At 47.5% G+C, this 72089-nt stretch overlaps 1 protein-coding gene, 1 non-coding gene and 1 pseudogene across 2 annotated transcripts; 2 read left to right on the top strand and 1 right to left on the bottom strand.

The window, feature by feature from the left end:
- Positions 1-34538: 34538 nt before the first annotated feature.
- LOC123445825 lies at positions 34539-34677 on the top strand. Its single transcript, XR_006631193.1, has one exon. It is a non-coding gene; the product is annotated as a small nucleolar RNA Z247 (small nucleolar RNA).
- A 1916-nt stretch (positions 34678-36593) lies between these two features.
- On the top strand, positions 36594-36702 carry LOC123445832 (annotated as a pseudogene).
- Positions 36703-47065: 10363 nt separating this feature from the next.
- Positions 47066-48278, bottom strand: LOC123440518 (WUSCHEL-related homeobox 9-like). The gene is made up of 2 exons (XM_045117084.1): positions 47718-48278; positions 47066-47589 (listed from the first exon to the last, which is right to left on the bottom strand). Exons 1-2 carry the CDS (start codon positions 48097-48099, stop codon positions 47342-47344), a joined length of 630 nt encoding a protein of 209 aa, XP_044973019.1. The 5' UTR covers positions 48100-48278; the 3' UTR covers positions 47066-47341.
- Positions 48279-72089: the final 23811 nt, after the last annotated feature.

Genomic DNA, 72089 nt, shown 5'->3' with positions numbered 1-72089 from the left:
CCCCCGGGTCTATTCACATCCATCGTTTACATCTCCCCTTTTACTTTGCTTTGTTACTTTGTTGCTTTCAGTTCTCACTTGGAAAACAATCTATAAGGGATTGACAACCCGTTCATAGCGTTGGGTGCAAGCTTTTGTGTTTGTGCGGGATCTTGAGATACTCTTCCGCCGGATTGATACCTTGGTTCTCAAACTGAGGGAAATACTTACCGTCGCTGTGCTACATCACCCTTTCCGCTTCGAGGGAACACCAACGCAAGGCTCGAAGGCCACGGGGGAAATCCTTTGCATACTTGCCTAGGAAGTCCCTTAAGGCCTAGCCGTAGCTGAAGGATTCCTGGTGCCGTCGACACAACTACTTCTGGCGCCGTTGCAAGGGATACACAGCAAACATCACTCCTCCATCAACAAGTTGATATTCTTCCGGGGCGTTAGTCCTCAGTTTTAGTCCCTTTTTGTCACTTGATGACAAAGGGGGGATCCGAGTTAGTCTTCAAGCGGGTCTACTTTATGGTCTATTATAAACTGTGTTAAGTTACAACTCTAACTTACGCCCGGTGGTGGTCTGACACTCTTGAATGTTTTTCCTCGCATGCTTATTTCTCAAGTTGATTAAATGTATGCATGCAAAAATTCGTCAGACACCATTTTTCATCATGCATTTCAAATTCCTCATGTTATATGTTAAATGCGTGTATGAATTACAAGATATAGGGGGAGATCTCCATGGTATACATCCTCAATGTGATTTTGGAGTCCAAAGCAAATTCCTCAAATATGCACATCTTGAGGGGAAGTTTCTCTATATCTTGTTTTCAAATTCCATAAACTCTGTACTTACACTTAATGTTAGTATCCCCGTTGAAAACTTAACCTATTTGTCATCAACCACCAAAAAGGGGGAGATTGTAAGTGTATCTAGTGCCCCTTAGTGATTTTGGTGGATTGAAGACTTATAGGTTGAGGGACTAATATGTTTGTGAGTGGACACAGGCCCTATAAGTCGTTGAGAAGTTTGAGTTATTTGAAGAATATTGACCCCTAAAAATGTATGTCTTCGGGTGAAGACTTCGGTCATTCCTTGAAGACTTTGATAGCGAAGAAATTGCTATTCCTCATGAAGACTTTGAAAATGAGGAATTTGGTGTATCCCAAAGAAAATGCTCTGAAGACTTATTTTGAAGCTTGAAGATTTACTCTTTATGTTTCATTTTCTTCTTTCTTGAGTCATAGGAACACCGTACTTTTAAAGGGGGTCGAGGTAATACTAAGGAAAAGTTTCCTCATGATGCTCCTCTCAAAGCCTACAAATACCAAATCATTCGACTAAAGCCTTTGAAAATCTCTCACAGCTTAGTCAAAATCTTCGGTGACACAGACGAAGTTCTTCTGGCCGCTGAAGAAATTGCACTATCTAAGGAGTTAGGATTTCGCCAGTGTGAACTGCATATCAGTGAGGAACATGAGAGACATGAGGACTTTCACAGTTGCAAGATCCGACCATTGTCGTGTCGCGTGCCACCTGTCCTCAATCTTATCCATCCAACGGTCATATCTTTGGGGGCATTAATGTCAAATCATGTGGGATGCTTCCAGGCTATAAATAGCTTCCCCACATCCACTAGTTGGTTGACTGCTCCGAGAGAAACTGACACTTTTCTTTTAGAGCAACCCAATCCTCGAGGACTTTGAGCAAATCATCAAGTGAGGAAAAAACCCAAACACCCAAATCAAAAACAAACCCAAAGTGATTGAGCATCACTCAAGAGATTGTTCGTGTGTGGAATCGATGCTTGTTACCTTTGAGGACTGTGCATCCTCGAGACGGTTATGCGTCAATGATCTAGAGCATCCAACAGTCAATTGCGGATCGTCGGGTGACCGAGTTTGTGAGGGTTTGGAAGTATGCCCTGAAGACTTACCACGAGTGTTGGGCGAGGACTGTGTGTCCTTAGCTCAAGGAGAATACGGTAGGGACTGTGTGTCCCAGGACTCTGTGTCCTTTGGTTTAAATACCAAGCCGCTCCAAACCAGACGTACGAATGTCACAGAAGTTGGAACTCGGTCATCAAATCATTGTCTTCATCGAGCAACTGTTTCTACTTCCTCAACTCTTTCATTTCCTCAATTGCATGTTGATGAATTTGATCTTTACAATATGAAGAATTTGACTGAAGACTTTCTCCAAGTCCTCACCTCAAATTCTTCACTTAAGTTATTCATCGCCTGCTTATCCTGATCGCACGACCTGTGCAACCTGAATATTTCACTTCACTCTGACGACTAAGCTATAGCTGTTTTTGCACATCTATTTGAGTTCTTATTTCGCTGTGCGCAGTTCCTAATTGAGGACTTTCCTCACTAGGAATTTCCTCGGAGACGAATTTGTAAAAATTGCCTATTCACCCTCCCTCTAGTCGATATAACGCACTTTCAGTTACCATGAAACCGATGGGGCAGATAGGTGTTGCTCAGCTTGAACATGTTTTAGATTTGATTGACAATTACACACGCAACTGGAATATGCAACTTGTCCGACGGAAATTTCTTTACCGAGTCGCAGAAGCAATATTGAACTTTCATTTGAGTCCGGCGGGGGGGGGGGGAGACAATTCGATAGCATGGGCTCCAGAAAAGTCTGGCATCTATAATGTAAAGTCAGCGTATCACGCTCTAGTGACTTGGGGGAGACAATTCGATAGCATAGGATCCAGAAAAGTATGGCATCTATACTGTAAAGTCGGCGTATCGCGCTCTAGTGACTCGTAACGAGCTTGGTACTCTAGAGGAAGGGCGATCACGAAAACATCATCGGCGAATAAACAGTTGTGGAAGGCTCTATGGAAGCTTCATGTGGTACCAAAGGAAGGCTCTTCGAAAGCTTCATGTGGTACGAATAAACAGTTGTGGAAGGCTCTATGAGAGTTGCGTGACATACTTCCTAATTCGGCCACCCTACGATATCGACATATAAAACCTCTTGGGCTCTGTGACATTTGCAAAGCCAGGGATGAGGACCTGATGCATCCCTCGTAGGTTGCACACATGCCAAGATGTTCTAGATCGCAGCAAAGGATCAGTTCAAATTTACTTTACTGAGGTTACATCCACACACTTGGGCGAGAAATATTCTGGTGGCAAACGTCATCTCTGATGAAGGTAGATGCAAGATCATGACTATCATGAACTCCATCTGGTCATCGTGGAATCGTTGGACACACGACAAGGACGGTTATGATCTAATTTAGGCGATAAAATGGGTGCATGAGATTATTTTTTTGAATAAAAGGGGTTTCCCCCTGCTCCATTTTATTGAAGCAACGAACCATCAGATTTTACATCCAGAACAACATACCAACACATCAATAGCAACCTCCCAGAAAATATTCATCGAAACTAGCGAAAAGGTTCAAACACAGGCACGAAACTGGACATATTACAGACAAGATTTATTAGAGTTTTAGCTCTTAGATTAGCGCCAAGCGATGCGCAATAGTTCTCCCCTGAACTTGTCCAGCATAGTGATGAACTGACGAAGAACTTCCTCCTGCGTGATGTCGCAAAGTGCAGCCCACTGCCGAAGAAAGCTTCAAAGCTTCAAAAGAACGCAACCTAGACCTCTCCAAGATCGACCCTGGAAACAGAAATCATTCCTCAATCTCCAAATGCTCCATAAGGAAGCAACAACAATCATATTTTGCACAGACATTTTTTTGTGAAGCTGCCACAAGGCACATAGATCATTAAAACAAGAGATATTGCGTGTTTGAAAAGATTCATCAAAAAGCCACCAAACACATCTAGCAACCACACAATCGAAAAACAGATGTTGTACAGATTCCATCTCCTTGCAGAATAAACAAGTAGGATCATTAACACTCCTACGCTTAGCTAGGTTGTCTCTGGTAAAACTTTGTTATACACACACAACCAAAGAAACACATGAATTTTTTGTGGACAAATAATTTTTCAAATCTTATCACCAATGGTAGATACCACTCCCCCAAAATTAATAGTATTATAGAAAGATTTAACCGAGTAAACCCCACTTTTTTCCAACAGCCAAATTGGGGTATCAGGGGCCTTAGTTAAAGTAACAGCCTGAACTATCTCCAGCAATTGTTTCCATTTAATCAGCCCTCTATAGTCTACAAATCTCCTAAATGATAGTTTAAGATTAACTTCATCCCACACCTGAGATATAGTGCAATCAGGTTGATTACATATAGAAAACAGCTCCCAAAATTAAACTTTTATGGAACAATCCCCAATCCATAAATCATGCCAAAAAATTTACCACTACCAACATTCGACTTATAAAAATTCCTAGAAGAATTTAAAGCCCAGGTTACACTCTTCCAATAGGAAGAACCATTGTCAGCTTTAGACCAGAAAATGCATAAGGGATTTGTCACTGGTGAACCTTTCGGTTGGACGCATAAGGGATGATGGGGTCATAGTCCTAGGGTAGGGTCATAGGCCTGCCGTACAGGTCCTACCCAAGGACTACCCCACACAAAGGACAAGACCCTAAGTCTACCCCGAATGAATTAAGGAATCCCCATCATCCAGTCGGGGACAGGTCCTATATCATCCAGTCGGATACTAGCATTCGGAGAATACCAAGCTAACCGACTGGATACACTCGGTACATCGTAACCTCCCTGGAGGGAAACGGTCGTACGTTTCCGGGTGCATTTATTAGCATTTAGAGCATACGTTACCTGTAACGTATGCATTCAATCCCCACTACTCCGCCCTTATACCGGAACCGTTGTGGAGGGCAGCGCACTCTACATAAGCCGCCCTCCCCCACTGGTAGGAGGGTTAGCAAATCATTGTATTCCATATTACACTCGACAACAAGCTCCGAGAGCACTGAGACGTAGGGCTGTTACCTCCACCGCAGAGGGGCCCAAACTCATACAACCTCGCCGTAGCTAGGACTCTGCCCATCTCATTCGTACCCTACACATCTACTGTCAGGCTTATACCCACGACAGTTGGCGCCCACCGTGGGGCAGGCGTCTAAGCGACTTCCGGCGAGTTTGTGACTACTTCCTTTCGTCATGCCTTCCGTTGGAGATTCGAGCATGAGTCACCAGATCTTCTTCGGCGCTCTCTCCTTCACCGTCGACGATTCGGCGTGGCTTCGGGAGGCACCTCTCGACGTCGAGGCGCTTCCCCGTCGCGGGGCCACGCACTTCCGTGCCGGCGCCCGCGGCGTTCTTCTTCTCCAACAATCGGCTCCGTTGTCAACCTGCACCTCCATCATGTGCCGCAACAAGCGGTCCCGTCGTCCGCGTCTCCAACGTTGGGTGCAGCATGCCCGAGCGCATCAGATCTCGTCTTCTCAAGTGGCAGTTCTGGAGTCTGTTGTGGTTGCCCCGCGTTCCCAGCACTCGGCTCAGTTCCGACTGAGTTTCCTTCCGAGTACGCGGGCCGCGGGCCTGCAGCAGAAGTTCACATGGCCAACACCCATGAAGATCCCCGTCAAGCTGGTCGAAGCGAGCGCGAGGTCGGCGAAGCATCTGGTGCACGCCGTCCTCCTCGCGCGTTCTGCCAGTCGACACACTCGGTGGAGCAACGTAGAGTTGTTCCGCACGCCCCTCCTCAACTTGGCTGCTGCTGCCAAGATAGCCGATTCCCTCCAGCCGACTGATTCAGAGGCTGGTAGAGGGATCGAGCAGATCCGAGCCCTGTTGCACACGGCGCAGCAGCAGAATTCGGCAGTCTCCCAGTCACACAACCGGATCTATAATAGTTCCGTCCACGCCAACACGCATCGGTCGGTTCACAGCCCTGGATCCCATCAGCGCCACAGGGGAGGCAGCCGTTCCTTGATTCATGAAGATCACCGCCGCTCACGCACCCCTCCGCGGGGTGGGCCCTATGGGTCCCGACATCATGATGATCGGCGTTCAGTCGGCGACACTCACGATCCAAGACCCGACGCAAGAGGACGTATCGCCCAGCGAAGAGTTGACAGGGGTCGAGCCCACCGTGATGGTTTCGATATGGACCGTCCGAGTGGAAGCAGGGCCATCGTGTCCGGTCCCGAGTGTTTTAGTCGAGCCATCCGCTCGGCTGACATCCCGCCCAACTTCCGATTGGCAGCGGGAATCAGTAAGTTTACAGGAGAGTCCAAGCCGGAAACATGGCTGGATGACTACCGAGTGGCAGTCCAGATCGGAGGAGGGGACGACCATGTCGCTATGAAGCACCTCCCTCTGATGCTCGACGGCTCGGCGCGAGCGTGGCTAAACCAATTGGCCCCCTCGAGCATTTACAGTTGGGCAGATCTGGCCCGAGTATTCATCAGGACCTTCGAAGGGACGTGCAAACGCCATGCAGGCCTTGTGGAGCTCCAGCACTGTGTCCAGAAGCCGAATGAGCCCCTGCGCGACTTCATCCAGCGTTGGACAACTCTCTACCACACGGTTTAGAACGTCACCGAGCATCAAGCACCGGACAACTCTCTGCGCCTTCAAGGCAGGCGTACGGTACAGAGAGTTGTACCTAAAGTTCGGTCGAACGGGCGACATCTCCATGAGCAAGATGATGGAGATAGCGGCTCGCTATGCAAACGGCGAAGAAGAGGACTGCATCCGGAGCGGCAAGCACAAGACAGTCGGCGATCCTGACAGAGGTAACACTCGGAAGCAGAAACAGAAAGCTCCGCCCACACCGCAAGCAGAGGCTGCAGCCGTGACCAATGCTAAGTTCAAGGGCAAAGGGAAGGCGCAGTTTACCCCCAAGAAAAGCCGTTCAACAATCCCATCCTGGACCAGCCTTGTCCGGTGCACACGAAGATAGACGAAGAAGGCAACCCCATATATGCGAAGCATACCACTCGACAGTGTCGCCTCCTGATCCAGGGAATCAGCAAAGGGCAACCGAGTGAGAAGGACCATGAACAGGATGAGGAGGATAAGGAGGATCCGTTCCCCCAAGTCCATGCCACCCTAATGATCTTTGCTGACGTCGAGAGCAAGAGCCGACTGAAGCTGGTGAACCGAGAGGTGAACATGGTCACCCCTTCCAACCCCAAGTTCCTCAAATGGTCCCAGACTGCGATCACCTTCGACCAGTCGGATCATCCGGCACATGTACCCACCCCGGGAAGACAGGCCCTGGTCGTCGACCCGGTGGTAGAAGGAGTCCGACTGCGCAAAGTCCTCATGGATGGCGACAGCGGCTTGAACATCATGTACGCCGACACCCTCAAGGGGATGGGCATCCCGATGTCCAGACTCAGCGAGAGCAGCATGCAGTTCCACGGAGTCGTCCCTAGACGGAAGGCCAAATCACTCGGCCAGATCGCGTTGGACGTCGTTTTAGGCTCCGACAAGAACTTCCGCAAGGAAAGGCTGACGTTCGAAGTGGTTGACTTCCAGAGCACTTATCACGCAATTCTGGGTCGCCCAGCGTATGCGCATTTCATGGCCCGTCCATGTTACGTGTACCTGAAGTTGAAGATGCCGGGTCCGAAAGGCGTGATCACCATCACAGGCAATCGACAGCGGGCTGAAGAGTGTCTGCAGCAGGGATCAACGATCGCCGACCAGCAGATGGCCGTCCTCGAGCTGGACGAGTACAAAAAAACAGTCGACCCCGCCGACCTGATGCGCTCGAAGAAGCCAGCTTCAGAGTCTGCATTTCAGTCGGTGGGCGAGACGAAGAAGGTCAGCATCCACCCGACGGACGCCACTGCTGCCCCGACGAACATCTCCACCACCCTCGATCCTAAATAGGAAGCCGAGCTCACCCAATTCCTCCGTGAGAACTGGGACATCTTCGCATGGAAACCCTCCGACATGCCAGGTGTACCCAGGGAGTTGGCTGAGCATCGACTGCACGTAGATTCCACCGCTCGGCCTGTCCGAGAACGTCTGCGCCGGTCCACCGCGCACAAGAGGAAGGCAATCGGGGAAGAGGTGGCCAAGCTGTTGGCAGCCAACTTCATTCGCGAGGTTCACCACTCCGAGTGGCTCGCCAATGTTGTCATGGTGCCCAAGAAGGACAAGTCGCTCCGAATGTGCATCGAGTTCAAGCACTTCAATAAGGTCTGCCCGAAAGACCATTTTCCGCTCCCCCGCATAGATCAAATTGTCGATTCGACTGCGGGTTGCGAGCGTCTGTCGTTTCTCGATGCCTACTCGGGTTATCACCAGATCCGTCTGTATGGTCCCGATGAGTTAAAGACAGCCTTCATCACCCCATTCGGGTGCTTCTGCTACATCACTATGCCTTTCGGTCTGAAGAATGCAGGAGCTAACTTTATGCGCATGATCCAAAAATGTCTCCTCGACCAGATCGGTCGCAATGTGGAGGCATATATGGATGATATCGTAGTCAAGTCATGCAAAGGTTCCGATCTGCTGACTGACTTGGCAGAAACATTCACCAACCTTCGTAGGTACGACATCAAGCTCAACCCAGCCAAATGTTCATTCGGTGTTCCCAGCGGAAAGTTACTCGGTTTCTTCGTTTCTGAACGAGGGATCGACGTCAACCCCGAAAAGATCGGGACCATCGTCCGAATGGAAAGGCCGGTCAGAATACACGATGTTCAACGGCTCACAGGTTGCCTAGCGGCTTTGAGCAGGTTCATAAGTCGACTCGGCGAAAAAGCACTTCCTCTGTACCGACTCATGAAGAAATCAGATACTTTCGAGTGGACAGATGAAGCCCAAGTCGCATTCGACGACCTCAAAGTCCTACTTTCCACCCAGCCGGTTCTTACTGCTCCGCTCAGTAAAGAGCCCCTTCTTCTATATATTGCGGCTACAAATCAAGTCGTCAGTACTGTTCTTACAGTCGAGCGAGAAGAAGAAGGCAAAGCATACAAAGTTCAGCGGCCAGTGTACTACGTCTCCGAAGTCCCGACTCCTTCCAAGCAGAGGCCGAGTGGCGAAGTGGGCAATGGAGATGGTGTACTGTGACATCAAGTTCGAGGCCAAGAAAGCTATTAAGTCTCAAGCCCTGGCTGACTTTATAGCAGAATGGGTAGAACAACAGCAACCGACCCACATCTACTCGGCTCATTGGACAATGTTCTTCGATGGGTCTAAGATGTTGAATGGCTCCGGCGCTGGTGTTGTGATCATATCACCAAAGGGCGACAAGCTCAAATACGTGTTGCAGATACACTTTGATTCCTCCAACAACGAGGCAGAGTATGAGGTTCTCCTCTACGGATTGCGCATGGCCATCTCACTCGGCGTCCGTTGCTTGATGGTCTACGGCGATTCGGATTTGGTGGTCAATCAAGTGATGAAAGAGTGGGATGTCAGGAACCCCACCATGACCGCATACTGCAATGCAGTGAGGAAGCTGGAGAAGAAGTTTGAAGGTCTGGAGCTCCACCATGTTCCAAGACTGAAGAACCAAGCAGCTGACGAGTTAGCTAAACTCGGATCCAGTCGGAGACCAGTCCCGAGTGACGTGTGCCTCGAGCACCTTCACCTCCCCTCGGTCAAAGAAGATCCTTTCACAGAGGAATCAGTACAACCCAAGAGCGCAACAGATCCGACTGAAGTCGATGTACCTGTGGTGGTTGATCTGGTCATCGAGATTCTGGCTGTCATTCCCGATTGGACTGTGCCGATCGTGGCATATATCTTGAGGCAAGAACTTCCAGAAGACGAAGTCCAAGCCAGGCAGATAGTCCGCAGATCGAAGTCATTCACTGTCATTGAAGGCCAATTGTACAAGGAGAGTATCTCGGGTGTTCTTCAACGATGCATCTCCCCAGAGGAGGGGCAGCTGATTCTGGAGGATATTCACTCGGGAACCTGCGGTCATCACGCTTCTTCGAGAGCAATCGTAGCCAAGGCGTTCAGGGCTGGCTTCTTTTGGCTACAGGCTAATGAGATGGCTAAGGATATGGTTGATCGATGTGAGGGTTGCCAGTTCTACTCCAACAAGTCCCACAAGCCAACGTCTGCATTGAAGACGATCCCTCTTGTGTGGCCGTTTGCAGTTTGGGGATTAGATACAGTCGGCCCGTTCAAGACAGGCCAAGGTGGATACACACATCTGTTGGTGGCAGTCGACAAGTTCACGAAATGGATCGAAGCGAAGCCCATCAAGAAGCTCGACGCTTCGACAGTCGTCAAGTTTGTCAGGGACATCATCTTCAGATTCGGTGTACCTCACAGCATAATTACGGACAACGGGACAAACTTTGACTCGGACAGATTCAAAGGGTTCTGTACAAGCCAGGGCATCCGAGTGGATTTTGCTTCCGTAGCACATCCTCAGTCCAATGGACAAGCAGAGCGGGCAAACGGGCTTATTTTGCAAGGATTGAAGCCCCGACTCTTGCGAGAGATAGGACATGCCGCTGGCGCTTGGGTTACCGAGCTACCTTCAGTGCTTTGGGGACTTCGAACAACCCCGAACAGATCTACAAGGCGATCACTGTTCTTCCTCGTTTATGGAGCAGAAGAGGTCCTTCCGAGTGACTTGCTTCACAATGCGCCACGAGTCGAACTCTTCTCCGAAGCCGAAGCAGAACAAGCAAGGCAAGACGGAGTGGATCTTCTGGAAGAGGAGCGCGAGATGGCGTTAACTCGCTCGACCATTTATCAACAAAATCTGCGGCGTTTTCATGCACGCCACGTCAGAAGTCGGACGTTCCAAGCAGGCGACCTGGTGCTTCGAGTGGATCAACAAAGACCCCGCAAGTTGGCTCCGGCCTGGGAAGGACCCTTCATAATCTCCAAGGTGCTGAACAACGGAGCATACATACTCTACAACATTCAGAGGGAGACAGACGAGCCACGCGCATGGAACGGAGACCTCCTGAAGCGCTTCTACACGTGACCGTCGACTGAAGCGATGTAACGAACAAGTATTGGCGAAATAATATAAAGCAGATTGAGTTTTTTGCAGGTTCAAAGTTCTTCCGCGGTCACAGACTCCGGTCTCAAAAACAAACTTAGTCGCGATCCAGAATCGCCTAAGTATTGACCTTCTCCGAGTGTGCACTACACGTCACACTCGGGGGCTTAGCTGTGATTCAGCATCGCCTAAGTATTAACCTTCTCCGAGTGTGCACTACACGTCACACTCGTGGGCTTAGCTGCGATTCAGCATCGCCTAAGTACTAAACTTCTCCGAGTGTGCACTACATGTCATACTCAGGGGGCTTAGCTGCGATTCAGTATCGCCTAAGTACTGAACTTCTCCAAGTGTGCACTACACGTCACACTCAGGAGGCTTAGCTGCGATTCAGCATCGCCTAAGTACTAAACTTCTCCGAGTGTGCACTACACGTCACACTCGGGGGCTTAGCTGCGATTCAGCATCGCCTAAGTACTAAACTTCTCCGAGTGTGCACTACACGTCACACTCAGGGGGCTTAGCTGCGATTCAGCATCGCCTAAGTACTAAACTTCCCCGAGTGTGCACTACACGTCACACTCAGGGGGCTTAGTTGCGATTCAGCATCGCCTAAGTACTAAACTTCTCCGAGTGTGCACTACACGTCACACTCGGGGGGCTTAGCTGCGATTCAGCATCGCCTAAGTATTAACCTTCTCCGAGTGTGCACTACACGTCACACTCGGGGGCTTAGCTACGATTCAGCATCGCCTAAGTATTAACCTTCTCTGAGTGTGAACCACACGCCACACTCGGGGGGCTTAGCTGCGATACAGCATCGCCTAAGTATTAACTTTCTCCGAGGGTGCACTACACGTCACACTCGGAGGCTTAGCTGCGACTCAGCATCGCCTAAGTATTAACCCTCTCCGAGTGTGCACTTCACGTCACACTCGGGGGCTTAGCTGCGATACAGCATCGCCTAAGTATTAACTTTCTCCGAGGGTGCACTACACGTCACACTCGGGGGCTTAGTTGCGATTCAGCATCGCCTAAGTATTAACCTTTTCCGAGTGTGCACTTCACGTCACACTCGGAGGCTTAGCTGCGACCCAGCATCGCCTAAGTATTAACCCTCTCCGAGTGTGCACTTCACGTCACACTCGGGGGCTTAGCTGCGATCCAGCATCGCCTAAGTATTAACCTTTTCTGAGTGTGCACTTCACGATACACTTGGAGGCTTAGCTGCGACCCAGCATCGCCTAAGTATTAACCCTCTCCGAGTGTGCACTTCACGTCACACTCGGGGGCTTAGCTGCGATCCAGCATCGCCTAAGTATTAACCTTCTCCGAGTGTGCACTTCACGTCACACTCGGGGGGGGGGGGCTTAGCAGCGATCCAGCATCGACTGTTTGCCTTTGGCTTCACCAAGAATAGACAAACAAAAACTCGAATCAACATTGCAACAGAAGAGCAAAAGTCGGATTCCAAAATCCTCGCACAGATAGCTAACTCGATGCGGATCAAGTTTACCCGCACCGATTTAAAAGTGTGACGGCCAACAGAAGTGGCCAAAGTACTTTACAGATAAACACTCGGCATACCGAGGATAAAGTTTCTTACGCGTCACCTGGGCCGGCACCAGGACTGGACGGCTCCACGAAAGTGTCCAAGTCAATTCCGTCGGCGATGCGGGTAGCACTCTCAAGGAACGTCTCCATGAAGTCTTCGAACCGAAGCTTCTTCGTGTTGGCGACCTTCAGCGTCTTCAGTTTTTCCTCATGCACCTCCTTGCAATGGACTCAGACCAGGGACAGAGCAACATCTGCACCACAATGAGCTGCAGATTTCTTCCACGACTGCACTCTGTTGGGAATCTCCGCCAGTCGGGTCATCAGGTTCTCCATCTCCTGCCGCGACTCATCTTCTGGCCAAAGCTCCTTGTCGATTCAGCCAACGACTTCTCTCAGTCGACCGATGAAAGGACTAACTTTGCCCACGCGGATGTGCGCACGGAGCAGATCCCGATTGGCGTCGTCGCCGAGTGGAACGTTCTCAAGAATCGAACGCTCCACGTCAGCCGCTTCAGCTTCGGCGTCAAAGCAAAAATCTGCGACAATAGGACAAACAGACAATAAGCGCCGAGTGCTACGCGCGTAGCACAACCACTCGGAAATATAAGGACTTACCAGCCAGACGCGTCATCGTCTGCCGAGCCCAGTCGCTCACATATTTCTCTTGTGCTCTGCATCGTTTGTTCAGCACATCCATCTGACTCATCAGCGCAGTCCTCTGCTTCCCCATCCTTTCCACTTCCTCAGTCAACACCTTGTTCACTTCACGCGCCTGCTCCAATGACTTCTCCCGTTCCGCCAGAGCTTCCTTCATGCCGACCATTGCAAGCATGGCCGCATCAAGTTCACCAGCGAACTGATTCCTCTCCGCCTTGAGAGTCTCATAGGCTGATCCCATTGCACAAGTTTTCTGCCAACAACAAACAAGGGACAATCAGAAAGTTCAACAGTTAACACTCTAAGTTCTTCAGACCCCTGCCGACGTAAGCAGTCGACAGCGGTCTCGGGGACTACACCCAGTGGGTTCACTAAGCGTGACCCCATTGGCATGCACCTCAAGCAGGCCTGCCCTATTGAGATGCATGTTATCAACTACGCCTCCGAGGCCAATACTACCCGACCTGAGTACAACTTACTCTCGGGGACTCTTACCGTAAGTGCGATCCGACTGCAACAACTACTCGCACTCGGTACTCCTATCTACAGACACAACCAAACTCAAAGCAACATGTATAAAGACAACTGTCGGTGCAAGCACTCGACAGAAGTCTCGGGGACTACACCCACTGGGTTCACTCAGAGTGAACCCATTGCAAATAACAGCTACTATTCAAGAACACCCAGTGGGTTACAGGGGAAAAGTAAATACTTACTAGACCACTTACTCGGATATCATCGCGCAGCTCCAAGCTCCGCTGGTACAAGGCCGCAATGGAGTCATAGGCCCTCTTGGCTTCTCCAGCCATCAGCTCCGCGTGCACCATAGCCCCCTTGGCCGCTCCCACCCGCTCCTCCGGAAGACGCTGGATGCTGAATTCAGCATTCGACGAACCTAGAATAGTCGGAAGTTCCCGAGGCATCCCAAGGTCCGCCCCAGTCGGCTCCTCCTCCACCGGCACTGGCTCAGTCGGTGGCGGCACCTCTGTCGGCAGCACGTCGGCGGCGAGAGCGGCAGCAGGAGGAGCAGCCTCAAGAACAGGCTCCACGGCTGGGTCGGCTCTCCCCTGGTCGCCCTCATCCAGGCAGATCGCCCCTGACAGGCCGAACGACACGAGGTCTCAGAAAAAGAAAGAAGCGATGGTATAAAACACTCGACGTTCCTACAACGCACCTGGCTGAGACGAGGCGACGTTGTCCGTGTCCATGGGGTCGTCTTCCTGACGCGCCGGGAGGTGGCAGAAGTAGCGACCCTGTCGAGTGAGATCCAGTCGGCCAGTAAACAGAAGTTCACTCGGATATCAGAAAAAACTGAAAGCTGAGTACACTTACGTGGAGGTGACGGGGACAGCGACCCTCATTCGCGGCAGAGCTTTCCGAGGTTTAGGCCCGCTCGGGTTGGGCGCCTTAGAAGATTGGCCCGCAGGCTCAGCGGCGGCATCCCTGGTCCTCTTAGCGCTTCGAACACTTGGGACCACTGGAGCAGTAGGCAGAGCACTCGAAGACGCGGGAGGAGCTGAGGGGACAGCGGGCTCGTGTCGACGCTTGGTCCGATGCACCAGTTGTGGAGGTGGTGAGTCCTGCTCCTCCTCTTCTTCCTCCTCCTCGCTGGACTCTTCCTCCGACTCCCCACTGTCGGAGACATATTCAGCGCTCTCCACGCTGCCCTCCTCCTCCTCGGCCGAATTCCCGTTCGAGACGGGAAAAAACCAGTTGGTCCACTCCTGCATAAAATTCAGTCGGCGACATCAAACATCACACAGAAATTCAAGCAAACAACAAGATTAAGACAGGTAGGAGCACTCGACAAGAGTCTCTCACCTGATTCGGCGGGGGATTATCCGCGCAGAAGGGCTTCACTCGCCGTGATCCTTTGGGATTCTCACAGGGGCCCGTGATCTGGAGCACCCACGAGGTCACCCTCTCCTCAGTCACGCCCACAACATTGGTCCGAGTGGAATCCTCGGGCCCCGTATAATGCCACATGGCATGGTCGCGAGCCTGCAGAGGTTGGATCCGCCGACCAAGGAAGACTTCCAGCAGGTCTATTCCGATGACCCCCTTCCTGACGACGTCCACGAGTGCCTTAACCAAGGGCTGGACGTCGTTCTTCTCTGCCTTCAAGAGCGCGAGTTGCTTAGGCGGGGCGGGCCGATCTAGACTAAAAGGAGGCAGACCAGTCGACGCATTCGGACATGCGATATCCTGGCAGTAGAACCACGTCGACTGCCAGTTCCTAACCGATTCACTTAACTGGAGAGCAGGATAGCTACTCCGACTCTTCTTCTGGAATCCTAAACCCCCACAGAGCTGGAGGAGGTGTGTCTTATCATCCGACTGGCTAAGTCGTTTGATGGTTTGGGATCGGGCGGAGAAGATGTGTTTGAACAAACCCCAATGGGGAGGGCAGCCGATAAAACACTCACATAAGACTATGAAGGCAGAAAGGTGCGCGATGGCATTCGGATGGAAATGGTGAAGTTGGGCACCGAAGTGATTCATGATGCCCTTGAAGAAAGGGTGCGGGGGCAAAGAAAAACCTCGGTGGACATGACTGAGGAGCAGGACGCGCTCCCCCTCCCGGGGCGCTGGCTCGACCTCGTCCTCCGCCGGCAGTCTCCAGGACTTGTGCACGAGCACTCCGTGCTCCACCAGCTGCAGCAGATCTCCCTCCGTCACCGTGGAGGGGAGGAAGTCTCCTTGGATCCACCCCGCCGGCAGCGGCCGCTGCCGCCGCGGAGCAGGCGCCGCCGCCTTGCCCTTCTTCTTCCTCGCCTCCATCTTGCTGGTCTGACCCTTGGTCATGGAGGCGACGGCGAACTCTCGAGGGGAAGGAGAAGGAGGGAGTGTTGGGGCGCTGGAGGTGGCGAGGAAGACGGAGCAGGCGAGAGCGAAAGATTCGGCGAGCGTAATGAAGAAGCCTCGCCGCCCAGATTTAAATAGGGTTCCGACTGGGTCACTCACGGGTGGCCCCGAAACCTTATCCGCCCGACCAGCCGCGGCGATATCAGTGGAGGACTTGAAGGCGCGAGAATCAAGGCGTCAGGCGCTACTCGAGTGCGCTGACGTCGTCCCCGCTGAGCGCGCGGAACCCGAAATTTGAGATCCCGGAAAATCCGCCGCTGTCAGTTGACCGGTCGTGTCAAAAGATGCCGCGGAAACACTCGGCTCCCGACAGTCGGTTTCGCAAGCACTTCCACTCGGATCGTTGGTCAGAAAAGGTAAAATGGATAGAGGCAAGCAACACCCAAGCCGAATCTAATCCAGTCGGATCCTAACTTCAAGCATCGCTTCGTCGTTTCAACCCCAATCCATTCGGGGACTAATGATGGGGTCATAGTCCTAGGGTAGGGTCATAGGCCTGCCGTATAGGTCCTACCCAAGGACTACCCCACACAATGGACAAGACCCTAAGTCTACCCCGACTGAATTAAGGAATCCCCATCATCCAGTCGGGGACAGGTCCTATATCATCCAGTCGGATACTAGCATTCGGAGAATACCAAGCTAACCGACTGGATACACTCGATACATCGTAACCTCCCTGGAGGGAAACGGTCGTACGTTTCCGTGTGCATTTATTAGCATTTAGAGCATACGTTACCTGTAACGTATGCATTCAATCCCCACTACTCCGCCCTTATACCGGAACCATTGTGGAGGGCAGCGCACTCTACATAAGCCGCCCTCCCCCACTGGTAGGAGGGTTAGCAAATCATTGTATTCCATATTACACTCGGCAACAAGCTCCGAGAGCACTGAGACGTAGGGCTGTTACCTCCACCGCAGAGGGGCCCGAACTCATACAACCTCGCCGTAGCTAGGACTCTTCCCATCTCATTCGTACCCTACACATCTACTGTCAGGCTTATACCCACGACAAGGGATTTAATTGATCAATGCTAGAGATTATCTGATCCGGGATGGATGACAATCAGCACGGATGGCGCGCTAGATACTGACACCATGACGGGTGGGGCTGGAGGCGTAGTTCGCTATCACTTGATGTTCCTTGCTGCCTGGAGCAAAACACTACAAGGGGTCTCGGACCCGTTCATCTCTGAGCTACTGGGAGGGGGTAATGTTTGCTCATCCTTGCGGATATTCAACCTTTGGCGGGTAGACTGCCTTGAGCTTGTCAACCTTTGGTCTTCGCGCAACAAGAGTCGCTCTGTTACTGTGTCTATCATACAATAATTAGAGGAAATAGTCCCTAACTTTGCTTCCTTTTTGGTTACCCACATCGGGCGAAATCTGAATTTCCCGGCTCATCGGTGTGCCGAGCGTGCATGTGCACTTGAGGGAACTGAGATTTGGTTTGACAGTAGCCCCGACTTTCTCATTAAAGCAAATACAATAAGGTATAGTCAACAGGCTATAAGAATTAAAATACTATATTTTTGTTGAGTTGGATGAGAGAGAAGAGGAGAGAGGAGGGAAGCGGACTCTTCGTGAAGAGTCAGCTCTAGCACGTGCTCCTAGGTGCTTTGTGAGAATGAAAGGTGGGTCATGTATGATAAAAATAGTATTCTTTTATAGCTAACTATTGTTACAAGCTATCTATAAGATGGCTTATAAGCAGTCTTATAGCCATACTATTAACCATGCTCTTAGTAGCCTACGGACAGACTGTAATCGTCTTTTGATACATTAATGTAGCTCTTAGTTCGATGCAAAAAAAGGTTAGTCGTATAGGATGAATGTACTGGTGGCTTGCTATTCGAGTCACCAAACAAAATATTATACTCCCTTCGTCCGGAAATACTTGTCCTAAAGATGAATGTACCTAGATTTATTTTAATTATAGATACATTCATTATATTCATTTTTAGGATAAGTATTTCCGAACGGATGGAGTATGTTCTAACCACGTTGCTGCAGTATTTTTGATTATCTGAGGAATTTTATACGTCAATAAATAAAATAGAAGGGAGCTATCTGTAATAAATCTGCTCCTAGACAATTATAGGTGGGTCTGTGCCGCACTGACGCCCCATCAAACTGAATAGTAAGCGTAAGTTTTATGACTTCCCGTGATATTACCTCTCTCATAAACAATAGCCTCCGCTAGGTTATATCGCTCTCGTTCGTGCTACCATTGGTTACGTGTTATAACCATATAATGTGCATAATGGTGATGATCTTGTATCTCTCTTCTTCAGTGAACATATGATCTATCAAGATGTCACGGGCCCATTTGTTTGGATGCAACCGAGGGAGATGAAGCTGAAATCGATACTTAGTTGCAATCGTATTTTTCTTTCCATGAGTACTAATGGATGTAGCATGTCCTTGCCCATTGGCTGGCAAATGTCACACAAACCAAGTTACTTGATGTCTCTATATTGCAAGTTGAGCGAGTCAGGGAGAATACCTCGAAGTACCCACCAAAAGACTCATACCATTGGAATCACGTTAAGTTTCCATAAAACAGTCCACAACTATTTATTTCATGATAAAGTTTCTGTAATCACCCTTTCCTCTAGAGAATGAAGCTCATTACGTGTCATCGGAGAGCCATACATGGATTTTATAGAGTAGACGCCCCACTTCTCCAAAGACTAAGCCAAAGAATCTTTAGTACGGATTTAGAGGTACGTTCAACATTGTCTCCCCATCCGGTCGCAAGTAGTTAGCACGTACAACATCCACATTCCAGTTTCATGTGAAGATGTCAATAAGGTCCAAAACTTTGTCCAATGGAGTAGTGCCACTTCGTCCCATCGGCTTCATGAAAAAAGTATTCGGAATCCAACTATCAGTCCACGTACATACATTGGCAGGGATGAGGCTAGAAAAATATATTTGTTGGGATCATGTTGATGGTAGTGGGGTCATCTTTAATAAATACATAGTGTTTAATATTAAATTAATGAAGGATTTTCTGGTTTCATTGGGGTCAAGTGAAATATAAAACTTTTCCTACACGCAATATAACCAGAAACATGCTATGGAGATGGATCACGGATCATTACCACTAGACACGCAGTGGTGTTAGAATATACGGGATTGCTAAAACTCAGCTAGCTGAGAATTAATTTGGTCTCATTCACATCCTCAGCCATTAGATCAAATACATCATGATTAGTGCAGAGCGACTAACCTAAACAAGCCTTGGCACTTTTCTTGTTGCTTCTTTTTCGCCCCTTTTTTGCAGTTGTTTGTTTTGTTTGACTATGTATAATTTATATGATTAATTTTTAGAAAACTAATTGTTTTTTTCGAATTTTTTGTATGAGAACTTTTTTTGCGTGTTATTGTCATTTCCTTAACTTTTTGAATCATGTCATTGTCATCTGTTGAGTGTAGCTGCCAGGGTCATCTTTTTTGTAACGACTTTCCTTTCCATTTTTTTCTCTCCTGATTAATTATTGTTTATTTTTAATTTTCCTTTTTATATTAAAGACATTAATATTTAAAGTCGGGCCGCAACTGCAAGATTTGAAATGTGGCCGCAACTGCAAATATTTAAAGTCGGGTTGCAACTGTAAATATTTAAAGTCGGGTCGCAACTGCAAGTATTTAAAGTCGGGTGACAACTGCATGTATTTGAAGTCGGGCAGCAACTGCAAGTATTCAAAGTATAATCGCAAAAGTCGGGCCGCAACTGCAAGTATTCAAAGTCTAGCCGCAACTGCAAGTATTCAAAGTCGGATCGCAATTGTAAGTATTCAAAGTCAAGTCGCAATTGTAAGTATTCATAGTCGGTGCGTAATTACAAGTATTTATAGTCGGGTCGCAACTACAAGTATTCACAGGTGGGTCGCAACTTCAAATCTTATTTGTGCATGTAACGCCCCGGACACACCCGTCGGCGGTCGTTACTCCTGGCAGGATCTAGACTGGCCCAACATATCAATACTAGTATTTTCTGCGCACTTTTTCCTCACTCATGCGCACCCAGGATCAACTTCCCGGTCGGTCACTCATCCTAGAACTACTCCAAGTCGAGCACGCTTAACCTGGGAGTTCTGTTCGAATGGGCTTCCGGAAAAGAAGGAATTCCTTATTGATATGAGTTGTCTATCATCCCTAGTATGCCAGGCTATCACAGTGCAACAACTACATGAAAAAGCTAGAATCAAGTTATTTTTTACTAAGAAAAAACAAATTATTACATCACAATTCCTATAATAAGGACACACTACTTCTTTGTACAAGAATGTTTTAGTGGTCAAAGTAGTTGAAGCTAACAAGCCATTACGTAACTTTTTTGCTTATTCTTTTTGTTCTTATCGGCGATTTCTTTTTTAAAAGATGCGACGTGCAACAACAAGAACTGAATGAGTAATTATTGGGCCGGTTAGATGGGGCGCATAGCAACAACAACAAAAAATATGACATGTGAGCCCAAAAGAATAAAATGATGGATTAAAAGAAACAAAAAGAATAAATACAAAATACAATAATATTATGTGAATGAGACCATAGAAAATCTCAGCTAGCTGAGTTGGAGGCACTCCCTAGAATATATTGTATAGAGATAGGAAAGTACTTCAAACCTGAAATCCTTCTCTCTCTCTCTCTCCCTCCCTCTCTCCCTCTCTCTCTCTCTCTCTGTGTGTGTGTAACCGATCGTTTCACGATCGTTCTCATCATCTTGTAAGCTAAGGCAACACTTGTATAAATACCAATGCAGACCGAGCAAAGGGTTTAACGCTTCCACAATCTTTCACATGGTATCAGAGCCTGTCGTGGGTATAAGCCTGACAGTAGATGTGTAGGGTACGAAAGGGATGGGCAGAGCCTTAGCTACGGCGAGGTTGTATGAGTTCAGGCCCCTCTGCGGTGGAGGTAACAGCCCTACGTCTCAGTGCTCAGGGAGCTTGTTGTCGAGTGGAATATAGAATACAGTGAATTGCTAACCCCTGCACCAGTGGGGGAGGATGGCTTATATAGAGTGCGCTGCCCTCCACAACGGTCCGGTGTACAGGGGTGGAGTAGTGGCGATTAAATGCCTACGTTACAGGTAACGTACGTCTTAAATGCTAATAAAGGCACATGAAAACGTATGACCGTTTCCCTCCAGTGGGGTTACGATGCACAGAGTGGAATCCAGTCGGTTAGTTTGATATACTCTGAATGCTAGTCTCCGACTGGATGGTCGAGGACCTGTTACCGACTGGGCGATAGGAACTCCTTAGTTCAGTCGGAACTGACTAAGGGCCTTGTCCCTTATGAGGGGTAGTCCTTGGGTAGGACCTACAGGGCAGGCCTATGACCCTACCCTAGGACTATAACCCCGTCATTAGTCCCCGAATGGATTGGTGTTGGAATGACGAAGCGATGCTTGAAGTTTGGATCCGACTAGAACGGATGTGACTTTGGCGTTGCTTGCCTCGATCCATTTTATCTTTTCTGATCAACGATCCGAGTGGAAGTATTTGTGGAACAAACTGTCGGAGACCGAGTGCTTCCAGGGTATCTCCTGACGTGACCAGTCAACTGACAGCGGCGGATTCTCCGGGATCCTCAAATTTCGGTTACCGCGCGCTCAGCGGGGATGACGACATCGCGCTCGAGTAGCGCCTGACGCCTCGATTCCCACGCCTTCATCTTCTCCACTGATATCGCCGCGGTTGGTCGAGGGATAAGGTTTCGAGGCCACCTGCCAGTGACGCAGTCGGAACCTTACTTAAACCTCAGCGGCGAGGGTTTTCTCGTTACGCTCGCCGGATCTCTTGCCTTTGATTGCTCCGCTCCTCTCGCCTCCTCCTGCGCACCCAAGCTCCTTCCATTTCCTTCTCCTCCACGGACCCGTAGCTTCCACCATGACCAAGGGACAAACTAGCAAGCTGGAGGCGAAGAAGAAGAAGGGGAAGGCGGCGGCTCCTGCTCAGCGGCGGCAGCGAGCGTTACCGGCGGGGTGGGTCCAGGGGGACTTCCTCCCCTCCACGGTGACGGAGGAGAGCTTGCTGGAGCTGGTGGAGCACGGGATGATCGCGCACAAGTCATGGAGGTTGCCGGAGGAGGGTGAGACCGAGCCGGCGCCTCGGGAGGGGGAGCGCGTCCTGCTGCTCAGCCACGTGCATCGAGGTTTCTCCCTTCCCCCGCACCCTTTCTTCAAAGGCATAATGAATCACTTTGGGGCGCAGCTCCACCACTTTCCCCTGAATGCCATCGCCCATCTCTCTGCTTTCGTAGTCTTGTGCGAGTGCTTCATCGGTTGTCCTCCCCATTGGGGGCTTTTCAAACATATTTTCTCTGCTAGGTCCCAAACCATCAAACGACTTAATCAGTCGGATGATAAGACTCACCTTCTCCAGCTCTGTGGGGGTTTGAGCGTCCAAAAGAAGAGCAAAAGTAATTATCCCGCTCTTCAGCTGAGTGAATCGGTTAGGAACTGGCAGTCGACATGGTTCTACTGCCAGGACGTCGCTTGCCCGAATGCCACGACAGGGCTACCTCCTTTTAGCTTAGATCGACCAGCTCCGCCTAAGCAGCTCGCGCTCACAAAGGCGGAGAAGATCCGTCTCCAGCCCCTGGTCGACGCACTCGTAGATGTCGTGAGAAAGGGAGTCACGGGCATAGATTTGCTGGAGGTTTTCCTCGGCCGGCGCATCCAACCACTACAGGCTCGAGACCACGCCATGTGGCATTACACGGGACCCGAAGACTCCAGTCGGACCAACCCCGAGTGCGTGACTGGGGAGACGGTGGCGTCGTGGGTGCTCCAGATCACAGGCGCCTGCGAGAACCCCAGAGGGTCCCGGCGAGTGAAGGCTTTCCGCACGGACAACCCTCCTCCGAACGAGGTGAGTACAACTTGCCGAGTGCACATAACTGTCTTAGATTTATCGCTGTCTTGAGTCATCGTCTGACGTCTGATGTCACCGACTGTATTTTATGCAGAAGTGGACCAACTGGTTCTCCCCTGTCTCGAACTGGAACCCGGCCGAGGAGGAGGAAGAGGGCAGCCAGGAGGGCAGCGTGGAGAGCGTCGAGTACGTCTCCGACAGTGGGGAGACGGAGGAGGAGTCTGGTGAAGGAGAGAAGGAAGACGAAGAGCAGGATTCGCCACCCCCGCCGCCAGAGCACCGAACCAAGCGTCGACATGAACCTGCAGCTCCCTCGACTCTTCCAGCATCCTCGAGTGCTCCGCCAACTGCTCCCGTGGTCCCGAGTGCTCAGAGCGCCAAGAGGACCAGGGACGCTGCTGCTGAACCTGCGGGTCAGCCTTCCAAGGTGGCCAAACCGAGCGGATCTAAACCTCGGAAGGCTTTGCCGTGGATGAGGGTTATCGTTCCCGTCACCTCAATGTAAGTGCATTGTTCTTCTAACTTCTTGTGATATTCGATTAAACTCTTGTTTGATGGTCGAATGAATTTCACTCGACAGGGCTGCCACCTCTGCCACCTCTCCGGCGCGCCAGGGGGATGATCCCATGGACACGGACAATGTTGTCTCGTCCCAGCCAGGTGCGTCATAGAGGTTCCGAGAGTTTATATTATTGCATCGCGAATTCTATCTTCGGTCTTGCCCTTTTTCTGTGATCTCACGCCGTTTGGTCGGGTTTCTCTCAGGGGCGATTTATGCGGATGAGGGTGACCAGGGAAGGTCTGAGCAAGCTGCGGTGCCTGTCCTTGAGGCTGCTCTGCCAGTTACTGCTCTCGCCGCGGACGTGCCGCCGACTGAGGCGATGCCGTCGACTGAAGCGGCGCTGGTTGCTACTGAACCGATTGGAGCAAGCCTTGGGATGCCCAAGGAGTTTCCAACGATGCCAGGCCCGTCGAATGTCGAGTATAACGCCCAGCGCCTCCCAGAGGATCAGGTGGGAGCAGCCAAGGGGGCCATGGTGCAGGCGGAGCTGATGGCGGGAGAAGCCAAGAAGGCGTACGACTCCATCGCATCCCTGTACCAGTGGAGCTTGGAGCTGCGGGACGATATCCGAGTAAGTGGGCTAGTAAGTATTTACTTTTCTCTTGTAACCCACTGGGTGTGCCCGGATACCGTATGATGTTTGCAATGGGTTCACGCGTAGTGAACCGAGTGGGTGTAGTCCCCGAGACTTCTGTCGAGTCCTTGCACCGGCAGTTGTCTTTATATACATTGTCTTTGACTTGAGCAGATCCAAAGTTAATCTGTTCGAATGCTAACAGTTGAGGCACTCGGAGTACCTCGACTGTATGAGTCCCCGAGAGTAAGTTTACTCAGGTCGGGTAATATTAGCCTCGTAGGTGTAGGTGTTGTCATGTAGCTCAATAGGGCGGACCTATTTGAGTTTCATGCCAGTGGGGTCACTCTCAGTGAACCCACTGGGTGTAGTCCCCGAGACCGCTGTCGACTGCTTGCGTCGGCAGGGGTCTGAAGAACTTAGACTTTTTATTGTTGGATTTGTCTGATCGTCTCTTGGCGCTGGCTGGCAGAAAACTTGCGAGATGGGGACAGCGCATGAGACTCTTAGGGCTGAAAAGGTTCAGTTTGCTGGTGAGCTGGATGCAGCAATGGTTGCCATGGCTGGAATGAAGGATGTGCTAGCGGAACGAGAGAAGTCGTTGGAGCAGGCCCGTGAAGCGAACAAGGCACTGACTGCTGAAGTTGAGAAGATGAAGGCGCATAGGGCTGAGTTGATGGGGCAAATGAATGTGCTGAACAAGCGGTGTATAGCGCAGGAAAAATACGTCAGTGATTGGGCCCGGCAAATGACAACGCGTCTGGGTGGTAAGTCCTGTTTTTCCGAGTGCTTGAGGTATGTGCGTTACACTCGGCGCTTATTGTTTGCTTGTCCTGTGTTTGCTGATTTTTGCATGGACACTGAAGCTGAAGCGGCTGACGTGGAGCGGTCGATTCGCGAGAACATTCCACTCAGCGAGGGCGCCAATCGAGAGCTGCTCCGAGCGCACGTTCGCCTGGGCAAAGTTGGGCCTTTCATCGGTCGACTGAGAGAAGTCGTCGGCCGGATCGACAAGGAGCTTTGGCCAGAAGATGAGTCTCGGTATGAGATGGAAGGCTTGATGACTCGGCTGGAGGAGGTCCCAAACCGAGTGCAGTCATGGAAGAAATATGCGGCTCGCTGTGGTGCAGACGTTGCGATGTCCCTGGTCCGAGTGCATTGCAAGGAGGTGCGCGAAGAGAAGCTGAAAGCGTTGAAGGTCGCCAACACGAAGAAACTTCATTCGAAGACTTCATGGAAACCTTCCTTGAGAGTGCCACCCGCATCGCCGACGGGATCGACCTGGACACATTCGTGGAGCCCTCCAGCCCTAGCGCCAATCCGGACAACGCTTATGAAAATTTTACCTCGGTATGCCGAGTGTTGGCTGTAAGAAACCTTGGCCACTTCTATTGGCCGTCACATTCTTGGTTCGGTGCGGGTAAGCTTGATCCGCACCGAGTCAACTATCCTTAGGTGAACTTCGAATTTAAATCAAATCTTTTGCTCTTCTGTTGCCAAAGAGTAGTTGACACCATTTTTGCTCTGGTTTTTGTTTGGCTTTTCTTGTTGAAGCCAATGGCAAACATGCGGAGCATGTAATTCTCAGTTTCCTTGACATCTGTGTGAGCCTCTCTGAGGGTCTGCCAAGTCGCCGAGTGGATCTGTAGGATACACTCGAGGGTAATAGAGTACTTAGGCGATTCATGATCGCGGCTAAGTCTTCGACTGCGACGGATATGCCGCACTCGGAGCGAGTTGTTACTCATGTAATTGTAAGTGGTCTTGACATCCACATGAGCCTCAATGAGGGTCTGCTGAGTCCCCGAGTGGATCTGTAGGATACACTCGAAGGTAATAGAATACTTAGGCGATTCATGATCGCGGCTAAGTCTTCGAGTGCGACGGACATGCTGCACTCGGAGCGAGTTGTTACTCATGTAATTGTCAGTTGTATTGACATCCACATGAGCTTCAATGAGGGTCTGCTACTCATGTAATTGTCAGTGGTCTTGACATCCACATGAGCCACAATGAGGGTCTGCTGAGTTCCCCAGTGTATCTGTAGGATACAGTCGCGGGAAGCTTTCCCATTTCAGCGATTCTTGATCGCAGTTAAGTCTTCGAGTGTGACGAGTAGTGCACGCTCGGAGAAAGTTAGTACTTAGGCGATTTTTGATCGCAGCTAAGTCTCCGAGTGCGACGTTTAGTGCACACTCGGAGAAAGTGGGTACTTAGGCGATTCTTGATCGCAGCTAAGTCCCCGAGTGTGACGTTAAGTGCACACTCAGAGAAATTTAATACTTAGGCGATTCTGGATCGCAGCTAAATCCCCGAGTGAGACGTTTAGTGCACACTCGGAGAAAGTGAGTACTTAAACGATTCTTGATCGCAGCTAAGTCCCCGAGTGCGACGTTTAGTGCACACTCAGAGAAAGTGAGTACTTAGGCGATTCTTGATCGCAGCTAAGTCCCCGAGTGCGACGTTTAGTGCACACTCGGAGAAAGTGAGTACTTAGGCGATTCTTGATCGCAGCTAAGTCCCCGAGTGCGACATTTAGTGCACACGCGGAGAAAGTTAGTACTTAGGCGATTCTGGATCGCAGCTAAGTCCCCGAGTGCGACGTTTAGTGCACACTCGGAGAAAGTGAGTCCTTAGGTGATTCTTGATCGCAGCTAAGTCCCCGAGTGCGACGTTTAGTGCACACTCGGAGAAAGTTAGTACTTAGGCGATTCTGGATCGCAGCTAAGTCCCCGAGTGCGACGTTTAGTGCACAATCGGAGAAAGTGAGTCCTTAGGCGATTCTTGATCGCAGCTAAGTCCCCGAGTGCGACGTTTAGTGCACACTCGGAGAAAGTTAGTACTTAGGTGATTCTGGGTCGTAGCTAAGTCCCCGAGTGCAACGTTTAGTGCACACTCGGAGAAAGTTAGTACTTAGGCGATTCTGGATCGCAGCTAAGTCCCCGAGTGCGACGTTTAGTGCACACTCGGAGAAAGTGAGTACTTAGGCGATTCTTGATTGCAGCTAAGTCCCCGAGTGCGACGTTTAGTGCACACTCGGAGAAAGTTAGTACTTAGGCGATTCTGGATCGCAGCTAAGTCTCCGAGTGCGACGTTTAGTGCACACTCGGAGAAAGTTAGTACTTAGGCGATTCTGGATCGCAGTTAAGTCCCCGAGTGCGACGTTTAGTGCACACTCGGAGAAAGTGAGTACTTAGGCGATTCTGGATCGCAGCTAAGTCCCCGAGTGCGACGTTTAGTGCACACTCGGAGAAAGTTAGTACTTAGGCGATTCTGGATCGCAGCTAAGTCCCCGAGTGCGACGTTTAGTGCACACTCGGAGAAAGTTAGTACTTAGGCGATTCTGATCGCAGCTAAGTTTTTTTTTAGACCGGACTCTGCGACCGCGGAAGAATTTGGATTTGCAAAAGCTCAATCTGCTTTATATTATTTCACCAATACTTGTTCTTTACATTGCTTCACTCGACGGTCACGTGTAGAAGCGCTTCAGGAGATCTCCATTCCATGCTCGCGGCTCGTCTGTCTCCCTGTCGATGTTGTAGAGTCTGTATGCTCCGTTGTTCAGCACCTTGGAGATGATGAAGGGTCCTTCCCAGGCAGGAGCCAACTTGTGAGGTCTTTGCTGATCCACTCGGAGCACCAGGTCGCCTGCTTGGAACGTGCGACTCCTGATGTGTCGTGCATGAAAACGTCGTAGATCTTGTTGATAAATGGTTGAGCGAGTCAGTGCCATCTCGCGCTCCTCCTCTAGAAGGTCCACTCCGTCTTGCCTTGCTTGTTCTGCTTCAGCTTCGGAGAAGAGTTCGACTCGTGGAGCATTATGAAGCAAGTCACTCGGAAGGACTGCTTCTGCTCCGTAAACGAGGAAGAATGGTGATCGCCCTATAGATCTGTTCGGAGTTGTGCGAAGACCCCAAAGCACTGAAGGTAGCTCGGTGACCCATGCGCCAGCAGCATGTCCCACCTCTCGCAGGAGTCGGGGCTTCAAACCTTGCAGAATAAGTCCATTCGCCCGCTCTGCTTGTCCATTGGATTGAGGATGCGCCACGGATGCAAAATCCACTCGGATACCTTGGCTTGCACAGAAACCTTTGAATCTGTCCGAGTCAAAGTTTGTCCCGTTGTCCGTGATTATGCTGTGAGGTAGGCCGAATGTGGAGATGATGTCCCTGACAAACTTGATGGCTGTTAGGGCGTCGAGCTTCTTGATGGGCTTGGCTTCAATCCATTTTGTGAACTTGTTGACTGCCACCAACAAATGTGTGTATCCTCCTTGGCCTGTCCTGAATGGACCGACTGTATCTAATCCCCATACTGCAAACGGCCACACAAGAGGGATTGTCTTCAACGCAGATGTTGGCTTGTGGGACTTGTTGGAGTAGAACTAACAACCTTCACATCGGTCGACCATATCTTTATCCATTTCGTTTGCCTGCAACCAGAAGAAACTAGCTCTGAATGCTATGGCGACGATCGCTCTCGAAGAGGCGTGATGACCGCAGGTTCCCGAGTGAATATCTTCCAGGATTAACTGCCCCTCCTCTAGGGAGATGCATCGTTGAAGAACGCCTGAAACGCTTTCCTTGTACAACTGGGCATCAATGACAGTGAACGACTTCGACTTGCGGACTATCTGCCTGGCCTGGACTTCGTCTTCTGGTAATTCCTGCCTCGGGATATATGCAATGATTGGCACAGTCCAATCGGGGATGACAGCAAGAATCTCCATGATCAGATCAACCACAGCCGGTACGTCGACTTCAGTTGGATCTGTCGAACTCTTTGGTTGTACTGGTTCCTCTATGAAAGGATCTTCTTTGACTGAGGGAAGGTGGAGGTGCTCGAGGCAGACGTCACTCGGGACTGGTTTCCCAGTGGATCCGAGTTTTGCCAACTCATCAGCTGCTTGGTTCATCAGTCACGGAACATGGTGGAGTTCTAGACCTTCAAACTTCTTCTCGAGCTTCCTCACTGCATTGCAGTATGTGGTCATGGCGGGGTTCCTGACGTCCCACTCTTTCATCACTTGATTAACCACCAAATCCGAATCGCCATAGACCATCAGGCGACAGACGCCGAGTGCGATGGCCATACGCAGTCCATAAAGGAGAGCTTCATACTCTGCCTCATTGTTGGAGGAATCAAAGTGTATCTGCAGCACATATTTGAGTTTGTCGCCCTTTGGCGATACGATCACAACGCCAGCGCCGGAGCCATTCAACATCTTGGACCCATTGAATAACATTGTCCAATGAGCCGAGTAGATGTGGGTCGGTTGCTGTTGTTCTACCCATTCTGCTATGAAGTCAGCCAGAGCTTGAGACTTAATAGCTTTCTTGGCCTCGAACTTGATATCACAGTACAACATCTCCATTGCCCACTTCGTCACTCGGCCTGATGCGTCTCGATTGTGGAGGATTTCTGACAATGGAGCATCAGAAACGACACACACCGAGTGGTCTTGGAAATAATGGGCCACCTTCTTCGCAGTCATGTAATTCCCGTAGATAAGTTTTTGATAGTGGGGATACCTCTGCTTGGAAGGAGTCAGGACTTCGGAGACGTAATACACTGGCCGCTGAACTTTGTATGCTTTGCCTTCTTCTTCTCGTTCGACTGTAAGAACAGTGCTGACGACTTGATTTGTAGCCGCGATATACAGAAGAAGGGGCTCTTTACTGAGCGGAGCAGTAAGAACCGGCTGGGTGGAAAGTAGGACTTTGAGGTCGTCGAATGCGACTTGGGCTTCATCTGTCCACTCGAAAGTATCTGATTTCTTCATGAGTCGGTACAAAGGAAGTGCTTTCTCGCCGAGTCGACTGATAAACCTGCTCAAATCCGCTAGGCAACCTGTGAGCCGTTGAACATCGTGTATTCTGACCGGCCTCTCCATTCGGACGATGGTCCCGATCTTTTCGGGGTTGACATCGATCCCTCGTTCGGAAACGAAGAAACCGAGTAACTTTCCGCTGGGAACGCCGAATGAACACTTGGAAGGGGTTGAGCTTGATGTCGTACCTACGAAGGTTGGCGAATGTTTCTGCCAAGTCAGTCAGCAGGTCGGAACCTTTGCGTGACTTGACTACGATATCATCCAAATACGACTCCACATTCCGACCGATTTGGTCGAGGAGACATTTTTGGATCATGCGCATGAAGGTAGCTCCTGCATTCTTCAAAACGAATGGCATGGTGATGTAGCAGAAGCACCTGAATGGGGTGATGAAGGCTGTCTTTAATTCATCGGGGCCATACAGACGGATCTGATGATAGCCCGAGTAGGCATCAAGAAATGACAGACGCTCGCAACCCGCAGTCGAATCGACGATTTGATCGATGCGGGGGAGCATAAAATGGTCTTTCGGGCAGACCTTATTGATATGCTTGAAGTTGATGCACATTCGGAGCGACTTGTCCTTCTTGGGCACCATGACAACATTGGCGAGCCACTCGGAGTGGTGAACCTCGCGAATAAAGTTTGCTGCCAATAGCTTGGCCACCTCTTCTTCGATTGCCTTCCTCTTATGCGCGGTGGACCGACGCAGGCGTTCTCGGACAGGCCGAGCGATGGGATCCACATGCAGTCGGTGGTCAGCCAACTCCCTGGGTACACCTGGCATGTCAGAGGGTGTCCATGCAAAGATGTCCCAGTTCTCACTGAGGAATTGGGTGAGCTCGGCTTCCTATTTAGGATCGAGGGTGGTGGAGATGTTCGTCGGAGCAGCAGTGGCGTCCGTCGGGTGAATGCTGACCTTCTTCGTCTCTCCCGCCGACTGGAATGCAGACTCTGAAGCTGGCTTCTTCGAACGCATCAAGTCAGCGGGGTCGACTGTTTTCTTGTACTCGTCAAGCTCGAGGACGGCCATCTGCTGGTCGGCGATTCTTGATCCCTGCTGCAGACACTCTTCGGCCCGCTGTCGATTGCCCGTGATGGTGATCACACCTTTCGGGCCTAGCATCTTCAGCTTCAGGTATACGTAACACGGACGGGCCATGAAACGCGCATACGCTAGGCGGCCCAGAATTGCGTGGTAAGCGCTCTGGAAGTCCACCACTTCGAACGTCAGCTTTTCCTTGCGGAAGTTCTTGTCGGAGCCGAAAACGACGTCCAACGCGATCTGGCCGAGTGACTTGGCCTTTCGTCCAGGGACGACTCCATGGAACTGCATGCTGCTCTCACTGAGTTTGGACATCGGAATGCCCATCCCCTTGAGAGTGTCGGCGTACATGATGTTCAAGCCACTGCCGCCGTCCATGAGGACTTTGCGCAGTCGGACTCCCTCCACCACCGGGTCGACGACCAGAGCCTGTCTCCCTAGGGTGGGTACGTGCGCCGGATGATCCGACTGGTCAAAGGTGATCGTAGTCTGAGAACATTTGAGGAACTTGGGGTTGGTAGGGGTGGCCATGTTCACCTCCCTGTTCACCAGCTTCCGTCGACTCTGGCTCTCAACGTCAGCGAAAATCATCAGTGTTGCATGGACTTGGGGGAACGGATCCTTCTTATCCTCCTCATCCTGTTCATTGTCCTTCTCACTCGGTTGCCCTTCGCTGAACCCCTGGATCAAGAGGCGACACTGTCGAGTGGTATGCTTCGCATATATGGGGTTGCCCTCTTCATCCATCTTCGTATGAACCGGACAGGGCTGGTCCAGGATGGGGTTATTGAACTGCCTCTTCTTGGGGGTGAACTGAGCCTTCCCTTTGCCCTTGAACTTGGCATTGGTTAAGGCTGCAGCTTCTGCCTGCAGAGTGGACGAAGCTTTCTGCTTCTGCTTCCGAGTGTTACTCCCATCTCCATCGGCGACTGTTTTGTGCTTGCCTCTTCGGATGCAGTCCTCTTCTTCGCCATTTGCATAGCGTGTTGCTATCTCCATCATCTTGCCCATGGAGATGTCGCCTGTTCGGCCGAACTTCAGGTACAGATCCCTGTACCGCACACCTGCCTTGAAGGCGCAGACTGCTTGATGCTCTGTGACGTTCTCCACCGTGTGGTAGAGAGTTGCCCAACGCTGAATGAAATCACGCAGGGGCTCATTCTGCTTCTGGACGTAGTGTTGGAGCTCCACGAGGCCAGCAGGGCGCTTGCACGTCCCTTCGAAGGTCCTGATGAACACTCGGGCCAGATCTGCCCAGCTGTAGATGCTTGAGGGGGCCAACTGGTTCAGCCATGCTCTCGCCGAGCCGTCGAGCATCAGAGGGAGGTGCTTCATGGCGACATGGTCGTCTCCTCCTCCAATCTGGACTGCCACTCGGTAATCATCCAGCCACATTTTTGGCTTGGACTCTCCTGTAAACTTGCTAATTCCCGTCGCCAATCGGAAGTTGGGAGGGATGTCAGCCGAACGGATGGCTCGACTGAAACACTCGGGACCAGAAACGATGGTCCTGCTTCCACTCGGATGGTCAATATCGTAACCATCGCGGTGGGCTCGGCCCCTGTCGACCCTCCGCTGGGCGATATGCCCTCTCGCGTCGGGCCTTGGGTCGTAACTGTCACCGACTGAACGCCGATCATCATGATCTCGGGGCCCGTAGGGTCCACCCCGCGGAGGGGTGCGTGAACGGTGACGATCTTCGGGATTTATGGAACGGCTGCCTCCCCTGTGTCGCTGACGAGAACCAGGGCTGTGAACTGACCGATGCGTATTCGCATGAACAGAACTATTGTGGATCCTGTTGTGCGACTGGGAGACAGCCGAATTTTGTTGTTGCGCCGTGTGCAACAGGGCGCGGATTTGCTCGATCCCCCTGCCAGCTTCTGAATCAGTCGGCTGAAGGGAATCAGCTATCTTGGCAGCCGCAGCCAAGTTGAGGAGGGGTGTGCGGAACAACTCCACGTTGCTCCGCCGAGTGTGCCGACTGGCAGAACGGCGAGGCGGACGACGCGCGCCGGACGTTTCGCCGATCTCGTGCTCGTTCCGGCCAGCTTGACGGGGATCTTCATGGGAGTTGGCCATGTGTACTTCTGCTGCAGGCCCGCGACCCGCGTACTCGGAAGGAAACTCAGTCGGAACCGAGTCCGAGCGCTGGGACGGCGGGGCAACCACAACCGAGTCTAGAACCGCCACTTGTGCAGACGCGTTCTGGCGCGCCTGGGCGTGTTGCACCCAACGCTGGAGCCGCGGACGGCGGGACCGCTTGTTGCGGCGCGTGACGGCGGTGTAGGTCGACACCGGAGCCGACTGCTGGAGAAGAAGGATGCCGCGGGCGCCGGCACGGAAGTGCGTAGCCCCGCGGCGGGGAAGCGCCTCGACGTCGAGAGGGGCGTCCCGAAGCCATGCCGAATCATCGACGATGAAGGAGAGAGCGCCGAAGAAGATCTCGTGTCCCATGCTCGAATCTCCACCGGACGACATGACGAAGTGATGTAGTCGCAAACTCGCCGGAAGTCGCTTAGACGCCTGCCCCACGGTGGGCGCGAACTATCGTGGGTATAAGCCTGACAGTAGATGTGTAGGGTATGAAAGGGATGGGCAGAGCCTTAGCTACGGCGAGGTTGTATGAGTTCAGGCCCCTCTGCGGTGGAGGTAACAGCCCTACGTCTCAGTGCTCAGGGAGCTTGTTGTCGAGTGGAATATAGAATACAGTGAATTGCTAACCCCTGCACCAGTGGGGGAGGGTGGCTTATATAGAGTGCGCTGCCCTCCACAACGGTCCGGTGTACAGGGGTGGAGTAGTGGCGATTAAATGCCTACGTTACAGGTAACGTACGTCTTAAATGCTAATAAAGGCACATGGAAACTTATGACCGTTTCCCTCCAGGGGGGTTACGATGCACAGAGTGGAATCCAGTCGGTTAGTTTGATATACTCCGAATGCTAGTCTCCGACTGGATGGTCGAGGACCTGTTACCGACTGGACGATGGGAACTCCTTAGTTCAGTCGGAACTAACTAAGGGCCTTGTCCCTTATGAGGGGTAGTCCTTGGGTAGGACCTACAGGGCAGGCCTATGACCCTACCCTAGGACTATAACCCGTCAGAGCCTCTTCCTTAATAGATTGAAAGAGATCGCATCTAGCTACCCTAGGCGGTCGAGAAGATGTCGGGCGCCGCCACGACTCCCAGCATCATGGGCGCGCTCTCCACCATCTCATCATCCACCTTTGCCTCCTCCTCCACAGCCATCACCACCCTTCTCGGACCGCTGCCTCAAGAGAAGCTCGCGAGGGGCAACTTCCTGCTATGGAAGGCCATCGTGCTACCCCAGATCAAGGGTGCATAGATGGAGCACCACCTCGATGTGAAGAGCCCGGCACCACTGGCGACTCTCACCATCACCAAGGAGAGGAAAGAAGAGAAGTCGCCAATTCCGCCTAATCCCTGTGGTATGCACAACAACAACAACTCCAAGGGTATCTGTTGGGGTCTCTTTCCCGCGATATCCTTGCCCGGGTCGTCATGCTCCAAACGTCGACCGAGGTGTGGCGCGCCATCCACGCCATGTTTGTTGCTAAAAGTCAAGCTCAGGCGATCAATCCTCGTATTGAGCTCACAAATCTACAAAAAGGTACTATGACTATGGCTGAGTACCTTGGAAAAATTAAAACTCTTACAAATGAAGTTGGTTGTACCGGTGTCGCCATCTCTCATGCGGAGATCACGTCCAAGATCCTCACCGGCCTCGATCTGGAATATAATCCAGTCGTGTCGGTGCTCGCGGCTCAGGTGGAGCCTGTTACGATTCAGGAGCTCTATAGTGTGCTTCTGAGTTTTGATGCCCACCTCACCCTCCTCCTTGGCACTAATCTCCATTAATCGTCCGCCAACACTGACTACCGCGATCATGGTCGTGGGCGTGGGCAACAACGCGGTGGCAGTCGTGGCCGTGATGCCTCTCCGGGAAGTCGCTCTGTCGGCGGCGGCTACGGTGGGTCCTCCAGCAACACCAGCGGCGGCGGCTTCAAGAACAACAATAGCCGTAGGGCTCGGCTTTCGGTTTATATGGTTAATATGGTTCGGTTTATTAGGTTCTATATAATTTCGGTTTAAAAAAAATAGAAACCAAAATAATCATTCAAAATTTAGAAACCGAACCATATTAACCATAATATATCGGTTCGGTTTATTCGGTTAATCGAAAAACCAAAATCCATGCACTTGTCAGTATAAGTGTAATGACTCGAGAGCACTGATTTGGATTGTATAATATGCAAAAAGATAATCACAAGTTCTAGCAACCTTAATATCATTCTATGGTTTATTCGGTCAAGCAAACTAGTAACCATAATTAAGTAGAAAAAGCACATGGAATGTGAAATGTATTATGTGCGAAGAAATGTGTGATGCCTCCATACAGTTGCACTTTCAGAAACAACGTATTACATGGGGTATCCCACATATCGGTTTGTTCGGTTTATTCGGTCTCTCTGCACCAAAAACCGAACAAAAACAAAACACCAAACAACCTTAAAATTTCTCACTAAACCAAAAATGAAACCACCAAATAAATCGACAAATCGGTTAATACGGTTCGACTCGGTTTGGTTTTTTGGTTTTCGGTTTTATAGTGCCCACCCCTAAATAGCCGCCACACCAATTCTCGTGGACAGCCTCGCTGCCAACTATGCAAGAAACCCGGCCATGAAGCGATGGACCGCTGGCACCGCTACGATGAGGACTACATCCCTCATGCACGTCGTGTTGCTACTGCCATGCGTGATCAAGGATGCGATGGTGTTTGGTACGTTGATTCCGGCGCCACAGATCACGTAACCAGTGAACTTGTGCAACTTGCTCTTTGAGAGAAGTACCTCGGCAATGATCAAATTCATACTACAAGTGGTGGAGATGTGGCTATTAATTTCTCACATTGGTCAAGCTTCCATTAGTTCCCCTACACATAAATGTGATCTTATGCTCAAAGATGTCCTTCATGTTCCTCAAGCTGACAAAAATCTTGCCTCTATGTCTCGTTTAGCCACTGATAACAATGTTTTCTTTGAAACTCACCCTCGTTACTTTCAGACCGAGCAAACGGTTTAACGCTTCCACAACCTTTCACATGGTCTCAAAGCCTCTTCCTTAATAGATTGAAAGAGATCGCACCTAGCTACCCTTCGCGGTCGAGAAGATGTCGGGCGCCGCCCCGACTCCCAGCACCATGGGCGCACTCTCCACCACCTCATCATCCATCTTTGCCTCCTCCTCCACAGCCATAACCACCCCTCTCGGACCGCCGCCTCAAGAGAAGCTCACGAGGGGCAACTTCCTGCTATGGAAGGCCATCGTGCTACCCCAGATCAAGGGTGCATAGATGGAGCACCACCTCGATGTGAAGATCCCGGCACCACCGGCGACTCTCACCATCACCAAGGACGGGAAAGAAGAGAAGTCACCAATTCCGCCTGACCCCTCTGGTATGCACAGCAGCAACAACTCCAAGGGTATCTGATGGGGTCTCTTTCCCGCGATATCCTTGTCCGGGTAGTCATGCTCCAAACGTCGGCCGAGGTGTGGCGCGCCATCCACGCCATGTTTGCTGCTCAAAGTCAAGCTCAGGCAATCAATCCTCGTATTGAGCTCGCAAATCTACAAAAAGGTACTATGACTATGGCTGAGTACCTTGGAAAAATTAAAACTCTTACGAATGAAGTTGGTTGTACCGGCGTCGCCCACTCTCATGCGGAGATCACGTCCAAGATCATCGTCGGCCTCGATCTGGAATATAATCCAGTCGTGTCGGCGCTCGTGGCTCGGGTGGATCCTGTAACGGTTCAGGAGCTCTATAGTCAGCTTGTGAGTTTTTATGCCAACCTCACCCTCCTCCCAGGCACTAATCTCCATTAATCGTCCGCCAACTCCGACTACCGCGACCGTGGTCGTGGGCGTGGGCAACAACGCGGTGGAAGTCGTGGCCGTGGTGCCTCTCCGGGAAGTCGCTCTGCTGGCGAAGGCTACGGTGGGTCCTCCGGCAACACCAGCGGCGGCGGCGGCTTCAACAACAATAATAGCCGCCACACCTCTTCTCGTGGACGGCCTCACTGCCAACTATGCAAGAAACCCGGCCATGAATCGATGGACCACTGGCACCGCTACGATGAGGACTACGTCCCTGATGCATGCCATGTTGCTACTGCCATGCATGATCAAGGAGGTGATGGTGTTTGGTACGTTGATTCCGGCGCCACAGATCATGTAACCAGTGAACTTGAGCAACTTGCTCTCCGAGAGAAGTACCTCGGCAATGATCAAATTCATACTGCAAGTGGTGGAGGTGTGGCTATTTCTCACATTGGTCAAGCTTCCATTAGCTCCCCTACTCTCAAACGTGATCTTATGCTCAAAGATGTCCTTCATGTTCCTCAAGCTAACAAAAATCTTGCCTCTATGTCTCGTTTAGCCACTGATAACAATGTTTTCTTTGAAACTCACCCTCGTTACTTTTTCATAAAGGACTGGGTCACGAGGGAACTTCTCCATCAGGGTAGATGCATTGGGGGACTCTACCCAATCACATCCGGAGCACTTAGACGCAAGAATCGCCAGGTCTATTCTGCAATCAAGCCATCTTTGGCACGATGTCATCAACTCTTAGGACATCCTTCATTGGTTATTGTCAAACAAGTAGTCAATAAAGGCAATCTTCCAATGTCACATAGTTCTCTCAGTGAGTCTATTTGTGAATCTTTTCAATGTGCCAAGAGTCACCAACTACCTTATTCCAAGTCAAGTAGTGTGTCTCATGCTCCTTTAGATCTTATTTTTAGTGATGTATGGGGTCATGCCCGAGATTCCTTTGGAAGAAAGAAATACTATGTTAGCTTCATTGATGATTACAGCAAATTCACCTGGATTTATTTGCTTAAGTTTAATCCGAAAGTGTTTTCTGTGTTTCAAGAATTTCAAAAGCTAGTTGAGAGACATTTTAATAAAAAAATCTTAGTCCAAAGTGACTCGGGAGGGGAATATGAGAAACTGAATTCTTTTTCCGCAGCATAGGCATTGAACATCATGTCTCCTGTCCCCATGCGCATCAACAGAATGGTTCTGCTGAGCACAAACAACGTCACATTGTAGAACTTGGCCTTTCCCTTTTAGCCCTCCATGCCTCTCAAATATTGGGATGAAGCTTTTATTACTGCCACATACCTTATCAATCGTCTTCGGAGTAAAGTTATTGGCAATTCTACTCCTTTAGAGCATCTTTATCATCAAAAACCAGACTATGCATCTCTAAATTTTTTTGGGTGTGCTTGTTATCCCAACTTACGTCCCTACAATTCTCATAAACTTGAGTTTTTCTCCATCAATGTGTCTTTCTTGGATACAGTAACCTTCACAAAGGATACACATGTCTAGAAATTGCAACCGAACGCATCTATATTTCTCGAGATGTTGTTTTTGATGAAACTCTCTATCCGTTTGCAAAGCTTCGTCCCAATGCAGGAGCTCTTCTCCGTGCTGAAACCACACTTCTTCTGGACTATATTCCCCTTCCTGATCAGGGGGGCGAATTAAACAAACTTGATCATGTGGGAAATTCCATCGAAACCAGTAGTCTTATTGATACATGTGCAACTTCAGGTCATCATTTTATGTGTGCAGAACTAGACAACGATGGCGCGTGGTTCCAGGCTGATTCGGCTGATGGCATGAGATCCTAAGCAGATCAGCGCATCAGTCCTCATGATTCCACCAGCTCAGGGACGTCCAAGCAACGAACAGTGAGTGAGCCCAGCACGGCTGTTGTGATGAATATGTGTGAAGGGGGTGCAGCGAATGCGAGACATATTTAGTTGACTGGATCGGTGGATGGTTCTATGCAAAAGTCTACTAACAGTCAGGAAAAATCTTCTGTAACAGTCTTTGAAGAACCTGCAGTCTCTGACGAACCTGAAGACCTTGCAACCTCTAAAGAAGTTCTTCGGCAAGACGTTCCCATAGGTCCAGTTCAACTTCTTCCTCGAAGGCATACCGGGTCTCCGTCAGGTGTTGTCAAGGAAACGAAATACATCGATGGCATAATAAGGTATGATAAAACCAAGCGGGCTTTTCTTGCAAGTACTTGTGAACCTAGTAATTTGCATGATGCTCTTGCTAACAAAGACTGGAAAGCGGCCATGGACAATGAATATATTGCACACATGAAAAACAAAACCTGGCACTTAGTACCACCTACACATGCCAATAATGTTATTGACTGTAAGTGGGTCTATAAGATAAAGAAAATGGCTGATGGAAGTATAGATAGATACAAGGCTAGATTGGTTGCTAAAGGTTTTAAACAAAGATTTGGAATTGATTATGAAGACACCTTTAATCCCGTTGTTAAATCAGTCACAATTCTACGTGTATTATCTATTGTTGTCTTTAGAGGATGGAGTCTACGACAGCTAGATGTTCAGAACGCGTTTCTTCATGGTGTTCTTGAGGAAGTAGTGTTTATGCGGCAACCACCTGGGTATGAGCATCAAAGCGAACCACACCATGTTTGCAGGTTGGATAAAGCATTGACCCTGTTTGGATAATCTAACTCGGTTAGAGGTTAGAGTTAGATTCTAACCCTTGACTAACCCTAAACTAACTCTAACCAAAGAAGTGTTTGGATGGAAGGGTTAGATTGACAATAAATGCACCTTTTCCAATCATTTGGCTCCTTTAACAAGGATTTGGTGTGGTGGAGGTAGAGGAAAAAGTAACTTTTTATGGGCCCACCTAGCTCTAACCCAAATAAGCACCCCTTGGATGGATTAGTTTTTTTGGGTGGGTTAGATGCATCTAACCAACTCTAACCCTCCCGTTTGGATGTTTTGAGGTTAGAGTGGTTCAATCTAATCAACTCTAACTCTAACTCATGGATCCAAACAGGCCATTGTATGGTTTGAAAGAGGCCCAAGAGCTTGGTATTCCATACTGTCACTAGTAGAAAAAGGGCCTTTTGTCCCGGTTCATAAGGACCTTCTGTCCCGGTTTCGGAACCGGGACAAAAAGGTCATTACTAATGCCCTTTGCCTTTAGTCCCGGTTCTTACACGAACTGGGACAGATGGGCCTCCACATGGCCGCTGCGGCCAGGCCAGTCAGGGGGGCCTTTAGTCCCGGTTGATGACACCAACCGGGACCAAAAGGCATCCACGCGTCAGCACCTGGCTGGAGGTGAGGTTTTTTTTAAAGGGGCTGGTTTAGGGGTTAATTTAGGTTGTCATTAGCTAGCTAATAGAGAAAAGTGTCATCTCTTATATATCTCCGTGCTTCGTCATCCGTCGTGCTTTGTCGAACATATTTACAAAATGTAGACACGAGTTACATGCACATATATGCATTTTTTTACAGTATATCATTTCATATCATTTTCATCGAATGGCAATAGTATTCTAATCGATCATCTAACAACTCATCATCAACTTAATCATATACCAAGTTATCATATGATACACAAAAAATAAAACAGAAAAACATCATAATATATATAGTCATCATATGCATCATGCATCCTAACTAATCGATCATGTCAAGTAATAATATAAACTAGAATAACTTGTCTCTCATAAGACCTAGTCCTCGCTCTTAGATATAATGTCATAAAACAGAATAACACCTATTGCTCCATGATGAATCACAGAGATCCAACGGTCTCCAGCTTGTGGCTTGCGAACCTTCTTTATTTCTCTCAATGCTTCAATTTGGAGTCTTTTTTATCTTGATTTGAAGTTAATCAAGTATGGAGCATAGAACTCAGCCCTCAGCGGGCTTCTAATTCTCATTTGACCTTCTGGGTCCATTAACGGAGGCACTACATCATGTGGCAGTTGCTGTTGAAGAACATAATAATAACCTAGTTAGCAATGTAATCAACACCATTTATGCAATAGTGGAGCGTACTTAATTAGGAAACTCTTACCAAGACATTTCGCCGAATGTCATCTGGACTCAACCTATGAACTAGTGGCATGTAAAATGAATAATTTTGGCCAATTCCAAAATGATACGGGAAGGTATCCGTAGAAGCCAGAACACCAGCAACAAGAAAGTGGAGAAGATCATCCTTCTCCTCCCAAGTTAGATGTGATCCATACGTGTAGTGTGTGGTGTCAATTAATTTTCGTAATTCAGTCGAAGCAACGAAATAAGCTGTAAATTATAATTTAACAAATTTAGTATATAGATGAACACCAACTATTTCTAAATATAAATGCAAATTACTTCACATGGAGGTAAAATAGGAAGCATATCATCGACAACCACCCAAATTTTGTAATAATTTAATGTTTCAAAAATACTTAGAAATTTTGTAATTGTCCACAAGATGTGGGCATTATATAAACCATTCAAAACGACCACATGTGCTACGATCATTCAAAGGACAATTTGGGTTGTTGTTGTTTGTACAACATGTAAGATGATATAATTATAACTATGGCCCAATAACTAGGAACCTGCAATGTGTGGACAAAGTTTGAATAGACGATGAACACCACACGACGTGTAAATTGCGAGAGGAAAACAGGTTGACTACACCAACTATTTATAAATATAAATGCAAATTACTTGACAAATATGGTTGAGAAACTCACATGGAGGTAAAACAGGAAGCATATCATCGACAACCACCCAAATGTCGATGTTGTCTGGCATATTATCTTCAGGACGAAGATCGAAGGTGATTTCCATTCCCTTCTGAAATCCATATGCCTTGCAAAGATCTTCCCACTTTGGGCACCCAAATTCTGTTTGAAAAACTGAATTAAATACTTGGATAATAAATGTGTGACCATGTATAGTCCTCAGCTTAGCGCTCCTCGTCTCAATTCTCTCGTGGTCTTCGAAACCGAGCCTCTCCAACACATATCTTCTTGCATGGCAAGGGAGGTACATATCGCCGTTCTCGTCAAGCTTCATGCTGAAGAACCTATCGTCTCGCAGGTGAGGCATGTCGCACATACCCCGAGAGTCGCCGCAATATTCACACTCACAATATCCATCGTCAGACATTTCCTGTTTTAATGTGGTAAATGTGTGTAAACAACAATATAATCGTGACACACTAAATATATCGAAATAATTAAACATCTATATATAATAACTCTTCATGCTCGCATCATGCATCATCATATATAACAACAAGTCCTACTAATTAATCATCATCATACATAGTTAAATAAAGTGTGTCACGATTATATATAACAACAAGTCGACGTCGATGCGGGAACTACTTCTATATATAGTTAAATAAAGTAGTTTTATTAATTAAATCAACTAGTTCAACTACTAAGCACTTACTATAAATAAATAAAGTAGTACTTACTAAAAACAAACTACTTCTATATATAGTAAAATAAAGTAGTTTATTAAATCAACTAGCTAGTTCAACTATATATGAAGCACTTACTATAAATAAAATAAAGTAGTACTCCCTCCGTCCCAAAATTCTTGTCGTGGATTTGTTTAGATATGAATGTATCTAGTCAAGTTTTAGTATTTAGATACATCCATTTCTAGAAAAAGCTAAGACAAGAATTTTGGGACGGAGGGAGTACTTACTAAAAATAAACTAGTTTAACTATAGTTCTATTATTTTTCTAACTAATTATATTAAACATTTTCTCTTCTTATTTTTTCCTTTTTCCTCTATTCTAAATATGAACATATTCATAAATGACTTTGATCATGCATAATTTTCCTATACATACACAATATGAACATATACATAAATTGACAAAGAAAATACTATGAACAAAAAAATCATTAAAATTCTATGAACAAAATTACAACAGAAAAAAAATCATAAAAATTCTATGAACAGAAAAAAATCATAAAAATTTGACATATTCGATCTTTGCATATATATGAACATACAAACATGCATATTCAACAATAATATCACCAAAAAAATCTTTTAACAAAAAAAAAATCTTTGCTCACGGCAATGGTGTCGGGGACGGCGACGGCGAGGTGCGGCGCAGGGCGGCGCGGCGCGGCGACGGTCGACGATGAGGTGCGGCGCGGGCTGGGGCGGGGCGGCGACGGGCAGGGGCCGGGGCGTCGCGGGGCACGGGGCGCGGGGCGGGGGGCGGCGCGGGACTGCGCGGGGCGACGACGGCGACGGCGAGGCGGAGACGGACGGGCAGCGTGGCGGCGTCAGGATCGAATGGAGAGAGGGGGAGAGATCAAAATTGCTAAACTCTCGCTTATATAGCCACACCTTTAGTCCCGGTTGGTGGCACCAACCGGGACCAAAGGTCTCTTTTCAGCAGCCCAACGGGCGGGAAGCAGAGTCATTGGTACCGGTTGGTGGTACAAATCGGGACCAAAGGTCTCTTTTCAGCAGCCCAAAGGACGGGAAGCAGAGGCCTTTGGTCACGGTTGGTGGCACCAACCGGTACCAATGCCTCCCTTTAGTCCCGGTTGGTGCCACCAACCGGGACCAAAGGCCTTGCGCGGTGCGGTGCTACGTTTAGTCTCACCTCGCTAGCCGAGAGGGGCTCGGAGTGGTTTTTAAGCCCTGCCGAACCAACCACGTTGAGCTCCTCTCTACTGCAGGCTTACGGGTCTAAAATCACTCTCTGTCCTTGTGGGCCTATTGGGCCTACTGCGGGCCTGCATCCTGGCCCTAGTAATGGGTTTCTAGTCGTATGCAGGCCGTAGTGGCCGTGTAGGCGGCACTTTTAAAAAAAATCATGTTTTTTGCTTTCTTTTTTGTTTCTAATTACTTATTTATTTTCTTTTACGATAATTCTTTTTGCTATTAAAGTTTGTAACAAAATTCTAATTACTTATTTATTTTCTTTTATGATAATTCGTTTTGCTTTACTGTTTTGAACAAAATTCTAATTACTTATTTATTTTCTTTTATGATAATTCTTGTTGCTATTAAAGTTTGTAACAAAATTCTATATAATTTTATTTTCAATAATACTAGAGGTTTATAAAAGCTTTTTAGTTGATTCCTTTATTTTAATTTATTTCCTATTTTTTTGCTTTCTTTTTAGTTTCTAATTACTTTTTTTTTCCTTTTATGATAATTCTTTTTGCTATTAAAGTTTGTAACAAAATTCTAATTACTTATTTATTTTCTTTTATGATAATTCTTTTTGGTTTTAATGTTTTGAACAAAATTTAATTACTTATTTATTTTCTTTTATGATAATTCTTTTTGCTATTAAAGTTTGTAACAAAATTCTATATAATTTTAGTTTCAATAATACTAGAGGTTTATAAAAGCTTTTTAGTTGATTCCTTTAGTACCAGTTCTAAGGCTGTTACAAAGGCATTTTATTTGGTACAGGTTTTAAGGTTGGGGCCTCACGAGCACCTTTTAGTACCGGTTCGTGGCATGAACCGGTAAAATAGTTTTTTAGTTGATTCTTTCTGCAGTTGTTTTTTAGTCCCACCTCGCCAAGCGAGAGGCACTCGCAGCGGTTTAGAAGTCCTGAGTGTAGAGACGATGAAGGGAGAAGCGCAGCGCTCACCTGCACGTTGGCCTGAAGCTAAGCAACGTGCTGGTGAGCATTGCGCCTCTCTTTTATTTTGGCATGGTATCATCATTTCACCCACATAGCATGTGCGAGAAAGTTGAGAGGGTTACGGCAAAAACTGGATGCACTTCGTGTACAAAACGGACAATCTCTTTCAAAGTATCAGGGTTTCATACGGAAACTCGTCTGTTACAAAGGGATTTCATTTTTTTGAACTTATTTGAACTCTATAGTTTTTCTGTGTTCAAAAAGCACCATTCAAAGCCACATCAACAATTTACAACCCTTTCTGACATCATTTGTTATTTTTCTTGCATTTACTGATTATTTTGAGCTATAAGACCATAAAATTGAAAAGCATTTGAAATGAACTTTGAAAAGGTTCCAAGTTGGCAGTGGTGACAATTTTAACACAACACATGATATCCATTACATCTAGGGCACAACATTACATTTGTTCAAGTTCACAACAGTGCACAAATGATAGAATTACATCTAGGACACAACACACTAGCAGAAACATAACACACACACTGCCACTTAATTGGTTTGCTTAGATCAAATAGAAACTAAACTAGCCACAATGATGATGCCAAGAACAAAGAGAAAACCCATTGTTTCCATGAGCTCATTCCTTTTCTGCAACTTGAATTGCATTTTCTTGTTTCCATTGTTCATATCCATAACCTTCTTCTCCATCCTACTAGCTTTGATCCAACTACGTTCAAGGCCACCATGGAGCTCCTCAAAAGCTTGCCCCACTAGCTCAGTGGGAGGGGGGTCAATCCAAACAACCCAACCACACTCATCAGGAAGCTGTTAAATCAGAGTTCACATAATTAGGTGAAATTCATAACTTTGCAATAAATCGATGAAAACAGAGTACCAAATGATGTTTTGAGGAATTACATCGAGTGGACAACCCAAAAACCTTCTTCCCGTGCTTGCTCCACCCCAAGAAACACGGCGAGCAGGAATTAGCCCATGCCCCGGGCAACGGTGATTCGAGCGCTCCTCAAGGCCGTAGAAACTTGGATTGGGAATGAAAAATTCGGATTGGAACTGCACAACCCCGCAGCCATCCACCTACGAGCCAGAAAGGCGCATATTACGGCCCATCCCGCGAAACCCTAGATGAGAAATCTCCAAATCCAATGTCAACCGAAACCCAAATCGACTTACCTCACTGTGTGCGGAGGAGCTTGCACACGATATTGCGGACGTACACATGGACGTGCCCCAGCGGTGAAAACGGGGACGGGGCGTGACGGACCGCTAAATCTAGACAAATCTCGGGGAAAATGGAGCTCCGAGATCGAGCTTCGAGAGGAGAAAACTTAACTAGTGTGGCTTGGGCATTTCATCGAACACTTCATGTGCATAGGAGGTAAGCTAGAGCACCCAAATGCCCTTCCCTCGCCGGGCAGAAAAAAGCAGAGTGCTTTGCCACGGCGATGGGTATATATAGACACATTATTTGTCCCGGTTCATGGCATAAACCGGGGCTAAAGCCCCCCTTCTAAACCGGTTCAAGGCATGAACCGGTACCAATGGATGTGGGCCAGGAGCGCGGCCCATTGGCCCCGGTTCGTGCCTAGAACCGGGACAAATGGGTCCACACGAACCGGCACCAATGCCCACGAAGCCCCGGCCGGTCCCGGCCCCCTGGGCTCATGAACCGGGACTAATGCCCCCAATGGGTCCCGGTTCGTGAAGAACCGGGACTAATGAGCTGGCCAGACCTAAACCAAAACCCTATTTTCTACTAGTGTGTACACATAGTAGCCTCGGGCTTTGCCCAGTTCTAGATCCGCCCGTCACTGTGGGTAAGACTGGAGCGTTGAACTACATTTCTGCTTTTGCCTTCGACACCAACTAACCTGACATTCTGCAGAATGTATGCAGTGATTCTGTAGGCAGTCAATTGGAATCTCTGCCACACAATGTGCGCCGAGTGTGCGGATTCTCGATCCACACTACTCAGCGTGTGAAAGTCAACAAACAAGAAGGCCGGCATGTACCCGATGGCCGGAAAGTTAGCTGCAAACTTTGAAACTCTGGGTCCAACGGCAAGCCTCCAAAGCGGGAAGGCTCATCGCCCAGCAGTTTCCTAGAGCGAAGCATACACAGTTGACTATCACATGCACTGAGCAAGTCAGAATCCTTTTCTTGAAAAGGCAAGGGACAAGAAGTACGTACTCCCGGCACGACAGTCTAACGGATAGTACACATTAGGTGGGGCTTATATATGTAGGAAGGACGACATTTCGAATTACATGTGCTCATACTAGCTACATCTTCTCACCAAACGCCTTAAGTTTCCGAGTTGTAGCAGAGTTAAAACATAACTAAACATTGACATGCATAGATTTCGACCGTAGATTTCGAGGGTCTCCTAGGGCAAGACTTTGACCGTAGATTTCATACTTGTAATGTACTCCCTTCGTTCCTAAATATAAGTTTTTAAAGAGGTTCCACTAGTGGATTACATACGGATGTATATAGATATATCTTTGAGCGTATATTCATTCATTTTGTTTCGTATGTAGACTTCTATGAAATATCTTAAAAGACATATATTTAAGAACGAAGGGAGTAAATAATATGTCAAATTCCAGTTTGCAGCTAGGTTAATTAGAGTAGACCATATAGGAGCAGGCCGGAAGGAAGGAGGCACAAAAGAAACGGTACATTCTCATGGTGAAAATATCAACGAAAACGGGGTGGAAATCTGTGCGAGCTCTTTTCTGATCCTCTCAGATTCTGCCTGCAACTACGTACTACGCTACGCTCGTGCCTCTTGCGTCTACAACAGATGGCGTATCCCTTCCGGTACAGCTTTTGATGCGGATAGCCAGAATCAAGAACTAGGCAATGATATCGATGCGTGTGTGACATCCATGGTCAGGTAGACAGGTGATACAAGCAGCTGCTACATGCATGAGTGCGTGCGTGCGTCGTTGATCTTCTAGACTAGATACCGATCGAAGCTGCAGAGCCTGAGCTCCAGCGGCGGATCCCGTCCTGTGTCCACGTCGAAGAAGGAGATCTCCCTGCACTGCTGCTCGCCGCCCCTCACGTACCGGCTGAACCTGTCCGCCTCCAGCTCCAGGTCGTAGGCTGCTTTGAGCGGGAACAGCTCGAGCGTCTCCACCTCCCTCGTCGGCCGCTCCCACGTCGTCGCCTCCTCCTGCTCCGCCACCTCCCTCACATAGCCTGCATGCACGCACGAGAAATGGATCAGCACCGGGCCGACGATCAAAGGACACTGTTCCATTAATTAGGAACGAACCAAGCTCTATATGTATGAACTTGTATGCACAAGGACGCGCGTGAAAGCTTACATGTCATGATCCGGGGATGGTGGTTGTAGCTTCTGGCCTCCCGCTTGCTCTCGGGGGGCTGGAGCAGGAGGTCGGCTGGCTCGGCGGCACGGCCGGTCTCTTCCTCGTTGCTGCTGCTGTCGGGGGAGCAGGAGGGGGAGGCGACGCGGCGGCGCTTCTTGTGGTGGTGGCGCTCGCGGGCCTTGTGGTTCTGGAACCAGTAGAAGACGTTCTTGCTCTCCACCTTGCCCAAGGCGCTGAGGTGGGTGGAAATCCGCTGGATCTGCTCCGTGCTCGGCGTCCGCAGCCCCGCCCGGAACAGCTCCGTCAGCACCTTCACCTGCTCCGCCGTCGGGTTCCACCGCCCGCACTTCACTCCCACCCGCCCGCTCAGCGCCTCCATTGACACTATGCTAGCTCGATTGAGCCAAGCACTTCGATCCGTGTATGCACGATCGATCGAGCTGCTGCTTCACAACGCTCTACTATATATCTGACCCCCACTTTGTTGTGCTAGCTAGCTAGTCTCTCGTACAACCGATCTTGTTTCTTCCGGGATCTTCTTCTGGTCAGAAGCGATGCTGAAATCAATAGATGCGCAGAGGGGGCGCTTATATAATTGGGCAGGGCCGGGCAGGGCCGAGGCGGTGGTCGTGGCAGTGGCAGTGGCAGTAGCGGATCCGAAGGTCTCACTCACTCACTCTTTCCCTCAGTGCACACTTTCTTTCCCTTTGTTTTCCTCGACTCGAGCAAGGGTACGTATGGAGGGAGACATGCGCAAAAGCTGCCACTGCTTGCAAAACGCTACTCCTACTGATGATAGTATAAGCTTGCCTCGTGCGCCGTGCCGACATCCTTAAGGCCCCAATTAACAATGAGGCCCTGGTCGCCCATGCATGCAGATCTAAGCGCCATCGTGTCGCGTAGCATCATGTCTTAGACGAGCCCCTGTTTGCCGAGTTGAGGGTTACAATAATGCGGCTGATTTGGGGTTCATTATTCCATGGAGATACCTGGCTCCTTGCACGGGTCGTGACTCGTGACTAGCCCAAGGGAATCATACGTGGTGAGGACCAGGCCCGTGGTGCGTGGACAATCCACCAGTTTTGGACTTCGTTCATTGATCTGGCTAGCTACTAGTATAACCCAATCGAAGTGCCGGCCTGTGAATTCAATACATGAGGCGTGGATTTCTTGGCTAGCTCACTCCTGAACAAGTTTTTTTCTTCTTTATTTTGCGGGGTCACTCATGACGAGCAAGTTAAACGGCAACAAGACAGATTTGCGTTTTTTGTCATGGCAAATTAAGTAAGCCTGCCACCAAGACGGATCGATGCTAATTTCCAAAAGATAATATTTTGTATAGTTCTTATTGCTTACTCCATTATTACGCCGCTGGAGAAACGGAAGTTGCACTTGCACGTTAGTTAATTGCTAGAAAAAAGCTCGTGCGTTGCAACGGGAAAGAAAATAACACACATTCTTAACACAATAACCACAACTCAAGACCTTAATAGGTCCACGTCTTTTAGTTTCACATGGCATCACATGTGTGTTGCCGACAATGGCCGGCCTCAGTGCTCACACAACGAAAACATGTTTGAATGTGGTCCGAAGGTTTCTCTCTTCCTCCCTCTCTCTCTCCTCGAGTAAATAACCATCTGTTTGACACGATAAAACATCATCTTGATAACAGGACAAAAAAGATCTGATAATTGTATCTGGCTTAAGCATTATTATGAACAGACTTGCATCAGAAAAATAACATTAAATTCAATTAGTTGGTCTCTGGTACTACATATCCAAATTATACCAGTGAATTGTAGCCACATAGATTGACTGATAAAGCATTTTAATTACAACGTTATATAATTCTTGTGATCTAAAGAAGATCGTATTTGGATATTATTCATTGATCAAGCCTTATCACCTACTGAGATATTTATAATAACTTTAACAAAGAAAAACATTTATAGTATGAAGTTGTTATCTATGCAAACTTATCTTCTATTTTTGTTGTCTTTCATAAAAGAAGTACACTTTTAACTATCCTATAATTTCTATTCCAGAACACATTGCACTCACCATCAAGGAAGCCTCCTGGTCCACTGGCAAGGCGTCCATCCCAGCACCACGCAACAATCAGCCTGGCGGATGCGCCCACTAACTTCGCAAGATGTGCCTCCTGCTGGATGCACCGACATCCGTTAGCTACGGTATGGGAGGAGTATCAGCGATGATGCTCCTCACATCTCACCTCGGCTGGGCCTCCCAAATCAGATGCAGCCCAACTCCCTCTTCCGCCGCTAGTGCTCATCACCTGTTGCACGGGTGAAGGATGAGGTCGAGGACGGACGCGACAACCATATATCAGATCACTACGATTATTATGGGAAAAAAAGAAAATATTGCTTTGATGGATCAATCACTTCCCATGTTGCCTCTTTCTCCGCACTGCCAAACAATCTTCTACCAGTGGCCATATGTCGCATGAGAGCAGAAAATAGATTTAAAATCCGTCAACCACTGCGTATGCATATCTGATCGAGTTTGTGTACGTCGGGCGTCGTCGGGCATGCACGCGCATTGTCGTACGCGACTGAAAGAAATTAAGATAAACTAATCTAGAGTTTGTTCACAGTCTAGTTACTGGTATAGGATATTTTCGTTAAAAAAAGAATCAGCCTGATAGAAGAAAAGGTAAACAAGAAAAGAAAAATAAACAAAAACAATGAAAAAGTTGGATTCGAACCCAAGTGTCCCGGTTACCAGAGGCGTTCTCTAGCCAGCAGGATACAACAACTTTGTTGACTAGTAGTGGTTCGCTACGTAATAGAACACACTTTGAGAGAGCGACTTCACATTAACGCGAATCGTTTTTTCTCACTTATAGGTGGGATAGCGGGTAATTTCAGACAACTTTGAGGGTAATTTTTTAGGCGGACTACCAGAAACCCAATTTGCTTTATTATTAGAAAGAGATTGGCAGCAGCTGCGGGTGGATAGATAAATTAGCTATATGTGTGTTTGCAGCGGTCAAGCCTGTCAGTACGTGCATCCCTGTTTCAATGGGTGAACGTGATCAGGCATGAAATTCAAAAGAGATGTCAGGGCGGTAACATGCTGCGTAGGCCGGGCACATCTGCTCTAGTCAAACAGTTGCTCGTCTGTACTGACGAACAGTACCGGCGCGCTACTTCAAAGTCCGTTCTTGCTGTTTTTTTTCTTCCGTGAGGACAGACCGACTTGTGCATCCAAGTCGTCGTCAATCACAAGCCGCACCAACTAGCCAGCCAGACACGCCCAATCATGCATGAAGACATATGCATGCATATGAGTTGGAGTTGAGAGGCAAAATGCAAGCACTGTACGTGCGTGCATGAGCATGCATGACACTCGATTCGGCTGAATTCATGTCTGCTTTGCATGCGCTCATCAGAAGAAAAGGGTGGCAGGCACGGCCTAATTAAGCCTTTTTTACATTTTCCATTTATAAGCTAGCAGTAGTTCTCCCGTCAAGTCCGCGGAAATCGGAAACTTTTCCCCTGAAAAGTTGAGGAAGGTGTCACACTTTTGGGGCCTTGTCCAGCGGATGCCAATGATCCGGCCACACCGCCCGGCCGCGGCAGAGCCGGGCAACCGGAACCAGACCGCGAGCGGCCGCTCCGGAAAGCGGCGGCAAGGCCACCTCGTTCCCTTTGCTTTGCCGCTTGAATAATGGCTCGCACCAGCGCACCGGATTGCTCTCCTCCTCTGTGCGTGTCTGTGAGAGAGGGAGAGAGAGAGAGAGAGATGAAGGATCGGGTTGCCGTTGCGTGCATGCATGCGGTCGCAGCTCGCGTCGGTCGTGGCGCCCGGCCGCGGCCGGCACTGCCGGCTTTCCGGCCTTTGGGCGTTCCCGAGCGCGCCGTGCACGGGAAACCCGTGCTGCGTGGGAGCCAATTCCCGAGGCGATCGATCAACCGGTCTCGACCCTCGCCTCGCCTCCGATCTTTCGGCCCTTCGGCTATAGCTTTGGGAGATCGCCTGACCGGCCGTGGTCCACCGCTATGCCACGGATAGCAGTGTAGCCAGCCATTCAGCCGGGATTAGTTTAAGCGAGTAGCCTCGTAACCCTTTCTCGCGTGACGACTCGATTGGATTGGACGGACGGACGGACGGAAGCGGACATGATTGGCCTCCTCCTCCTCTCGATCGATCGCGCCCGTCTACGTGCATGTGAGTCTTTTCGTGGCGAAAGTGATTGACGAGGGTGCATGCATAGCATGGGGAGATCCGTCTCATCATGCCCAGGTGTGCGTAGAGAGTATGTGTTGGCTTCAAAGTGTGCATGGATGGGCTGGCTCGAGGAGGGTAAAGTTGCATGTCTTGGGGCTAATTATCGTGGGTTTGGATGATTTGCTCTGGCGCTGTATGCCTGTATGTGTATTTGGTCGGTAACTAAGCATCCTACGGTCGTCTAGGATTACTGTTTTGCTGCTTTGCCCCGACAAAACATCATAAAAGGCCAAGCTAATTGGTATTTGTGGAGATTAATCGAGTGAGCTTGAGAATCATCATGGCTCACTGTCACTGGTGGTGTGGTTATACGTACGCACTGTGCCCTGAAACATGATAGATCCACCCCACGCGGGACATGACATGACACCTTTTTCTTCCACAAAATACTGCTATTGATCATATCAAGTGTAGTGCTAATAATGCACAGGTAGATAGATGTAGATGTCACAGGAGTACCTATATATGGCATTCTGAGCTACACGTCTACCCTTAGTATAATCTGACAAAAACATGCATTTTCCTACGTTCATTTGTAGATGGTTGATATATAGACAGCAGTGAGTCATGCATGGAGACATGGAGTTAGTGAGTAAGACATAGATTGTCCTGACTTGTTCGTCGAAAACGGATTCGAGCTCCTCAATCTGATCACCGCCGATTCTTTTAATGCCCGCGCGCACAACAACCTGGGCATTGGTCCTGAGCACGAGCTCTTCTCGCTGTCCGGCCTCGCCTTGCATCTCCGTGTCCGTTCTCCCTTGTCTTCCCCAATATCCACCGATCCAACACCGATCTCGATGCGACGCCCCACGCGCGCGCGCGCGCTCGCCCACCCCCGGTCGAATCAAACGCCACCTTATCTATCATCAAATAACGCACCAAATTGACTGACCAGGAATCAGGATTAACCAAATCTGGAGGAGCTGGGCACGGATCGGTTGCATTTGACCTCAGGAGCTGCCTTGGCGCGGCTCTGTTTGGACGGCTCCGTTTGGCCGCACGCGGCGGCAAATTCCCAATGCAGGGTGGCCAAACGGAAGACGGTGGATTGACGTCGCCCCTCCCGACGAGCTAGCTAGGAGCAGCACTATGATCCGGTGCCCGATTCCGATGGCCGGCCGCACTTGTGCGCAAATAATTCTGAGAGTACCCCAGACAACACTTCGATGGGCAGCACCAAACAACATATAACATATTCCTCAACAAAAGGGGGGCACCACCAATACAAAACAACATATCAGCATACGTGCGGCTTCACAAGGACGCAACGCGCTTTGTTGTTCGTTGACATCATGGAACATATCGGTATTTCGATTTTCATAACGTAAACAACAGTGGGGAAATTTATGGAAATTTATGGTGGCTGAGATTAGAGGATCATTAAGATGGAGGGGGTCTTGGAGGCAATGGAGTGAGCCAGATGTTTGGTAATTTTGAGAAGTAGCACTGATAAGTGGGTGGAGCAGCAGTAGAGGATGCCATTTTTTATGGTACTCTTCGGATATCTATGTCGTTGACATCATGGAACATATCGATGTCGAGTCGTGACTTTCAGGATTAAAACTTAATGTTTGACCTTTATTGGTTGTGCCTGACAGTTGCCTTGGTGAAGATATTGTTTTAAGAGTTTTGACTTTCTCCTGGATGAAAATCTAAAATCTTGGATCGAGCGACAACGACGCTTGTGCAGTTTTTTCTTGTTGAAGGTGCCTTTTTTGGAGACCTTTTATTTTTTCAATGTTGTCTTTGATGGTGGTTTGTGTGCCGTTGTTGAAAGGAGTTGATCACTGTGACGAGTTTTTTGTTTTTTCATTTCTTTTTTTACTTCCTTTCCGTTCGTCTGTATTCTGGATGTCTTTTTGATATTTTATTGGTATAAAGACCGAGTGTAATTGGTATAAAGACTGAGTGTAATTGATAGCTTCGTAATATTAATATATATATTTATTAAAAAGGAAAAAAAAACACAACACGGCGCTCTCTGCCTATATGGTGCACAGTATGTACTTCTCGTGCATTTGAATCACAAGATATTTGTTCGAGTGGCCACACACTGCCATTGACCAGAATAGCAGATGAGAGACCTCCTATTCCCTGACTAACGCGGGAAATAGTGAGGAACCACGCACAACATATTTCCCCGCACGCGTTCTTGGCCAGCCCATATGTGGGGCAGCGCTTATATTTTTTATTTTTGTTTTCCTTTCTAAAAATATTGGGGATTTTCAAAAGGTCTTGAATTTAAAGATACCTTGATGAATTTGAAATACAAATTTTAATTTAATTTATTTTTAAGAATTATCAAATGTTGTGAATTTGCATTTTTTATTTCAAAGAAAATTGTTAATAAAATTACAATTTTTAAATTTCCAAAAATGTACACGAATTTGAACAAGGAATTGAATTTCAAAAATTGTTCACGTATCTTAAAATATTCCTGGATTTTCAGAAAATTTTCCCAAATTAATAAAACATTCCTAATTTCACAAATTTTAATGAATTTGGAATATATTCCAATATCTAAAAATGTTCATAAATTTTAAAGAAGTTGTGAATTTCAAAAAAATGTTTCTTGAAACATAAAATATATTTCTGAATTTCAATAAAAAATAAGGACTTTGCAAAATATTATAAATTAAAAAAATCAAGAATATGAAGAAATGTTTGTGAATTCGGATAAATATTTATGACACTGAAAAATGTTCCAGTATTTCAAAAAAATGTTCATGAGTGTGATAAGTGTTTATGGATTTCAAAAATATTCACAAATTTGGAAAATATGCCCTTACTTTAGAAAATGTTCATCATCATCAATGTGAGAATATGGGCACATTTTTTCTTCCTTTTTTGGCTTTTAGGAATTTCTGTGAAATTTGGAAAATGGAAAAAGGAAATATAAAATAAAAAGTAAAACCAGGAGGAAAAACGAAAGGAAAATTCTAGAGAATAAAAAAAAATCGGTGTATGATGTTCTTAGAACCTTCCCAAAACTGATGGGAAACACACTAAAAAATGTTGACCTATTGAGGACAAATGGATCTCCCACCAGAGGAGGTGGACTAATTATGATGAGGTGCCTCATACCTCCACTGCTCACCGCTAGCATTCTCGACAGTATGATGATGAGAGCTTCACCGAGGCCGAGGACAACAACGATGACAAGGAGGAGGATGAAGAGTGGTCTATTGGGACGCTAGCATCACTCTTCCCCTTTTCGGTGTCTTGATGCCAAAGAGGAAGATAGTTCTTTTAGGGTACTCGGGATTTGCAAGGGTCGAGTCACAAGCTTGCTATTTATTTTATTTCTCGTGCTTGTGGACTCTTGTTAATTGAACCTTATTCGCTTTCGTTGTGAACTTGCTTTGTGTTGGATACTTGTTATGCATGTGGTAAGACATGCAATTATCTATGCTCTTGTTTATGCTCTTGTTTTATTATTCTTTTAGTTGATCCTTATTTATTAAGTTATATGTTGCTCCACCCCATGTTGTTGCAAAAGCATGTTTTATGTCATATGTATTATGTTTTGCAAAGTATTACTCGTCTATAAATTTTGGGGAGAGCGTTGATCTGTGCGCGCGCACATATTGTATTACAAAGGCAAATTCAAACTGGTGCACAAATTTAAGGGAGTCTCTTTATATTTTCTACACCATGGATGTGCTTTTTCATAATATTTTGTGCAAATCGTTGTGTTGTCATCAATCACCAAAAAGGTTATTGAAACGACATTTTCCTCCCTAAGTAATTTTGGTGTCGACCACAACACAAATTAAGGTCTAACCATGTGTTTAATCTAGAAAAATATATCTGAATATGGCACAAGACGGTTACATTCCCCCTTGAAGGGTCACCCATAAAAATAAAAGATTCCCCCTGAATGGAAAATGGCATAGACGATCTTCCGACGATTTTTTTCTTTAGTCGTAGTAAAATCGTACTATTAAGAGGAGCTTCGCATTGGAAGGTATGGGAAAAAACACGTACATGAAACAATATTTGGACCCACATTATCTTCCCATGATTTTTAGGAGATCTTAAGATTCAACCATTGCCCATGTGCTACTCGTTCGAATAATGCTATAGTTGAGAGTTATAGTACCGCTCCCCTCGTGGGAGTAGTATTCTTGTTGTCAACTCCAGGCATGTAGTACCACGCGCAAGGCTAGCAGTACCACTCGCGTGTTAGAGTGACACTATTTGACCAAGTGTCGTAGCTACTACTGGAGTGGGGTAAAACCCCACTATTTTGGCAACAGTACCGCTACGGCAGTACCGACTGTTGGGGAACGTCGCATGAAAAACAAAAAATTTCCTACGCGCACGAAGACCTATCATGGTGATGTTCATCTACGAGAGGGGATGAGTGATCTACGTACCCATGTAGACCGTACAGCAGAAGCGTTAGAGAACGCGGTTGATGTAGTGGAACGTCCTCACGTCCCTCGATCCGCCCCGCGAACAATCCCGCGATCAGTCCCACGATCTAGTACCGAACGGACGGCACCTCCGCGTTCAGCACACGTACAGCTCGACGATGATCTCGGCCTTCTTGATCCAGCAAGAGAGAGGGAGAGGTAGAAGAATTATCCGGCAGCGTGACGGCGCTCCGGAGGTTGGTGATGACCTTGTCTCAGCAAGGCTCCGCCCGAGCTCCGCAGAAACGCGATCTAGAGGAAAAACCGTGGAGGTATGTGGTCGGGCTGCCGTGGAAAAGTCGTCTCAAATCAGCCCCAATACCTCCGTATATATAGGTGGGAGGGAGGGGACCTTGCCTTGGGGCTCAAAGAGCCCCAAGGGGGTCGGCCGAGTCCAAGGGGGGAAGGCTCCCCCCCCAAACCGAGTTGGACTTGGTTTGGTGGGTGGGAGTCCTTCCCTTCCTTCCCACCTCCCTTTTTTTTCTTTCTCTTTGATTTTCTTTTGTATGGCGCATAGGGTCCTTTTGGGCTGTCCCACCAGCCCACTAAGGGCTGGTGCGCCACCCTCATGGCCTATGGGCTTCCCCGGGGTGGGTTGCCCCCCCCGGTGAACTCCCGGAACCCATTCGTCATTCCCGGTACATTCCCGGTAACTCCGAAAACCTTCCGGTAATCAAATGAGGTCATCCTATATATCAATCTTCGTTTCCGGACCATTCCGGAAACCCTCGTGACGTCCGTGATCTCATCCTGGACTCCGAACAACATTCGGTAACCTACCATATAACTCAAATACACATAAAACAACGTCGAACCTTAAGTGTGCAGACCCTGCGGGTTCGAGAACTATGTAGACATGACCCGAGAGACTCCTCGGTCAATATCCAATAGCGGGACCTGGATGCCCATATTGGATCCTACATATTCTACGAAGATCTTATCGTTTGAACCTCAGTGCCAAGGATTCATATAACCCCGTATGTCATTCCCTTTGTCCTTCGGTATGTTACTTGCCCAAGATTCGATCGTCAGTATCCGTATACCTATTTCAATCTCGTTTACCGGCAAGTCTCTTTACTCGTTCCGTAATACAAGATCCCGCAACTTACACTAAGTTACATTGCTTGCAAGGCTTGTGTGTGATGTTGTATTACCGAGTGGGCCTCGAGATACCTCTCCGTCACACGGAGTGACAAATCCCAGTCTTGATCCATACTAACTCAACTAACATCTTCGGAGATACCTGTAGAGCATCTTTATAGTCACCCAGTTACGTTGCGACGTTTGATACACACAAAGCATTCCTCCGGTGTCAGTGAGTTATATGATCTCATGGTCATAGGAATAAATACTTGACACGCAGAAAACAGTAGCAACAAAATGACACGATCAACATGCTACGTCTATTAGTTTGGGTCTAGTCCATCACGTGATTCTCCTAATGACGTGATCCAGTTATCAAGCAACAACACCTTGTTCATAATCAGAAGACACTGACTATCTTCGATCAACTGGCTAGCCAACTAGAGGCTTGCTAGGGACGGTGTTTTGTCTATGTATCCACACATGTAAATGAGTCTTCATTCAATACAATTATAACATGGATAATAAACGATTATCTTGATACAGGAATTATAATAATAACTATATTTATTATTGCCTCTAGGGCATAATTCCAACAGTCTCCCACTTGCACTAGAGTCAATAATCTAGCCCTCACATCATCATGTGAATTACATTGTAATAAATCTAACACCCATACAGTTCTGGTGTTGATCATGCTTTGGCCGTGGAAGAGGTTTAGTCAGTGGGTCTGCTACATTCAGATCCGTGTGCACTTTGCATATATTTACGTCCTCTCCCTCGACGTAGTCGCGGATGAGGTTGAAGCGTCGTTTGATGTGTCTGGTCTTCTTGTGAAACCGTGGTTCTTTTGCTAAGGCAATGGCACCCGTGTTGTCACGGAACAAGGTTATTGGATTCAGTGCGCTTGGCACCACTCCAAGATCCGTCATGAACTGCTTCATCCATACACCCTCCTTGGCCGCCTCCAAGGCAGCCATGTACTCCGCTTCACATGTAGAATCTGCTACGACGCTTTGCTCGGAACTGCACCAGCTTACCGCACCCCCATTAAGAATAAATACGTATCCGGTTTGCGACTTAGAGTCGTCCGGATCTGTGTCAAAGCTTGCATCGACGTAACCTTTTACGACGAGCTCTTCGTCACCTCCAGACACGAGAAACATCTCCTTAGTCCTTTTCAGGTACTTCAGGATATTCTTGACCGCTGTCCAGTGATCCACTCCTGGATTACTCTGGAACCTACCTGCCCTACTTATGGCCAGGCTAACATCCGGTCTAGTGCACAGCATCGCATACATGATAGAACCTATGGCTGAAGCATAGGGGACGGAGCGCATATGCTCTCTATCTTCATCAGTTCCTTGGCACTGAGTCTTACTCAATCTCGTACCTTGTAGAACTGGCAAGAAACCTTTCTTGGACTGTTCCATTTTGAACCTTTTCAAAACTTTATCAAGGTATGTGCTTTGTGAAAGTCCTATCAGGCGTTTTGATCTATCCCTATAGATCTTAATGCCTAGAATGTAAGCAACTTCTCCTAGGTCCTTCATAGAGAAACTTTTATTCAAGTAATCCTTTATGCTCTCCAAAAACTCCACGTTGTTTCCAATCAGCAATATGTCATCCACATATAATATTAGAAACGCCACACAGCTCCCACTCACTTTCTTGTAAATACAAGATTCTCCAACCACTTGTATAAACCCAAATGCTTTGATCACCTCACCAAAACGTTTGTTCCAACTCCGAGATGCTTGCACCAGTCCATAAATGGATCGCTGGAGCTTGCACACCTTGTCAGCATTTTTAGGATCGACAAAACCTTCGGGTTGTATCATATACAACTCTTCCTTAAGGAAACCGTTAAGGAACGCCGTTTTGACATCCATCTGCCAGATCTCATAATCGAAAAATGCAGCTATTGCTAACATGATTCTGACGGACTTAAGCATCGCTACGGGTGAGAAAGTCTCATCGTAGTCAACTCCTTGAACTTGTGAAAAACCCTTTGCCACAAGTCGAGCTTTATAAACGGTCACATTGCCGTCAGCGTCCGTCTTCCTCTTAAAGATCCATTTGTTCTGAATAGCCTTGCGGCCCTCAGGTAGTACCTCCAAAGTCCACACTTTGTTCTCATACATGGATCCTATCTCGGACTTCATGGCTTCTAGCCATTTGTTGGAATCTGGGCCCACCATTGCTTCTTCATAATTTGCAGGTTCATTGTTGTCTAACAACATGATTGATAAGACGGGATTTCCGTACCACTCTGGAGCAGCACGTGGTCTCGTCGACCTACGTGGTTCGATAGAAACTTGAACTGGAGTTTCATGATCATCATCATTAACTTCCTCCTCAACCGGCGTCGCAACGACAGAGGTTTCCCCTTGCCCTGCACCACCATCCAGAGGGATGAGAGGTTCGACAACCTCGTCAAGTTCTATCTCCCTCCCACTCAATTCTCTCGAGAGAAACTCCTTCTCGAGAAAAGCTCCGTTTTTAGCAACAAACACTTTGCCCTCGGATTTCAGATAGAAGGTGTACCCAACTGTCTCTTTTGGGTAACCTATGAAGACGCACTTTTCCGCTTTGGGTTCCAGCTTTTCAGGCTGAAGCTTTTTGACATAAGCATCACATCCCCAAACTTTAAGAAACGACAACTTTGGCCTTTTGCCATACCACAGTTCGTATGGTGTCGTCTCAACGGATTTTGATGGTGCCCTATTTAAAGTGAATGCAGCTGTTTCTAATGCATAACCCCAAAATGACAACGGCAAATCAGTAAGAGACATCATAGCTCGCACCATCTCTAATAGAGTACGATTACGACGTTCGGACACACCATTACGCTGTGGTGTTCCAGGCGGTGTTAACTGTGAAACAATTCCACATTGTCTTAAGTGAGTACCAAACTCGAAACTCAGATATTCACCCCCACGATCAGACCGTAGGAACTTGATCTTCTTGTTACGATGATTTTCCACTTCACTCTGAAATTGCTTGAACTTTTCAAATATTTCAGACTTGTGCTTCATCAAGTAGACATAACCATATCTACTCAAATCGTCAGTGAAGGTGAGAAAATAACGATATCCGCCGCGTGCCTCCACGCTCATCGGACCACACACATCGGTATGTATGATTTCCAACAAGTCACTTGCACGCTCCATTGTTCCGGAGAACGGAGTCTTAGTCATCTTGCCCATGAGGCATGGTTCGCACGTGTCAAGTGAATCAAAGTCAAGTGACTCCAAAAGTCCATCAGCATGGAGTTTCTTCATGCGCTTTACACCAATATGACCTAAGCGACAGTGCCACAAAAATATGGCGCTATCATTGTTAACTCTAACTCTTTTGGTCTCAATGTTATGTATATGCGTATCGCTATCAAGATTCAATATGAACAATCCTCTCACATTAGGTGCATGACCATAAAAGATGTTACTCATAGAAATAGAACAACCATTATTCTCTGACTTAAAAGAGTAACCGTCTCGCAATAAACAAGATCCAGATATAATGTTCATGCTCAACGCAGGCACTAAATAACAATGATTTAAGTTCATCACTAATCCTGATGGTAACTGAAGTGACACTGTGCCGACGGCGATTGCATCAACCTTGGAACCATTTCCTACGCGCATCGTCACTTCATCTTTCGCCAGCCTTCGCCTATTCCGCAGTTCCTGTTTCGAGTTGCAAATATGAGCAACAGAACCGGTATCGAATACCCAGGCACTACTACGAGAGCCGGTTAAGTACACATCAATAACATGCATATCAAATATACCTGATTTTTCTTTGGCCGCCTTCTTATCTGCCAGATACTTGGGGCAATTGCGCTTCCAGTGACCCATACCCTTGCAATAGTAACACTCCGTTTCAGGCTTAGGTCCAGCTTTGGGTTTCTTCGTCGGATAGGCAACAGGCTTGCCGCTCTTCTTCGAATTGCCCTTCTTGCCTTTGCCGTTTCTCTTGAAACTAGTGGTCTTATTCACCATCAACACTTGATGCTCTTTACGGAGTTCAGACTCTGCGACTTTCAGCATCGCAAACAACTCGCCGGGAGACTTGTTCATCCCTTGCATGTTGTAGTTCAACACAAAGCCTTTATAGCTTGGCGGCAGTGATTGAAGGATTCTGTCAGTGATAGCTTCTTGCGGGAGTTCAATCCCCAGCTCAGCTAGACGGTTTGAGTACCCAAACATTTTGAGCACATGTTCACTGACAGACGAGTTTTCCTCCATCTTGCAAGCATAGAATTTATCGGAGGTCTCATACCTCTCGATCCGGGCGTTCTTCTGAAAGATAAACTTCAACTCCTGGAACATCTCAAATGCTCCATGACGCTCAAAGCAACATTGAAGTCCCGGTTCTAAGCCATACAAGACTGCACATTGAACTATTGAGTAGTCCTCCTTACGTGCTAACCAAGCGTTCTTAACATCCTGATCAGCCGTAGTGGGTGGTTCATCTCCTAGCGCAGCATTAAGGACATAATCCTTCTTCCCAGCTTGTAAGATTAGCTTAAGATTACGAGCCCAGTCTACAAAGTTGCTTCCATCATCTTTCAACTTAGCTTTCTCTAGGAACGTATTAAAATTCAGGATGACTGTCACATGAGCCATGATCTACAACACAAATATATTCAAAGTGGACTTAGACTATGTTCAAGATAATTAGAGTTTAACTTAATCAAATTATTTGCTAAACTCCCACTCAAAAAGTACATCTCTCTAGTCATTTGAGTGGTTCATGATCCACTTACACTAGCTCAAGTCCAATCATCACGTGAGTCGAGTATAGTTTCAGTGGTAAGCATCCCTATGCTAATCATATCATCCATATGATTCATGATCGACCTTTCGGTCTCATGTGTTCCGAGGCCATGTCTGCACATGCTAGGCTCGTCAAGCTTAACCCGAGTGTTCCGCGTGCGCAACTGTTTTGCACCCGTTGTATGTGAACGTTGAGTCTATCACACCCGATCATCACGTGGTGTCTCGAAACGACGAACTGTAGCAACGGTGCACAGTCGGGGAGAACACAATTTCGTCTTGAAATTTTAGTGAGAGATCACCTCATAATGCTACCGTCGTTCTAAGCAAAATAAGGTGCATAAAAGGATTAACATCACATGCAATTCATAAGTGACATGATATGGCCATCATCACGTGCTTCTTGATCTCCATCACCAAAGCACCGGCACGATCTTCTTGTCACCGGCGCCACACCATGATCTCCATCAACGTGTTTCCATCGGGGTTGTCGTGCTACTCATGCTATTACTACTAAGGCTACATCCTAGCAAAATAGTAAACGCATCTGCAAGCACAAACGTTAGTATAAAGACAACCCTATGGCTCCTGCCGGTTGCCGTACCATCGACGTGCAAGTCGATATTTTCTATTACAACATGATCATCTCATACATCCAATATATCACATCACATCGTTGGCCATATCACATCACAAGCATACTTTGCAAAAACAAGTTAGACGTCCTCTAATTTTGTTGTTGCATGTTTTACGTGGTGACCATGGGTATCTAGTAGGATCGCATCTCACTTACGCAAACACCACAACGGAGATATATGAGTTGCTATTTAACCTCATCCAAGGACCTCCTCGGTCAAATCCGATTCAACTAAAGTTGGAGAAACCGACACTTGCCAGTCATCTTTGAGCAACGGAGTTACTCGTAATGATGAAACCAGTCTCTCGTAAGCGTACGAGTAATGTCGGTCCAAGCCGCTTCAATCCAACAATACCGCGGAATCAAGAAAAGACTAAGGAGGGCAGCAAAACGCACATCACCGCCCACAAAAACTTTTGTGTTCTACTCGAGAAGACATCTACGCATGAACCTAGCTCATGATGCCACTATTGGGGAACGTTGCATGGGAAACAAAAAATTTCCTACGCGCACGAAGACCTATCATGGTGATGTCCATCTACGAGAGGGGATGAGTGATCTACGTACCCTTGTAGACCGTACAGCAGAAGCGTTAGAGAACGCGGTTGATGTAGTGGAACGTCCTCACGTCCCTCGATCCGCCCCGCGATCAATCCCGCGATCAGTCCCACGATCTAGTACCGAACGGACGTCACCTCCGCGTTCAGCACACGTACAGCTCGACGATCATCTCGGCCTTCTTGATCCAGCAAGAGAGACGGAGAGGTAGAAGAGTTCTTCGGTAGCGTGACGGCGCTCCGGAGGTTGGTGATGACCTTGTCTCAGCAGGGCTCCGCCCGAGCTCCGCAGAAACGCGATCTAGAGGAAAAACCGTGGAGGTATGTGGTCGGGCTGCCGTGGAAAAGTCGTCTCAAATCAGCCCCAATACCTCCGTATATATAGGTGGGAGGGAGGGGACCTTGCCTTGGGGCTCAAAGGGGTCCGCCGAGTCCAAGGGGGGAAGGCTCCCCCCCCCAAACCGAGTTGGACTTGGTTTGGTGGGTGGGAGTCCTTCCCTTCCTTCACACCTCCCTTTTTTTTCTTTCTCTTTGATTTTCTTTTGTATGGCGCATAGGGCCCTTTTGGGCTGTCCCACCAGCCCACTAAGGGCTGGTGCGCCACCCTCATGGCCTATGGGCTTCCCCGGGGTGGGTTGCCCACCCCCCCGGTGAACTCCCGGAACCCATTCGTCATTCCCGGTACATTCCCGGTAACTCCGAAAACCTTACGGTAATCAAATGAGGTCATCCTATATATCAATCTTCGTTTCCGGACAATTCCGAAACCCTCGTGACGTCTTTGATCTCATCCGGGACTCCGAACAACATTCGGTAACCAACCATATAACTCAAATACGCATAAAACAACGTCGAACCTTAAGTGTGCAGACCCTGCGGGTTCGAGAACTATGTAGACATGACCCGAGAGACTCCTCGGTCAATATCCAATAGCGGGACCTGGATGCCCATATTGGATCCTACATATTCTACGAAGATCTTATCGTTTGAACCTCAGTGCCAAGGATTCATATAACCCCGTATGTCATTCCCTTTGTCCTTCGGTATGTTACTTGCCCAAGATTCGATCGTCAGTATCCGTATACCTATTTCAATCTCGTTTACCGGCAAGTCTCTTTACTCGTTCCGTAATACAAGATCCCGCAACTTACACTAAGTTACATTGCTTGCAAGGCTTGTGTGTGATGTTGTATTACCGAGTGGGCCTCGAGATACCTCTCCGTCACACGGAGTGACAAATCCCAGTCTTGATCCATACTAACTCAACTAACATCTTCGGAGATACCTCTAGAGCATCTTTATAGTCACCCAGTTACGTTGCGACGTTTGATACACACAAAGCATTCCTCCGGTGTCAGTGAGTTATATGATCTCATGGTCATAGGAATAAATACTTGACACGCAGAAAACAGTAGCAACAAAATGACACGATCAACATGCTACGTCTATTAGTTTGGGTCTAGTCCATCACGTGATTCTCCTAATGACGTGATCCAGTTATCAAGCAACAACACCTTGTTCATAATCAGAAGACACTGACTATCTTCGATCAACTGGCTAGCCAACTAGAGGCTTTCTAGGGACGGTGTTTTGTCTATGTATCCACACATGTAAATGAGTCTTCATTCAATACAATTATAGCATGGATAATAAATGATTATCTTGATACAGGAATTATAATAATAACTATATTTATTATTGCCTCTAGGGCATAATTCCAACACCTACCATATCACTCGACCCGTGAGTGGTTGTACCGCTCTAGCTTTGCATTGATACTCTAAAGGGGGTTTTGGTTGAGCAGTACTATCGCCTACACATTTTCGTGCGACCTATAAGGGAAATTGGTAGTATTTCTCAGTGTAAAACTAGTAAGAGTTGGATTTGGGGATGGACTATAAGGGGTCTTGTTCCCCAAGATGACCATTGCTCTCTCCCCTTCATTGTTGCCAAAAGCTTTATCTTCCCCATGTATCTCCCTAGCCAATCAAACTTGTTGATCTTCTAGAATTTAGAAGACAAGATCTAGATCTATACCTCCACTAGAGGAAATTTGATTCCCCCTACTTTATCTTATGGGTCATATTTATCTTGGGCATTTGAAAACCCTAGACAGAAAAGGTCACCTCACAACTCAGTTCTATTGTGGTGAAGCTTTACGGTATAGTTGGGAGCCTCCAATTAAGTTGTCGAGATTGCCCAACCTTGTTTGTGAAGTTTGTGATCGCCCACTTCAAGGGCACCAGATAGCGGAATCGTGACACCTTGCATTGTGCCAGGGCATGAGGAGAATAATGTGAGACACGATCATTGTGAGCATCGTGCCACCACACCTCTCCAACAGAGACACACCTCCCATAAAGGAGGGAACTTCGGGAACTACATTGTCGTATGCACTTGTGGTTTATTCTTTCCTTCACTTACTTGTTGCAAGCCGACTTTATTATGTATCTTATCCACCTTGTTGTTATTTGTGAGCTTTGCATATAGGTTTTCCACCTAGTACCTATATTACAATTGTATCCCTCAAATTTATAGAAAGTAAAAAATGTTAGTTGCCTATTCACCCCCTCTAGTCGATCATACCGGTCATTTTAATTGGTATCATAGCCTCGTCTCTTTATTAAAAGGTTTACTCTCTAATGAGTATGGCTGACGATAATAGGGACGGTTATTTTTCCATTATCGTTGTGGCAGTACTTCGGTTACTAGATACGAGTTTAATGAAGACATGGCTACACCTAAAATATCTATGGTTGACGAAGTACAAGCCATGTTGGATAAGTTCCTAAATGGTGTTAGTATAGCCAACACCGCTCGAGAGTTGACAGTGGAAGCTCTAACCTCGAAAGTGGATGCTAACTCTACCAAAGAGCATCGCTAGTGGGTTGACACCTAATCCTACCCAAGGGAAGAATGGGTGAAGTGTTGATTCCGCGGTACCTCCACCTATGTCTTTCGGTCCTCGCACCTTCCACATGCCTCATATAACGCATCTTGGCCCCTCCATAAATAGATACTTCTACTTTTACTAATTGGGTGTTTCTTATGCAGTCTCACGTTAGTAGTTTTTTTGACACAATTGTGCCAAATAATTGAAGAAGGTTTCAAACCCTATGATCGAAGAAAAATTAAACAAAACTATTATAACATACGTAAAAAAATGATCGAGATCTATTATAAAAGTTCATCATAAGTACAAAGCACCTCAAATCTAACGAAAATTACATATAGTTCTCTAGTGCAGCAAACAACCAGTACAATCACCGCTTCCCTATCGAAGCAATTTGCAAGAATCAACATACGAATTGAGGCGGTTCTCACCGCCATCTCTACTATATATTTTCGCAATCATAGATAACAATTACAAAGATTGAGTATCATTGCAGAAGGGCAAAAGGAGATTAAATCAGAGATGAGGGGCCAATGTACAGTACTATATGTCATAGTATTACAAAAGAAAATCTATGAGATGGAGTGATTAGGATTACTTTAGATCCAATCAAGTTGTGGGACACCAACGTTTGTTCCAACCGGTTTCCAGGTTTTGCTTACGTTGAGCGACATAGGTCTTCTAATCTATTTGGTTTGGATTCTCCATACACCAGTAGTATGGGACGTGACCCCATCCCCAATAGCAATCTAGGGTTCATCCTCCGTCGTCATTCTCCTCCATCGATAGATTACGGACCTCCTCCTTCGTTGGCTCACACCGTGAGGGTGTGCAAGGAGGCCCCGATATACTTATGGAAGCCACAATTTCCGTTTCTTGGAAATTATGTAGGTTTTTGTTCGCTTGTGATGGGATGACAGTGTTGTCGTTGGTGTTGAATAAAGCCCCCCCTCCCCCCGCCTGACCCTTTTTCTCATGATTCTTTTTGTATGATCGGAAGGCGGGTTGAAGATGATGTGTCCTCATAGATGGTTCTTTGGGTCACATGAAATATGATGTGTTCAAATTAATGGAGTACGAGTCCCTTCTATCTTATTTCGTCAAGGTCCACCCCTCTCATTTTTTTCATCTATATAGGCCAAGTCAACATAACTGAGGATAGTACAACTTTTTCTAATGGTGAACTCAACAGAAATACCTACACATTCTAAGCTTTCTTGGAACATAGGCTCCTCGTGCATCAAGATTGTTTATCGTCTTTGACCTCATATTTCTCTCCTAATAATAAAGCATTTAGTGCTTCTGTTGTCCGTCGTGAAAGTTTTGCAAAAACATCCCCCTGTTTTTTCAAAATCAACCCGTCGTCCTACATTAAGTGGGAAAAAACGTTTCGTTTTTTCAAAAACTCCCCTGTCCTCCACCGGTCCAGGGATAGGCTGGATCAGGACGGTCCGGTCCTGATCTGGTTGAGGAGGAGGTCGACCCGTCGACGGCGGCTCCGGCGCCGGCGAGCGTCGCAACGGTGGTCAGAGGTGAAGGCGAGACCGAGGGGCGCGTGGGGCGACGGAACCTGGCGGCGGGCGCAGCCCAGCATGCGGCGGGGCGGCAAGGCTGGAGGCGGCGGCGCACAGCAGCGCAGGCGCGCGTGGTGGCGAAGTGCGGCGGCGGCCGTCCGGTGTCCTCCGCATCCGTGCAGGAGAAGCTCACGGCCGGGCTGACCGCGGCGGCCGTGGCGGTGGCGCTGGTGCTGCTCGAGGTCGCGGAGGCCGCGTCCCCGGGGTTGTCCCCGTTGCTCAAGAACTTCCTGCTCAGTATCGTGTCCGACGGGGTCGTTTTCGCCAGCATCGCCGGGTCCGTCATCGCCGTCTACAACGTCGACCCCGTCAAGCGGACCTGATCTCATCTGGCGCTCGTGCTGGCCGGCTTGCTTTGTATCTCGATGAAATCTCTTTGCTGTGTTTTATTCGGAGTTCTGATTAATGGTTGGGTATACTCTGGTTCGTCTGCTTAAACTCTTGCTTGCGGGTTGTATCCAGTACCTGAATGTTTGTTTACTTCCCAAGCTACTCCCCCTTTCCAAATTACTTCCAGCGTGTTTGGCAGTCTGAAGGGAAGGGAATGAAAGATTACAAGAGAGTTTGTCTAGAGATCAGACTTGGAATTACTCCCTTCGTTCCATAATATGTATGTAATAAGGTCTTATATTATGAAACGGATGGAGTAGAATTTTAGTGTTAATCTACTTGATGTGTGGTGGGAATTATCGATGAGAATTTGGGAGGAAGCTCTATCCCACCTGAATTAACAAATTCCTTTTTCCCTTCTCTCCTCAACTCCTTTGCCCCCTACCTAAACAATGGATAATATGCCTTGTATCCTTAAACTTTAATTCCGTATCACAAATTCCCTCCAACCAAACATGGTTTTAGTTTTAGGTTGATCCTAAATCAAACTTCTATAACTTTAACCAAATCAACTGAAAAATATACTTTTATACAGTACGAGCTCCGGTCCATCCAAGCTTCGCTTGATCCCGCCCGCCTAATTAGCGCCTTCTCTGTTCATACCCACTGTTGTCATTCCTCGTGCGTCACTTACAGCTTTCTTCGCTTCTCGAGAAGTATTTCGTTTCTACGGATGCAGAGAATGCTTTCTCCTCCCCATTTCGAAAATAGGGGAGGACACATAAATTTTTTTGAAAATTTTAAAAAGTGGGAATTTTGAAGTAGAATGTTTAATAAATTATAAAATGTTTGTGGATTTAAAAATACTCGTGATTTTGCAGAAAATGTTTGAAATTTGAAAACAAATATTCGAGAAATCAAACAATGTTCATGATTTTTTAAAAGTTCATGAAGTACTTTTTATAATGAAATTGTGCAAAAAAATTCAATTCTAAAAATGATCATGAATGGAAAAATATTATAAAAGTTCAAAAAAAAAAACAATGGCTTGTGACTTATAAAATAGTTTTTCATTCATAAAATGTTTGCTGATTTAAAAAATGATCACGCATTTCTTTGTCCCGTTGCAACGTACGGATTATTTTGCTTCAGTAGTAAATGGTTGTGAGGTGTCATTGGGCCTATTGCACGTGAACCTCACACTGCTAAGGTGATCTTGGCCTTTCCCACTGTTTTTGGGAATGTTATATTTGGATCTTTTTGAGTGTGCCAATTTTATGTTATATATATATATATATATATATATATATATATATATATATATATATATATATATATATATATATTCCTCTTTGTTAATTCATGTAATTTTCAAATTCATAGTTTCTAAAAACTAGGGAACATGTTGTAAATATCAGAGAATATTTTTAAAATCCAGGAACATTTTCTGAAATAAGAAACAAATATCAAATACTTGAATATTACTCAAATTCTTAAACATTTTTAAATTTTAGGGATTTTGTATTTAATTCCAAACATATATTAATTTTCAATTAATCCATGTTTTAGATCCACGAAACATTTTTCTAAAGCCCACGGGCATTTTTGGAAATCACTAATATTTTCTAAATTCCACAAGCATTTTTAAATATACAAACAAAAAAATTCAACTATGTAAACATTTTTTGAATTCACGAACAGTTTTTAACAATTTGTTTAAAAAATGCATGGACATGTTTTTATTTTATAGGACCATCCTATTTGTTCTTTCTATTTTTCCAACTCCCCCCTATCTGTTTTGTTCCATCGCTTCACCGGATGGGTTGAAGCCTAACTGGGCCTACTGGCCATCTATTTGAAGCGAGTGGCTTGGAGGGTGCACAACTTGTCCTTCGACCCATTGTATGTTGAATAGGACCTCTCACATGTGTGGATTATTTTGCTGTTGGGAAGGGGGTGAACTGGCTTTCTTCATCGTGCATTTGCGAGGGGTTAGTGAAGGTTTGCTGGTTTGGTGCCGAGCGATCGGGTCACCGCTTCCTCCGTGGGGGCTCCTCAAGCGGTGGAAGACCGACATCATGCTACAGTTTGGGGAGAGCTTGAATGGAAAGACCGGTGCTCAAGATCCAAGTCAAAATGAGCACTTGTCGAAGAGCTATTGTAGCCAAGCATCGTGGTAGTATACCTAACCCCAAGGTTTAGAGGACTAGGTTGAGAGATTGAAGTCCTTTCGTAGATGTAAACTAATGCAGCAAGAGTGATTACAATAGGCAAAGGTAGGGTGAATTGGGTTGTGTGTGGGTATCCATTGTAGATGGGCCTTGGGCCATGCCTATACCTGCCAATAAAGCAGGGAAGGTAGAGAAAGAAAGGCCCACTTTGGTGTATATGATATGATAACCAGTTCGGTTTACATAGGATGAAAACCAAGGATACATCCAAACAGCAAACAACTAGCGATGGAACACCGAACAGTACACCATAAAGCGAATAAATCAGAAAATTCAGTCAACACATTTTGGTTCGGTTCTTGTTCTTTTTATGTAAAAGTGATAATCTCTAATCATAATAGCATGCACCAAAAAAAAGAGTTAACTCAAGATCGAGGAACGACACCGAACCAATATATGGTTGGATGGTTAGAGGGACCATGTTATCCCCAGCCCACCAGGGTTCAAATCCTGGTGCTCGCATTTATTCGTGGATTTATTTCAGAATTTCCGGCGATGCACACGTGCCTACGATGACTTCGTAAATTTTAAGATGACATGCCGTCTCAGTCTCTCGGAGGTGCTCATAGGGATTGGGTGTGCATGTGCATCGCATGTAGGCACAAAGGGCTGAGGGTCGATAGCCATACACTTGGAGTAATGATGCACTCACCAAGGGATCAAATACCAGACCAACGAAGTAACATACGTGGAAAATTGGTGGTGGTGGTGGTGGTGGTGGGTGGGTGGGGGGCAATGAGGGTTTACACGCTTTTACACATTGATTAGGATGGTTTCAACTTAACTAACCTTGGATCCCTCCTCCTCCTTAATCTGCAATAAAAAAGTTATTTTTTTGGTAAAAGATTGTATTGTTTTGTACGTGTAACATTACTTGAGGTTTTTTTTGACAACTTCCTCTCACTTTATTCAAAAACAAGAGTGATCATATCATTTACAATTGCTGGGATAACCTCAGGTGGAGATGAGTCCATCGAGCAGCTAGGGGGAGAAAACTTTACTAACTTAGCTAGTTCATGCGCCACTTGATTACTTTCTCTAACACAATGTTCAAATATAACACGGTTGAATTCCGAACCCAAGAAGAAGCAGTCGTCGATGATTGCCGAAGCTGCCGAGGAAGAGTATCCCTTTTTTAGAGCCTTCACTATCTCCAAATTATCAGAGTTGACCACGATCTTGCTGCACCCTATAGTTCTTGCAAGGTTCATTCCAAATTTGACCGCCAAAGCTTCTGCCGTGTGCGAATCATAACAGATATCAATCCTTTCATTTGCCGCCGCAATGAACTGACCTTTTTGATCCCTGATGATAGCCCCAACCGAGCCTTGGAGAAGATCCTGGTCAAATCCTGCATCAACATTTAGTTTAACATATCCCTGCGGCAGATTATTCCATCCCCCAGTTCGAACTTTTGCTGTGTGAGCACATGCAATACTGAAGTTGGCCGATAGTCCACGTATAGCTAGGGCTATTCGAGACGCTGTTTGGATTTCATCCCCATGATAGACCTTCCAGTGCTCAAACCACAAGTACCAAGCAGCGGTAGCAACTATCTCTCGCAGTTTAGGGCACCCCAATATGATGATTTCTGAAGCGTCCATATGC

This window comes from Hordeum vulgare, chromosome 3H (genome assembly GCF_904849725.1).
Source record: "Hordeum vulgare subsp. vulgare chromosome 3H, MorexV3_pseudomolecules_assembly, whole genome shotgun sequence".
NCBI lineage: Eukaryota > Viridiplantae > Streptophyta > Magnoliopsida > Poales > Poaceae > Hordeum > Hordeum vulgare.
The sequence above is the reverse complement of the archived record's forward strand: the minus strand, read 5'-3'. Positions and strand labels throughout refer to the sequence as shown.

What these genes read in the sequence shown, in the direction of transcription:
- LOC123440518 (XM_045117084.1), bottom strand. Translation starts at nt 48,099, where the DNA reads ATGGAGGCGCTGAGCGGGCGGGTGGGAGTGAAGTGCGGGCGGTGGAAC. An exon ending in CCATCCCCGGATCATGACAT is followed by an intron (nt 47,590 to 47,717) that starts GTAAGCTTTCAC and finishes GCGTGCATGCAG; the next exon opens with GCTATGTGAGGGAGGTGGCG.